General features: G+C 36.4%; 1 protein-coding gene across 1 annotated transcript; it reads right to left on the bottom strand.

Moving 5' to 3' along the window:
• Positions 1-14,518: 14,518 nt before the first annotated feature.
• LOC116164889 (centaurin-gamma-1A-like) lies at positions 14,519-41,594 on the bottom strand (the record flags this gene model as incomplete). The annotated part of the gene is given in 4 exon segments (XM_031479137.1): positions 14,519-14,653; positions 19,285-19,426; positions 24,661-24,893; positions 41,261-41,594. Coding segments are annotated over 4 exon segments (724 nt in total), but the record flags the coding sequence as incomplete, so codon positions are not given.
• Positions 41,595-62,961: the final 21,367 nt, after the last annotated feature.

Below are 62,961 nucleotides of genomic sequence, written 5' to 3'. Positions count from 1 at the left end.
TTTCCACTGACAAAATTGCGTGCGCCATGCTCAGTAATTTATAGCTGCATGACCGATATGAATTAAAGGAAGTATTAGATATTGCATAGAATTACAACTATTCAATTACACATTCTTCGGTTCATTGAACTAAATCGATTAAAAATTCAACTTATTTTATTAGCAAACGAACTAGAATCACGGAATTACCAATTAAATATTCGTTCGATGATTACGGATAATGATGACAATTTATTATGACTAAAACATATATCAAATTAGGGAGTTTTAATATGGTGTGACTTAGCGAAAGTAAAACGTTTACATTATACGTAAAAGTATGATAACGATAAGGCAATACTACTTAACAAACGAAAACACCTGACATTGAGGCACCAGAATAATAATTGTCTAAATATTGCTACAATACGAACCATTTATTGTAATATTAAATTACGTACGTGAAAACCTGTAAGTCTTCCGTTTTCCGAATACTGGTTTCTTGATTTTTTTAAAACACAAATCAGGAAAAATCATAGCGCACGTTCACGTTTCATCACAGAAATCACAATGTGTTCATTTCAACACGCGGATGAAACTGACGACGACATTGCACAAGTGAGAATGAAGAATCTGACCATCAAATGCCGATGACCAGTCTATATGTGGATATGAATACCATGATTGATCAAGGTTGTTCGTGCTAGGTAATACGTAATACAAGCGATCATAAAACAAGTTTTACAAAGCAAGTCAAAAGCTGTAATGAGCTAAAAGATTGACTGTAATACATTTATTACGCAATGCTTGCCACATATTTACCTGATTGTAAGTAAATAACTTCAAATGAACGGTGGGTTACTTCCTGAACTAACTACTTACAGTCCAGGAGGCAGCGATATTTTTTATGCACTCATTTCTATAAAGCTGATATTCCGCCATTTTTATTGTTTTGATAGTACAAGTAAACAAAACGGTAGTCTACCATGTCGGCCTAAATTTGCAACAATGAATAATATGTACAATGTACATGCATCTGTTACGGATAAAGTGTTAACTTGGTTAGTTTATAGACTAGCTGGATAGTATGTAAACTATCCAAACGTGTGGTTATTTTGATGGGAAATCGTAGTTTCGCTTTCGCTAAAAGAGCTACGAATATTGGTTGGTTTGTATACTATCCAGGTAGTTTATCACCAAAGTACAAACCACCAGAAAATTATATAAATTAACCAGAATTTTTAGCTGGTTCACAAACTCACAGTGGTGTGAACTCAAATCCCTAGTAAAGTAATCCATAATAACAAATTCGTTGGTTAGTTGTAAAGTAGCCAATTCGTTGGTTAGTTTTAAACTAACCAATCGTTTTTGGTTAAGTGAGTACAGGATAGTAAAATAATTCTTGATTAAAAATAGGTTTATTTATAGGTACAAAGTAATTTCTATTACTAGGTACTTAAAAATAAGTAAAAAAAAGTAACAGAAATAGTAAAATCTACGAGAAAATCTATTTTCAATTAAGAATTATTTTACTATCCTGAACTAAATTAACCAAAGAGGATTGGTTAGTTTACATACTAACCAACGAATTGCAGGTTATTATGTATTATTACTATGAATATTGAGTTGGCACTTTATGCAACTATGGATATTTTGTGAACTAGCCAAATAGTCTGGTTAATTTACATAATTTTCTTGTGGTTTGTACTTTTGCGATAAATCTTGTACACTTTATAGACTAACTGGATAGTATACAAACTAACCAATATTCGTATCTAGCTATTTTAGTGAACCGATGATTTCCCATTAAAATAACCATACATTTGGATATAGTCTATAAACTAGCCAAGTAAACACTTTAGCCGTAACATATCCACAAGAATGAAAGTTTGTACAGTAATTAAGTATATCTAAAAATGAAGTACCTATGGTAATAGTCTACCGAGCTGGAAGCGTTGCTATCACAAGTCTACCACCCACGCAAGATGCATAAACAATTATTCAATTAAACGTATTTCTACAAAGATGAAATTCTTGTTGGAAAAAGTTGGTGTCATAAGATACCAAAAAAATTGATCTACCGATCGCGTGATGTTGCTAAGGTCTCGGTAGACAGGCTATAAGGTACGATTTCCTAAGCGCATGTCGCTGCACCGATCTGCTAAAAGTACCCCTAAATTATTATATACCTACACAAAGTATAACATAGGCAATTAACATGGGAAAAAGTCTCTTTGCAGATCGTTGCTCCCCATGTTAACTTAGAGGGTTTATAATGAAGATTTTTTTCTCATCAGTTCATTTTCAGTTGTATTTCTCATTACTTTATCAAAAGTTCGGCAATAACTCCAATTACCAAAATTTTCTAAAGAATTGACACAGACGGAATGGGACGCTCATTAAAATGCATGGAAAACAAATGTCACGTACAGTAACTATTTCCGCTGTAAACGTCGTTTATTATAAATACTTTTTCCTCAGTGAATAGGTAAATTTTACCAAAAAAATTATTGACAATTGTCATAATCATGATATTCATTTCGAATTGAATAACGAATAACGAATTTTTGATAAACAAATCCGATACAACTGAATACCGAACGAACCTCGAGATCACGCATCCATCATTTTTACAACACACCGTAAGGGGTTGATTCTGTCCCACCAGATCAGAATAGCTTATAAAACAAATTGTTTGAAACTGCAAGTTTTACTTTTATTATATACCATACGTTAAATTGACATTTTTCGTCGACCTCTCGATAACAATATAAATTACTCCTTAGTGACGAGTACAATGATGAAGCTTATTAATCGTTAGCAACCATTAATGGTTAGCAACCAACCATTATACGTTAGCAACCATTAATCGTTAGCAACCACTTATACATAACAACCATTTTATTAAAGGGAAATGACAATTATATAACAATTCACTTTCGGCAACAGCTGAGAACTTCCATCCACCTAACCATTTTAATCTCGGTTTTAATGTAGTGAGATCAGCAGCCAGTATGGTCGCCAAACGATTGTTTAGGTATTCAGTTACTTTACCTTCAACATTGAGTACGTCGACCACAGGGATGAACATTTCCATATCTTTCACTGTTAATACACGTACTTTAGTACAGTTGCAAAAGAATTAATTACATTCTAATTTCACGTACCTTTTCAAGGTAAAATGTCAACGTGACATTTTCGGAAATATCTCTTTTCAAATTCATTGTATTCCATCAATTGCCGAACTGATCGAAACCGTTCCAATAAGTTTCTTTTGATTTGAGTGGATATAATGTTAAAATCGTCTCCAGCAAGCAACATAATCTTCCACTGCGATTACGAGGACTGACGGTACAGCATAAAACAACACATTACTATAGCAACGACAATAGCTGTAATCATTGAACTAAATACTCTGTAATTCTGGAACGGCATCGCCCATAAATCAACCATTGCCAGGGGCCGTGGCGAATTTTTGTGAGAGAGAGATGGGTGGAGGTAGTTATCCCTTACCTTGTTTAACTCATGTGGGCTTATGGGATGGTTTACACTACGTCTTACATTTTCCTTATTTTTGTCTAAATTAAGTTATTAAGAGATTTGCAAGAATGGTCATGAATTGTGTTGCATATACGTGCAATTATTTTTATAATAAAAATTCAAATATTCAATTTCATGGGTACGTTTTGATAACATTTTTCAACCTCGTCGGGCGCATTTAATATTTTTGCGCATGACGGCATTTGCACCGCTCAGATTTCTTTACTAATGTACACTCACACTCATTTATACTGTCCTTATGAATGATGATTCTTCTTTCGCACTCTTTAATACTAATTCAATAGGGGATCCCACTAGCTAGAGAGCATCATATGAAGAATAGCGTTAACGCCGCCAAAACCTATAAAGCCGTTTTGACTTACTAATTTGAATATGAAGTTCCTTATTATTTAATTTTTCACTCAACGTTATTATTGAGGCTGCTCACTAATGGGGCGAAAAATACTTTAAGGATTGATTTTTTTATTTATTACCGATTCCTTCGGCCCACAATGAACGTACATTAGGAGGCGTCAAAGTGTAAAGATAAAATATAAAAGCATACACATATCACACAGGTATAGGTACCACAAAAGTTAGAGTAGAAAGTATCACGGTTTGCATTTCCTTCATCCATATCCATCCACATAGTTACAAACTTTTTTATTTCCCTACGAAATATTCCGAAGGATTTGCAGGTCTTGAGTTTTTCTGGGGAAAGTTCCGAAAAATATGGGAGACCTTTTGTAGAAGGTGTAATTCTGACCTCACATAACTCGGCGTACGTTTCATCTTGGGACAGAACTGGGTTATGTAAGTAGCGCAATGCCTTATAAACCCTCTGGTCCCATTACCGTAGTTAGATGCACCAGAAACCTTTCGCTGCTCAACAACGAAATGTGCACTTATGCATTACTCAAGCCGCTCACTGTGGATATTCCAATGGGTATTTATCCTGAATTCTTCGATACTGCCGATGGCACCACCAACACTTACAACTGGTGTATTTGGTAGTTACGTTGGATGTGTCAAGGTAGTTCCGAAAACAAAGGATCCATCGGGCTGTTGGACAAATTCCAGTCGTGTACGAGAAACAAACGTTCCATAAGACCAGCATAAGACATTCGTATCAATTCGTTTCCTTCTAATGGCAATGCGGTGACCACCACGAGTAAATTGAATTTTTGCTCTTAGAGTAACCATGATTCTTAAACTCATTTTATTCTAAAAAAAAGTGCTTTTTTAAATTTACCTTTATCTAGACGCCAATTGTAATATATTGGGTACCTCCTTGCTAATAAGTATATTATGTAAAGGGTACGTTACAAACGAACACAACCAATGTTTATAACTTTATTTTACGTTAATAAGCAAATGGAATGCGTCGAGCCACCATGAATGACATTAGTTGACATTATACTTTTGTAACTTCAAGAATCAAGTATGTGAGTGTGTGAGTGAGAAATGGCGCAGTTTACCACATTATTAAGTATATATTTTAAGATATTCCATTAACAAAGAGATATTGGCACTTACAAAAGCATCGACAAGCATTTATCTTTATCTTTCTAAGGCCCCGACCTCCCAGTTTATTTACTTATCTGAATTTTTAACCAAATACGTGTGATCGGTCCTACATATGCAATACAAAACAACGTGCCAGACAAGGATGAGAATACCTACGTTATGCTGGTTGCCTAAAATCATTGCGGCACGCGATTTTGGCGCTCGATGCCGTTCCAGTTACAGAGTATATAGTTCAATGGCTGTAATTTAGTGAAAAATCGTCGGAGCTCATAATTTCGTTTGTAATTTCTTGTAGTTGATTTTAAAATTACCTACCCCAGTGAAGTCGACGAAAAAACGTTGTATGCAATTCATGTATCAATCGGCGATTATTGGTTTGTTCGAATTTAGTCCACTCGCTGCGCTCGTGGACTAAACATCTCACTCACCAATAAAACGCCTCATTTATACACTCATTGCATAAATAACTATTTAATAGGTTTGAATGAGTAGGCTAAGCCGTTCTTTAAGCGTAAGGATAGATAAAGCGATCACTTTAACCGTAAGGGTAGATAAAGTGAAACATTTGACTGTGAATTCTAATGACATCTGTCATTCTTATTTCAAATGCACGATTGAAATCACGTTCAGAATATATGACAATTGCGTTTCTATGGAAACGATCGCGACGGCAGAACCTAAGCTTGCTATTTTTCACGTCTCTAAATTAAATTCAGAATTCTCAGAAGCTTTACAATGGTTTATATGGCTTCTGCTATAAAATAAACTTTTGTATTATACACGACGACGACGACAAAGAGAAACTAACCATCTCGTGAAAGTTAATTCACACAATGGATAAAATATCCCTTTATCGTCTTGTATAATAAATAACTATTATTCGAGGTGCCTAGATACAAAACTTCGCTTCAATATCTTAACAAACAAAAAAAAACAAGATTGTGCATGCGCAAAACAAATTTTTTGATTCGGCGTTAGTTTTACTTTTACTCGAGGTGCCTACATATTAAATTTCATTTAAATATCTTAACAAATAAAAAAAAATGGGATTGCGCAAATACAAAAGTTTGGTTGCGCATGTGCAATTTTGTTTATTCATCTAACCGGAAACCGGACATTCATATGTTCTTTGTAACAAGAATTTATAAAAGAAGCCCTTTTTTGGAGGTTTGAGCAGTTTTGGGCTGTTAGTCTACGTAGCCGAAAAACAATAGCGACGTTTCTTATATCCTGAAGAACATGTGTTTCAATTTTCAAAGCGATCGGACGTTTCTATTATCGTGCACACGGACAGAGAGACGGACAGACAGACAGCAATACAAAATTATAAACGAACGATCTCGAGGTTCGTTAATAATGAGAAATACAACTGAAAATGAACTAATTCACCATTAGCCGAGAAAAAAAATCTTCTTTCGATTGATGTCATTATAAACCCGCTAAGATCATGGGGAGCAAGGATCTGCAAAAAACCTTTTTCCCATGTTAACTAAGTACCTATGTTCGTTTTTGAAATATTCACTCGGTATATCAGAAAGACGTTTATTTTATGCCCGTGTATATAATAATTTAGAGGTACCTTTAGCAGAACGATGCAGGAGGAAATCATACCTTCCAGCGTGTCTACCGAGACCTTAGCAACATCACGAGATCGATAGACATCAACTTTTTGAAACAAAAATTTCATCTTTGTAGAAATAATTCAATTGAATAAATTTTGTATGCATCTTGCGTGGGTGGTAGACGTGTTTGCAACGCTTTCAGCTCAGTAGACTATTACCATACTTCATTTTTTTACTGTACAAATTAATTTTCATTCTTGTAGATATAAGTAAGGGATGTATACAATATTTTAGTAAATTTAAATATGTATATACATCAATAATTATGTACATAATTGACACTACTATTCACTTCACTGGATATGATTACATATGTTGTTTCAAATATATTGATTATTACACTTGTAATATTAATTTTGTGCAGACCAAATAATTAATAAGTTTTTGTATCGAGTTCTTACATACAATCGCAGTTGGTACTATTATTTACACAAATGTCGTCTCTAATAGGTATTTGATTTTTGGGTTAAACGAATTCTGTGACATAAATATTTACAAACATATCTATCAGAATTTAGTCGAACTCTGAATGTTACTTTCACATTTTCTCGATTTCCTATCAATTATTTAATAAAAGCCGGCATAGCTATACAAATTATTCAATTCTATACAGGAAACTGGTTATAGCCCATAATAAAAAAAACAGTTCGAATAAAATGTAGTTCGTTTTACTGTTCCTCGACAACCAACTAAATAGATATCCACCCAGAGCATTTTTGCATTTAGTTTAGAATACACAAACGAAGGCGGTACAGAAACTCAGAAACGTATGGAGCGAGGTATGGACGTTCTTCCTCAATGGTATGGACAAATTCAAGGTTTCCATCCTATAGACAACCCAACATACACCTACGTATCCGTTGATGTCAGAGACTTGTTATCTGGTTGATGTCTGGAAGACGAGCAAGCGGATGGTAGGGAGAGTAATTGAATGAATACAATGGAATAAAGAATACTTCGTCCATGCAATGGCCTTCAACACTTCAACGTACGAATTAGGATGTGATGCGTACGCTGATACTGCCTTTACTACAGAAGGTTAATTTCACACTTAGATTCGTTAAACGACATGGTAATCAATTAATTCGAAATCAATCAGATTTCTAATTATACAGAATGCATTATAAATTATAATTGCAAATTGAATGAGCCCTATAACTGAAATAAGGCACAAGGTTGAAAGTGCACATCTCTATAACTATACGGCCACCGCTCATGGTAACATCTTCCACGTTTTACGACATATAGGTACTTTTAAAGAAATGATTAATAATAAATACCTACACTACACCTTACTATGATGTTCCCTATACGCCATTACTCGCACTACGTGCTTCCTTGCCAAGCGCCAAACCAACTTATGTTGACATTCCGAAAGTGAATTGTTTGACCAAGACGGCAGGGATCGTGGTGGGCCACCTCCTCCCTTCCCTAATTATTTATTTATTTATTTAAGATACACTAGAAATTGGCTCCAACGACGCTTTGTGGGTCTATTTATAAAACATAATCCAGAATTTTCGGTAGGGGAATTTTTTCACATTCAGCTAGCATTAGGAAAGAAGACTTTTAATTTGGCTTATATTCAATAGCCACTGATCCTTGAACTCGTAGAAATCGATTGGCGAGGGGTTGACATCGCTGTCTCTTTTCGTTCTCGAGTTAGACGGACGGACAGAGTCTCTTTGGAAAGATCGAAACCGAACAAGAACAAGTACTTTAATATAGCGAATCTGTGTAATGTGTCTCCTGTAAATGTTCCGAGAATGTCTACAGACAGTTACCGAGAGATGCATTAAAGAAAGGTTTTTAGCGTATTTTCCTCAAAGTGAAAAATCGCTATTGGCTGCACTTTGTCGTCCGTCCATCTGTCCGTCACACGTACTCCTTGTACATCACTCAACCGATTTGGGCGATATGTGGCTCATTTGAAAGTGCTTGGTCCAAGGATTCGGTGCATATTTTTTGGTTTTGCGCATGCGCAGTGTCAAAAACTCGTTTAATTTTTTATTTATGAAGATATTTAAATGAAACTTTGTATCTAAACACTACGACTATAAGTAAAATTAACGACGTTTACAAAATGTTGTTTTGCGCATGCGCAATGCCAACTTTCTTCTTTATGAAAGCATTTAAATGAAATTTTATACATAGGCACTTGGAATAAAGATAAATCTAACGCCAGTTGCAAAATTTGGATTTGCGCATGTGCAATGCCAACTTTTTTATTTATGGAAGCATTTAAATGAAATTTGATACATAGGTATGCACTTGGAATACAAGCAGATCTAACAGCAGGTTTAAAATTAGTTTTGCGCATTTCTTATTTATGAAAGCAGTTAAATGAAATATCATACGCAGGCATTTTGAATGAAACTAAAACTAATACCGGTTTCAAAATTACGCATGCTGTATGTTTTATTTATGAAGGGATTCAATGAAATTTCTAATGTAGACAATGCGCAATGCTATTTACGAAAGCATTTAAAAAGTTTCATATGTAGACACTTCGAATAAAAGTAAAAATATAATGTCCATTTCCAAATTTGTTTGTGTTATTTGTATACGTTCCACTATTTTTCATTAAACTGTATAGACTTCGACGATATTCCGGTCCTAGCATTAATATATTATTAGGAGGAAAATACGCTCTCGTCATTTATGTTTGCAGAATGACTTTTTAACTTGTTTTTGTTTGTGAATGTCGACAGTGGTGTGAAGGGCCCTCACACGTAGCCACTTAGTAGCGATGCTGTCGACAAAAGATTGAGTGAAATGGAGGTAAAAAGGAAAAGGTTCACGTGTTTCATTCCTCCGACATCCTTGAGGGACACCGGAGGCGGGCTACTCAGGGTTTCCTGACTCTCTTCACCTGGCGAGGGTGACCTGGGCGGTGAAATCGTTCTCAGCATACAAGTCACCCGGTTTGGACGGCATAATACCGGCTGTCCTACAATGGGAACTGAATGTTATTGCTACCTACCTAGTGGGAATATATACGGGCTGTATTGCTTTCAGATACATACCTAATGGAGGGAGATAAAAATTGATTTTATCCCCAAACCTGAAAAAGGTGATTACTCCACACCTAAAGCATATCGTCCAATCAGCTTGATGTCTTTTCTTCTTAATTCACTTGAAAGACTGTGCGATAGATACATAAGGGATATGGCGCTAACACGGTTTCCGCTGCATCCTAACCAACACGCATACTGCCCAGGAAGGTCTACGGAATCAGCCCTGCACTGCGTTGTAGGGCAGATTGAGAGATCGCTGTACTATAAAGAGTCCGCACTGGGAGTATTCACAGATATAAAAGGGGCTTTTGACAAAACAACCTTCGATTCAATAGAAATGGCTCTACGCCACCACGGCGTAACGAACGTCGTACGAGGCTGGATTGCGCAGCTGCTGAATGTCAGAGCAGTGCACATCAACGTTGGCGACGAAACACTAAGGTGCACAGTAGTGAGAGGATGCCCCCAAGGCGGGGTGCTACCACTCCTCTGTCGCCTAATGACAGTGGCTACTATACGCTGGGGTATGCGGATGATATAGCCATACTTATAACCGGCAAATTTGAGGCTACTTTATGCAGACTGATGCAATCGGCTCTTACAGTAACCGAAGAATGGTGTAGGGAACACTCCTTGTCCATCAACCCGACAAAAACGGAGCCAGTTCTCTTCACAAGAAAAAGAAAGGTAGAGGATCTTCGAGCTCCCCTGCTATTCCAAAAACACCTTCAATTTTCAGAGTCAGTGAAATATCTAAGAATCACACTCGACAAAAAGTGAATTGGAGCAAACATATCCAGCCCAAAGCCGAAAAAGCAAATAGGGCTTTATGGCAAAGTCGCCGCGCTATTGGCGAACTTTGGGGACCATCCCCGAAGGCTGTCCTGCCGTGATTAGCCCTATGTTCTGTTATGGAGCAATTGTCTGGTGGCCCAGAACCAAACTCTCCACAACTGTAGCACTCCTTAATCATGTGCCTAGCCTGCACAGGCGCGATGCGAACGACCCCCACAGCCGTCATGGAGGCCCTCTTGGATCTGCCTCCACTAGATCTCCGATCTCCACGTGAGAGAGCAGGCCATTCTGGCATTCCTGCGTCTGAAAAATAAGGGGTTGTTGAATAGCNTGGGCGGTGAAATCGTTCTCAGCATACAAGTCACCCGGTTTGGACGGCATAATACCTCCTGCAATGGGGACTGGATGTTATTGCTACCTACCTAGTGGGAATATATACAGGCTGTATCGCTTTCAGATACATACCTAAACAATGGAGGGAGATAAAAATTGTTTTTATCCCCAAACCTGGAAAAGGTGATTACTCCACACCTAAAGCATATCGTCCAATCAGCTTGATGTCTTTTCTTCTTAAGACACTTGAAAGACTGTGCGATAGATACATAAGGGATACGGCGCTAACACGGTTTCCGCTGCATCCTAACCAACACGCATACTGCCCAGGAAGATCTACGGAATCAGCCCTGCACTGCGTTGTAGGGCAGATTGAGAGATCGCTGCACTATAAAGAGTCCGCACTGGGAGTATTCATAGATATAGAAGGGGCTTTCGACAAAACAACCTTCGATTCAATAGAAATGGCTCTACGTCACCACGGCGTACCGAACGTCGTACGAGGCTGGATTGCGCAGCTGCTGAATCTCAGAGCAGTGCACATCAGCGTTGGCGACGAAACACTAAGGTGCACAGTAGTGAGAGGATGCCCCCAAGGTGGGGTGTTATCACCACTTCTGTGGAACTTGACTGTAAACAGGCTCCTCTGTCGCCTTAATGACAGTGGGTACTATACGCTGGGGTATGCGGATGATATATCCATACTTATAACCGGCAAATTTGAGGCTACTTTATGCAGACTGATGCAATCAGCTCTTACAGTAACCGAAGAATGGTGTAGGGAACACTCCTTGTCCATCAACCCGACAAAAACGGAGCTAGTTCTCTTCACAAGAAAAAGAAAGGTAGAGGGTATTCGAGCTCCCCTGCTATTCCAAAAACACCTCCAATTTTCAGAGTCAGTGAAATATCTAGGAATCACACTCGACAAAAAACTGAATTGGAGCAAACATATCCAGCTTAAAGCCGAAAAAGCAAATAGGGCTTTCTGGCAAAGTCGCCGCAAACTTTGGGGACCATCCCCGAAGGCTGTCCTGTGGCTGTACACTGCCGTGATTAGACCTATGTTCTGTTATGGAGCAATTGTCTGGTGGCCTAGAACCAAACTCTCCACAACTGTAGCACTCCTTAATCATGTGCAAAGACTAGCGTGCCTTGCCTGCACAGGCGCGATGCGAACGACCCCCACAGCCGTCATGGAGGCCCTCTTGGATCTGCCTCCACTAGATCTCCACGTGAGAGAGCAGGCCATTCTGGCATTCCTGCGTCTGAAAAATAAGGGGTTGTTGAATAGCAGAGGCATTGAGGGGGGCCACTCCCGAATTCTGGGCGAGGCGATCAAGCGACTGCCTATCCTAGAGGGGAGATCGGACTCACTCACTCCTCAATTCATATTAGGGAAAAACTATCACATCTTCTTTGATGAGAATATGGCATCCCAACCAGATATATTCATCTTCACGGATGGATCTAAGACAATGGAAGGAACAGGCACTGGTATTTACTCCAAAGAACTGAACTTCCATATCACCCAACCACTAGGTAAACTTCCTACTGTATTCCAGTCAGTTGGTAGGATTAACGCTTAGTGCAAGAAAAGTTCTTATGCATAACATAAAGAACAAAACTATCAGAATCTCAAGTGACAGCAGGGCTGCCTTGCAGTCACTTGGTCACTGTAAAATTACCTCTAGGATGGTTTCCGAATGTTACCACGTACTAGAGCAAGTAGCAAGCAGCAACACCCTTGAGCTCGTATGGGTCAAAGGGCATGCTGGAACGGAAGGTAATGAGAAAGCCGATAAATTAGCCCGACTCGCCACAAAACAGGCGTTTTATGGTCCAGAGCCGGCTCTTCCACTTCCAGTTACGACTGTAACCAACCTAATAACTCAAGACACCCAAACCCAGCACAGGGCTAGGTGGAACTTGACGTTAGATTGTCGCCATGCGAGAGAAGCCTTCAGAGGACCATCTCGTAGCTTGGCGCGTTTTTGTACAGGGCTATCAAGGAAGAACCTGAGGTTACTCGTGGGCATACTTTCTGGGCACTGTAAACTAAACAAACACATGTAGAGGATGTCCAAAAAAATCTTAAACCTACAAATAGCCGGATGTCCAATTCCGCTGAAATGAGTATGCATTTTTGTATTTCATACAAAGAATTGAACCCGAGGGTGCAAGTCGGGTATCCATTTCCATTAGACAATTGTGGCATAGTCTCAACGAAAGGAATTAATTTCTACCAACCATATAGGCTCCTCTTCGACTCCTTATCGTGATCGGATATCAATAATCCCTTATATCTCAAGAACAGATTGTCGGAGGATGGTACAGGCGATGTCAACACTTTACGAGCGAATATCTCAAAAACTCTTTGTCGGAGGAAAGTACTCACAACGGCAAAATGAAATGTTTGGAAGAGGCATGTCAAGTGGTGAAGTCTTACGAGAAAGAAACAATCGATAAAAATAGCATGCTACTACCCTATAACGGAACAATTTACTAAGCTAAGCAAAATTTTTCCCAAAAGCTGCAGTTTGGGAGTTATTTACGATACGTTTAACCAAGCGTTTGATCTCCTCTTTGAAATCAAAACGGTCATAGTTTTTCAAACATACAAAGTCGTAAAAGTTTTCGTTTATAAAATTGCGTTAAATTACGTGTAACCTTCTGTAAAGATAAAATTAACAAAATGTTACACTCCGTTTCACATTATCATTGATACATTTTTAGCAGAATAAAATGCAGGAACAGAACCTCGATTTTAAGGGCTGAGATTAGTTTGGGCATAGTGTATCTATTCTTACATTATGGTTTGGGACGCAAAGTTTAATCAGATTCAGAATAACAAAGCAGCCGGTCGCAGATAAAAAAATTATACGTGCAACGCAATGTTGTAAGAAAACGCTTACAGACCTCTTTTAGTTCAAAAAAATTCTCGCTTCGCGTATCCTTGGTTGATAAAAGGCACCTTAACATCATTTGGTACGTAAACTTTAATCATGTCATGATAAATTAATATACTCAGACCTCGACTCAGACGGTGCGCTTTCAAATATATCATTAGCATTACATAGTTATAAATTCAATGGCATTACAATAAACGTGTAAACAAATATAGAAAACGAGCTCCTGGGTATGGCTATATAGCGCATGTGCAAAACCACATTTTGAAGCTGGTGGTAGTTGCTTTTATTTCAAGTGGTATGTATGAAACATCATTCAATTGCTTCCATAAATAAGACAGTGGGCACTGCACATCATGCACAAAACCAAATTTGGAAACTGGCGCGACATTTGTTTTATTTCCAAGTGCCTATGTATCAAATTTCATTTAAATACCTTCATAAATAAGAAAGTTTGGAATTCGGTTTATAAATGGTCGAGATGCGAAGAGGGCACTGTGAATGCTGATCGATTAGGTCAACTTTTGGAATTGCGTTTGATATGGCTAAAGCTATGCGCATATTGAATTCCATGACATTCGGTTCATAACTAACGAGATGTCAAAAGGGCCTTCTTTATTTTTTGACCTACCTTCCCAATTCACGAACTCCAATCTACAAATTTGATAAAGAATTTAATAAAGAAATTCGTGTACGAATTATCGTGCAACGGACGGACGGACCGACGGACAGGCACAGCAAAATTACAAAACCCGCTATAGGAGATCGTTAATAATACGTTAATAATTAAACTTACCATCTTGAAAGACTCTTTCTACATTCAAGCCATATGTCGCGCATGTTTCATAATAGGAACACCTCTTAAGATCATTTGCTAATTTTCGTGCTCTTGCGTCATCTATTACCCTTGGATTATTTTCGCTAATAGCATCTGCAATTAAAAGAAACAAAATTCTTAAAAATCCAATGCAAATGAAATAAATAAGGTTCTGGAGCTACAAACGAGATATGAAATTTGAAATGTGATACGTTTTAGTTTGTTTTAGAGACGAAAACCGTTTGTGCGCTCGCATCCCCTTATCACATTCATTGTTCAACTTGCGTATATATGTTTGAAACGTTCCATCTAAAGGAAATGAAAATTGGAAATGTTACACAATTGGACGGAAATTTTGCTGTACTATATAGGTGGCCTATTTAAGATTACGTCTTCTTTCAAAAGAGACCTAAAATGTAAGCACCATCTCTTCGAGAAAATCCTCTCGCTACTTTTCCAAAAAATAAAACCTCAATAAGGGAGTATCAAAATTGAAGGCAGAAAGAAAGCTATATAACTCTTTTTAAAATCTTCTTGGTGTTAAATCCCACCAAAATTCAATTATCTATTTCTATTAAACGTTTCTTGGAAATGGGCTATACGAAACACGTTAACGGAAGCCGTTTAATAGAAGTTTTAATGAGATGATACTCTTACAATATGTAAGTATAAACAGTAGCAAATTCACCACAAACAACAAACATTGTATATTAACAGCCTAACTTATTCAGTGTATTCCAAACTAAAACCGGCACTACTGACTGCTAACTTTCTTATTACAGCTATGAATTTTAATATGCCCTGCGCTTCTATCAGGTTTTTTTGAAATGAAAGGCGACCGTTCAAATTTTGTGTGCTACGTACATCAGTTTTTTCGATGTTTAATTCTTAGTTTGATAATAAATTTATAGTATTAAAATATTCCCCTCACTATCTTCCACTCTGAATTTTAAGCACTTCCTTGAGAATTTTAAATTATTCCTGAGGGATTAAAATTCTCTGTTTGGCAATACCTAATACAGTTTTTAGCTTCCTATAGCTTGAGCTAGGTAATGATCGACGAATAGGTAAATCCTGCAGCATCACACAAGCACAACTAGTATTTGAATATATTATGTAACTTGGAGAAATCGACGGCACCAGGTGTAATAAGCATGTTAGTTGGTTAGGTTTACCTATGGCGATCATTACTTTTGTCAATGACCGTACGTACGTTGGAAATTTTCCGCGATAACAGCTCGACGGATTTTGTTCAAGTTTTGGATATGTAGATTAGGCACACAAACACGAAAAGTAACAGCCGGATTTTTGGAAAAAAACTTTGGAGCGCCGCAACAGCATCGAACTTTTTTTTCAAAAATAACAAAATTTTAATTAAATTATTTTCTGTGTACAACCTACAAAAATTATGCCAGGTTTTATTAGAAAACAACTGAGAAAATAAACGTGTAGCATCTTGTAACGGTTAGTTTTGATTTTAACTGTAGGGATTTTTTAATTTGTTTGTTACTTAAAGTTGTTGCGTAATGTGAAATTGGTCTGAATCGAAAATTTCAATTTGGAGTTCGCTAAAGAAAGCAATTTGGGGATGTTTTGGATGCCGTTGGACGGGGTTCTTTTTGAATGAACATCGATACGGTGGATTTTGAGGTCACGCGGTAGAAATTTTTTTGGTTAGCGAGATTTGCAACGAAGTCGTGTTTGCTATTTTAATTTGACCATCCTAAAAGTAAGGATTATTCCAAATTGGTGTTTGACTGTTTCGATGTTACATGTGGGGTTTATTTTTAGCGGTTCTTGTTAGACGAATTCCTCGGTAGGGGCTTATGCCTGGGCTTATGTTATCGTACCACATGAGAATTAATCGGTGCGATATGGATTTGTAGGTAACTGCTTTCGGGAAAGGAAGCTGAGCTGTGATTTAATCGTACGATCATCGGAGTCTTATCGCGGGACTTTTGGAGCGAGATTTGAAAACTTCACGTAAAATTGTTATTAATAGAGAACTTTGCGAGTTCTAGTTCTAGTCGAATTGGGGGTTAACCACGTTGTTAATAATTAGTTGAAATCATCTCGTACCTACTTACGCTTTTGAGAATATTCTGTGATGAGTAATTTGTATGCACCTTTTCGTTGATTGTTTGGAAATTTTTGTAAAATTCTTAAGGTAAATTTTTGTCAATCAAGCCATCGAGTAATCAAGTAATTGTGTGTATTTTGTATGGCTTTGATTGTGCATGATTAGTATTAGATAAGAGATTTTACTTTCTGTGATCACTCTACCGAAAGAAGATAATTTTTGATTGACCTTCGCCAAATGCAGTATTTTTTTAAAATTTTAAATGGCACCCTCCTAAATAAATTACAGCTGGGGATAGCCGAAACTACAAAATTAATAAGAATATGTTACATAAAAAAATAAGCACGCCACTTCTGAACAATAGTTATTTGTACAACTAGTTTTGAAAGTGATACTTTTTTTCATGAATTTGCAGTTCATTCATTCATGGAAAAAAGACACTTCCAAGACGTATTTTAAACACATAGCGACGCCATCACATCACGTGTGAGAACGGTGGGGTAGGTTAGGTAGCCCCAAACACAAAAAGGAAAAGCACCGAGCGCGCTCATTGTTCTAAATGGGGGAAATCGGCCTACGTTCTAGGGCGAAGCAAATCACCGTTTTATTGACATTACCTGCACTGGCCACGGGACGGACAGAATAATGAACACAAAACAACTGTAAAGTGTAAGAAGAAGAAAGCCTCAGTGGTCATCATTATACAACGTGTACTATAGAACAGAACAGGTGGCCGCCAGGCAACAAACAAGATCCATGTGTGACACTAAGAAATTCTACGCGCTCAAACCGAGATGGAGAAGGTAAGGGCGGGTGCACAGACATAGTCATGCCGAAGGGCGGGCGGACAAAGGGTAAGCGTGGTGGCACTACAAGATTACGACAGTTGAACAAAAATGAGTAGAATCAAGGAGTAGGGTAATGGAGAAACGCAAAAACGCGACATTGGCGGTGAAAACATGCTATCGACAGAGACCAAAGGGAGTGCCAGCAGAGCTAGTGCGAAGAACTGGAAGAAAATAAATCGGAGGCATCCATGGTGTGATGAAACTCAAGCTTTTCGATGGCGTCGTCCACCTCAAGCCGTACTTTTTATTAAATAATTAATTTTACAAAATGTGACTCGACACTATTTTTAAAGATGAAATATTTATAATGTTATAGATTAAGTTGCCATCGTTTTTTCCCCATGCCTGTTTTTATGTCTAACTTGCAGAATGTCTCAGTTTTAATTGTAATCTCCACAAGTCAGAAGATGACCGTTGGCCGAAACTAGTCGCTTTAACGTCATGTCTAATTAAATTAGTATGGGGAATGTTTTGTGTTTTTGTTGGTTATTTTAATGACTTTATGGAAAAAAATGTTTGGGGCATAACGTATAAGATATATGTGTCGTGTTTGTCGACTACAAGGTTGGAAGCAGAAAGAGAATGGTGGGTGCCGAAAAGAGTCAAAGCTCTTTTTCTTGTCTTGAAGATAGTATGGCAGGAGACGCCCGATGTCTTAAAGGGGGGTTTGACTTGGTACGCATCGAGAGAGAAAAAAATGGACACATCTCTATCTACCTTCGGGGCATTATGAGATAATGAGATGGAACCGATCAACCGGCTTTATAGTGCCCCAGATAGGAAACCGCGACATTGACGCTGATGCTTCATATATCGGCTAAGTGGAAAACGTAGTGCCCCAAATGCTTGAAAGCAGGAAAAAGTGTATTGCGAGTAAAAATAGTTTTGCATTTTATGTGCAATTTTATTATTGTTTCAATATTCCTGAAGTTTTACCAAATAACACGTTAAACAAAAATAAAACCATTGGCGTTCTCATTTGTGAAACAATTTTCTTGCAATTTCAACGGTACGTTTTCTTAATAAAAGTAAGGAGAATGCATATAGCATTTCATTAGATTCGAAAATTTCCTTCATCTTTACCACTATTTGATTTGAATTCCTCAATTTCTCATTACAAAAATAAAATGTGGAGATTGGAACATTTTAAAATTTTAATAGTCAAACTGAAACAAATGTCATATTTCAATTATCCAGATAATCAACATCTACATACATTTTAAGCTATATATTAGTGGCTAGTTTATACGAAGTCACCTTTACATTTTTTTAAAGTATTGATTATGAAATTAAAATACAATAAGTTCAAAAATCCAGGATAATTTTCGATTGATGTGCTATTTACAGTCGACTTCTTAAATGTCGGTTAGTGAAATAATAATTATCCAAACGTAAACTGATGCTCAAGAAGGTTCAATACTTCAAATGCGAATATCTCGTAAACTGGATGTCAGAAAAGAGTAAGTACTCACAAAGAGCAAATGGCAGATTTGGAGTAGAGACATGTCGGCAGGAGTCAAACTTTGAATGTGTATATCTCAAGAATAGAGTGTAGGAAGAGGTCGTTAAAAAAGTGATGGTATAGTACTGAGGATCCTTCGATACTTCGTTGTATCGGTTTATTACATTTGTCATTTGTGGTTCGACGTCCTGCCATTGGGAAAATGTGTAGTATAGTAAATATACAGGAGGTGAGCAGTTTTTACTCACATCCCATACCTAATGATGCTAACGACGAACACGCGATAAACCAATCAAAGCGAATATTCTATTAGGTATAATAAATAAACATAAAACTAATCTCAATGTCAACTCACCTTGTGTACCAACTAAAATGAGAGGAATTTCTGCAGAGTTGCGGTAATGAGACATCTTCGTGTAATAGTTGTAAATTGCGTTAAACGAAGATTCGTTTTCTAAACTGAACACAAATATAACCGCGTCCACCCAGGCGGTAAACTGAAACAGAAAAGTTACATCACAAATTTGAATAACAATAATACATAATTAAAAGTAATAAGTAAATAAAGTAGAAAGTTCGGGCTCATTTTCCGTACTAGTATACTTCGGTCCAATAACAGACAAATTGAATTAAAGCATCTAATGGTGCGTAAATTCAATCAGCAATCAATTTAAACTTAAACTGACTGCATGGTGAACCTCCATTTAATGTTGTTAAAATCATTGTGATGCTGAGGGAACTAATTTCGTTAGCGCCACCAGCAGAAGACATTAAGTGGGTAGGAAATGTAATTGTAAACAATTCCAGTTTTCTGGAGTGGAAATTTGTAGATAACAGTTAAGTTAGTTACATACATAGATCACTAGAAAGTGGAAATTGCATGTCTGATCGCTTAGCACAGGAAATACAAAATTAGCATAGTTTTCTCAACATTGCAAATTTGTGAAACCTGCAGTAAAACGCCGTAAACAGTCAAATAGCATTTTACATGTCACGCTGCAAGGCAATTAAAATTCAATGAACTGAAACAATTAACTATTCAAGAAATACGCGATTTTGCAAATATGTTCTATGCTAGAGATGCAAAAGAGACGATTTCAATGATGCAGGACGATCATGTTATTTATTTACTCATTCAATTTTAAATCGCAAACTCAATTTGTCGATTTTATCGTCGTCCAGGGAAGCTAATTACTTATTATAGTTTCCACCTGAATAACCGATTAAAAAACAGAAAAAATGTTAAGAGCCTTTACATTTTTGATGCAACTGCCTCAATTGGAAGCAAATTAAAATCGGTTGGTATCGTCTAATAATGAACTATACATACTTCATTAAGCTACTTGCATAGTGAAACATCACAGAGAGAAAATGAGCTAAAATCATATTTACCCAACAATAAATCACATTCTGCAAATGTTGAGCGAAAACTAACCCTTCCAACGAATATCAGAAGCTTCACTGAATCAAGACCGACAAGTGAGCGCCAGTAGCGCCGCGGCGCCAACTCCATCCCGGTTTATTATCAGATCTCTCCCTCTTTCATGAATGCATTTCCTAGTTTTCTGATCGATATTTGCCCCTGTGCAACACAAAGTTCGCCTTGCATTGCATAATACATACATACAAGCGGGGAAAAAACAAAAGTGCACTGAAGCGTGTCGCATTTTTCATATACACGAAACCGGCCTTCGAATTTGGTATATAGATGGATTCCAATGGATGCGGACATTGTTCCTATTTTTACGCGATGTCGAAGAGAGCTTGCTAAATTGAATCGCTCAGTTTCGATCACATACTAAATTGCTCTCTTCTCCTCCACTCGGGAAATTGCCATGACTCGTGTATCGAGAAGCTAAACCTTCAATCGGGAATAGAGAAATGACTGCTCTAAGCTCCAAAGGCACATTGCACTATACAAAATTTTTCCTTTTGGGTCGCCCATCGCTATAAAATTCGAACTATCGAACGACGGAACATACATTGCGAAACAATAGAAACGTATCTTGCGAGATAATTTTATAACCACCATTTTAAATGTGCCATTTACTCGGGAAACAAAGCTCAATTTAGACGGGTACTAAGAAATTAATTTGTCAGGTGAAAATTGTTGAAACGGTCTGTTCTAGGATACCAGTTTCTATCCTATCTATCTACAATACACAAATACTGACACAACGCTTACAGTTTGTTCCTGCCCATTTTTTCCAAAATGGTTTTGAATTTTGATTAAACTATTTTATGTAGGTAGTGACTAAATTAATTGGAGCAATTTTTAAGTGTACGAATAACAAATGCGCGATCATTTAAGAAACAAACAGCGTATTGCGATGAGTGTGAAATATTGCTAGAAATTTCCACAAAGCGATCTTTACACAAACCGTAACACGAAATTGGGCATTTCTAAAACTGCGCTTGCAAAAATGATAGATATGCATATTATTAGGTGTGGAAGATTAGTTATTTCGTTTTAATCGTTGAGTGAAGGAATGGAGGTAATATGACGTATAGTAGTGGTAGTACCCAAGTAATGGTTTTAAAGTGTATAAGTGAACAAGGACAGACAGACCCTCGGACAGGCCCCTATGAACATGCAAGCGCCTATTTGCGCACTTTCTGAACATTGGTTTGATGCAACGCATAAAAAACGGACATTGTTCCTATTATCTTCGAAAAGAAGTCAACATACAGAGATAGAAATAAAAATATGCAATATATAACGGGCAACCAGTGACCGGCGCGACGTTTAGAAATCATTACTTCCATAAGAATATACTCGTACTATCCACACGAACCATTCCAACTTGGAAGGGTAATTTATAAATGGTTATCGTGCGGCGCCAGACTACGTTTTATGTTTACTCTATTAAATATGCATTATTTATTCAAAAAGACTCCTTAGCTGCAGGTTGTGTCGTAGTTATTGACACTTGACAGAAAGAAATACGCGTCACCAGTTTTCCACAAAGTTGGTAATAACATTGTGACATTGAATTTATAAAATTCAATGATTGTGAGTATCGGCATGACAATTATTTACTTTCCTTTTAGCTTATTCAAACACTATTTTAATCATTAATAACATATCGTAGACGCGCAATAAAAAGATCGGTTACACAAATATTTAATATAAGAAAATTGAAAATAAAAAATATAAATGTGAAATTAATGTTATCTTTCATGGTATTCTAATTAAAGGTCTCAACGAAAGGAACCGTTTTCTACCAACTACCGCCCTTCATTCTGATCCCTTATCAAAAGAGGAGAGTGGAACTGGTTTTATCCTCTACTCTAATGAAAGAAAGGTCGAAAGGAATTCATTTCTACCAACCATAGTCCTCTTACTCGACCCCTTATTGTGATCGGATATATTCCCTTATATCTTCAGAACGGATTGTCGGAAGAGGGTACTGACAAAGGGCGAATAGACTGTAAAGTATCTCATGCTCTTTTGTATGTTCCATCCATGAGCTAGCTGGTCTCTAAAGGTCTCTACCCACTACAACGTATCATACCATGACCGTAATAGGAACGTGCCAGCCAAAAAAATATTGTTTGTATGGAATAGTATGAGACTATGCCCACTAGACCGTTTTGTCACCGACCAGCACCGTAGTGTCCCTTCACACCGGGCGACTTAGCAGCGACACAGAACGCAGTGCAGCGCTGTTAAACAGCCAGCAGCGCGACTGAGTCGCACATTCAGCTGCTTCGTCTCGCGACTGGATTTGAACGTGCAACTGTGTCGCGGGTTAAGAGTGTCTCTCAGTTGCGACTGCGACTTGCGATGAATCGCAGTTGCAGCCGCAATGTAAATATGGTTTCGTTGATGCGTCTGGAGGCGCGCTACACACAAAATTTATTTAATTTTCCACAGGAATCATGTCGTGATGAGTCAGTTATTTTGTTTTGTGATTGATGAAGATGTGACTTATTATGTTGGAAGAAGATGAGGATCAAGAAGTTCTGTTAGGAGAAACGTTATTTCACAAAAGATCTGACGCGCATGTAATGTTTAAAAGAAGAGCAGAAGAAGGGTACTACAATCTTCTTATCAATAGCCATTTAAAGTCAAATAAGAAATAATATTATTAATAATTATCACAAGTTTTTAAACAGAGAACGCTACTTTTTTCCATGCGTTTTCTTTCACAATAACATTTTTATAATTTTCACCTTCATAATCATAAAGTGCGGCATATTTGCGTATTTCTTCGATTATACTTTCGTCGTCATTTACTGAAAACCGCGTCATTTTTACGTTGCGTCTGCGATTTGACTGGTGTATCTATCAGTCGAGTCGCAGCAATTGCGTCTCGATCTCTTGCAACTCGAGTCGCAACGCACGAACGAAACCGCTTGCGCACGAATGTACAGGAAGCAGTGACTTGCAGCCGACTGCAGTCGTTGATCGCAGTCGTCGGCCGCACCAGCGAAACCATACCTTAACGGGCGATCAAAAATGAGTTGCTGTCGAGTCGCCTTTGGAAGTTCAAGTGCGAAAAAGTTGTGATGAGTTTCAACTTATTTCCAGTCAAGTTAAAGAAGGGCACTGAGAGTGGGAACCGTGTCCCAGTAGCTGCAGTTCAAAAGCACTTTGGAGTGCCATGATCACAACGTCATGCAAGAATTTGGCAAGCCAAAAGGACCGAGCCAAGCCAAGAGGTGTCCTTAGCAATATGGTAACACATCCCTTCACACGGCACGATTCGCAGCGCCATTAGTAGCGGGAAGCGATTCTCAGAAACGCCACCATGCGACAAGTTTGTTACGGTATGGTCAATTTGGTTGCATTATTGTACGTATGTGTGGAAATTGGATTCATCGACACTGATAGGACGCATATAAAAACTTGTCGAAGTTTCGAAGGTCATTGTAAAACGTATGATGAAGAACGTTTCTCTGTTCGAGATAGAAGATATGTATGAATCCAAAATTGGCGCTTCTTTTGAGATTTATTTTCCAATTTGTTGCGCGAAAGTAAATCAAGTATAAATTGTGCACAACTCTTGTGCACATAAAGTGCATTTTTTTAATCGAAATAGCTTTTGTTTTGACATCATCAATGGACATATTTCTTGCAGACGTCTCAATCGCCCTTTGTGAGTATCCCCCCCCCCCTTTTGAGGGACCAACCAAATAAAAATACTTGAAACATGCGTATGGTAACATTATTCATGTAGTGAATATAGTCTTAATAAGTATGAATATTAATTTATTCCACACTCTTGAATGTCTACAGAATGTTAAAGCGTTTACGTGTAACTCCTATTTTACATATAACTGATTTACGTGAAAAGGGGACGTTAACGTGAAAGCGACTTCGCGACGCCCGACATAAAGATAAGTGGCGTCAAGGCGAGAAACCTGGCCACAGACACATAGTGGCCACTAGCCATGCGAAGTTGCGGTTTTTGTGTTAAAAATGATTACTTTTTAGATAAAAGAAATGTACGCAATCTTCATGCCAAGACATCGCCAATCCCCAACTTGATTTAATTTTAAATATTGTAGCCCCACGGACACCCAGTTCAGGGAAAGAAAATTTTGCTTGTAGCTGTAGTAAAAATTAAACGATTGTGAATAAAATAGTACCCAGGGGCCAGGGAGGACGTTTTCCTTAGTCTGAAGGTATCATCGTCTACATCTATAGGGTTTGCCCCGTGGAGCGAGAATTTCACGGTCGACCTTACGGTCATGAAATATGTGAACAATTTTAAGGGTCACTTACTTGTAACTCCGGTGGACCACCTTCATCGCGAATAAGTAAAAGGTAACTTTGATTATCGACTAAAATTTCCTTTTTAAATCGTCCTCCTTCAGGTGATTCCTCTTGCATGTATGAACCGGTCAAGTACCGATGTACTAACGCCGATTTTCCCGAAGAAAGAGATCCGACTATACCTAATCTTAAATCTGGCACAGATCGACTTAATGTCCATTCTTGACTATTAACAAAAGAATCTGAAACAAATAATGCAATTACTATTTTGTTTTTAAGTTAATATCTATTAGAAATTTTTTTTAATACGAAGGAAACCCCTAATGCCAATATACTTATACTTACAGTATTACTAGTATTACCTACCCAAAACAGACAAACGGAATGTTGCAGGAAAATGTCGCCAAAATTCAATTTCGACAGAGAATAACTTCATGCGCAATAAAATTTAATTCGAATACGATAATCCTATTGACAAACGGCGATCAGAATGAAAAATTATTTTAGAACAGGATTTCCTGTAGGTGGACTATCAACCATTACACCGCCGCACTATACTATAAAATATAAATAACACTGACTGAATATTTATTCATACTTTAATTATAATTACACACAAAGGAACGGCCTTTCATTATATAAAATCGTATAATGATGACATGACAGTGATATACTAACAAAACAATTAAACGTGAAGAGGATAACAGCAGCCAATAGTTTATGTACCTACGCAATTACAGTATAAAAAGTAACTATATAATAATACTTTGGAACCTTAGATTTGTTTTTACGCGTTTCTCAGTACGTGACAGGATGATAGTTATTTAGATAATAATAATTCAAAACAACCCAACTTAGTACCTTTGAAAATGTATATTTAAATAAAATTGTATCCGAGGTTTAACCATATTTTAAAGAAATATGTAAAACGTGTCACGAGTACGATTCAAGAAATTTTTATTTCCAGTTATATGCCATAAGTCGTGCACAGAATATGTGATATATGATCGCGACCCTGGTTAGTGTATTCGTAGCTAGAAATTTTAAAGAAAGTAAAATCACAGATTATAATCTGAATTAGATTTATAATGAGTAATGATCCAATCAATCTAGAACTTAGTTCATTAAACAATTCACAACAGTATAGTATAATGATATGATAATGAATGTTTTCCAATAAATTAACTAAAGTCAATTTGTGGAATTCTATCAAATTTGTGTGCCAAATATATGCAGTTTTCGTATTTTTGTACTGCTTAATTTAAATAAAACGCCTTGTGTTCCACACCGACGGTCAATATACAATATACACTATTGACCTGCCAGTACGTACCCTATTTCAAGTTTCGTACTACAAACATGGTAGTGTCAAAAAGCTCAAAGAGCTGTGCATGCCCGCTTTTCGTCCTTGGGTATGCATATTATAGAAAATAAAATTGGTCCACCGATGGACCCTTGAGGCACCCCATATAGTACTGTTGGTAGTGGAGTGGAGAGACCTCCTATCACCATCACTAAGGTGATGGATCACTGGATTCGTTGTAATTACTGAAGTATAATTGGTCCTTCGATGTTGAAAAAAGACTCCTATTAACTGGTACTGGGAAACAACTACTTTTTCGTAAACTTCCCTTCTTTAATTTGACTAAAACTTCATTTTTATCATGACGACTTAAATCTCTTAGTATTCATACCACTTAACTAACTATCGTCTTGCAATAATACGCTTAAATAATGGCAAAAAAATACGTAAAAAAACAGATGATTAACATCCACCGCCAAAAAAGACCCGCTTAATGTTCGGTTCGGCTATTTAAAACTTTGTCTTTGTTTTTCACTTTCGTTCCTCCTTAAATAATTTATTAATGCGTCGTCAAAACATCCGTTCAATTCTGCGATAACAGGTGCTTATCTTGAAACTAATTAGCTTACGCCACGCTAGCAAAGCTTCCCATCTACGACCGAAAACAAACTTTTACTAATCCTACGAAATTATTTCCAGATGTTTTAACACGTAATAAAATTGAATAAATAAATAAAATACAAGGTGATTATTTAAAAAAATTAACAACTAATATATAATTCTAATACCCAACGAACTTCACCTAGAATTCATATATGTTCGGATGTGCGTTTAATCTAAAAATTAACGACCACATATACGCTTTAATAACAACACATAGTCATACAGGGTGACCCAACATTACGGTAGGTGCCAAACAAAACGCCCGCATGCCGTAGTTTACACAACCAAATTTTTTGAAATTTTAACCATAGCTTGTTTTAAAAACAAACGAAGCACATTCAGCGAAAATCAAAAACTCAGAAACTTTTTATGATACCCAAAATCATAAAAACTTTGCAATCAATCTACATACTTTAAAATTGTGGAAAATGTCGTACGTCTGCAGAATCAAGGGGGGGATATACATTCTTCAATAGCCACCTATATTTTTTTGATTACATAATCTTAAAGTGCACACTTTTTTTTTATATTAAATTAAAGGCCCAGTGAAGCATAAATTGTGACTACATTGAAACTAAAGAAAATATTCTTAGAAACGCAACAACAAAAATCCGGTGTCAGTGTCATGTCCCGTTTCCTAGTTACAGGGGTTTAAATATTTATTACGAATGCGGTGACGTCACCGCTCCAATACTTACCGCCTACCGGCTATTACACATTTGCAGTTGCGTATTAGCTGTCTAACGAGATATTACGTTGTACCTGTACCACAGATTATCTGTGTTTGTACTAAAATGACACGGTGTTGTGCTTATAAATGTAGAAATTCTACTAATCAAACAGTAGGAATAAGTGTCCATAAATTTCCTAGTCGTGAGAAATCGCCCTTACGTTTTAAATCATGGGTAAAGAGGATAAATCGGGTTAAATTTGAACCGACTAAAAGCGCTGTAGTTTGTTCCGTACATTTTGTCAGTGGAGATTTCGAACCAGGCCCTGTTTTACAAAGTAAATTGACCGACTGCAAAATTAGAAATGTACTAAAAAAGACCGCGGTTCCTTCCTTGTATTTAAAAGGGAAAAAGCAAACTCTTGTCGCTCACGAGTAACTTCATCTCTTAAAGGTTCAAACTGATAAGGGTTAATTCCTTCCATAATTTTTTTGTAAGAAGCACAAACTTGAGACTTCAGTTTAACAAAAAGATCGATTAAAATCGCTGTGCATTCACGACTGCAGAGTTAGTAAAGGTGCGCTTACGTAGGACCTGCGTATTCAACATGGAGCGGTGACGTCACCGAATCGGTCGACGGAATTTTAAACGTGTGTTACGAGCGATCTACTGAACGTAGAAAGCCCGGATTTTTTTTGTACTTGTTTTTGTCGGGATAACTATTTATTGTTTTTTTCTTGTAAATTTAAATTTTTTACTTCACGGGGCCTTTAAAGGAAAATATTTGTAGGTATTATAATTTAATTTAATAATTTCACTAAATTTGTTGGTGGAGAAAAAGTTCTTTTGTTGCGTTTTGTCAAAGCAATTTTGCGTTTTTTTTAAATAAATCCACATGCTTAAAAGGACGCACGCCACAGTTTTACACTTTTTCATTTGTAAATTTGTTTGCAAATTTTTAATAATTTATATATTAACTTGCTTTGGCAAAACTAAGATTAACGTTTTTCTGGGCAACCTAGCAAAAATTATAAATTAATTAACACAACTATTTTCCCTAATTGAGTTTTTCTCTGAAATTGATTATGTTATCAATATAATCAGTTTTCTTATTCGATTTGATGTATTGTTCCATCGTTCTTTAAACGTGTTGTATGATGAGGATTGGGAATTAAAGAAAATCTTTTTTAAACACGTTTTTTTTATTACTATTGCCGCAATAAGTGTAATAAAAGTGAGGTTGTGTATACTTACACACAGGTGAGGTTGTGTGTAAGTATACACAATCTCACTTTTATTACACTTAATTTTTCATTCCTGACAACTAACATAATATATAACATCGTCAAAATATTACATGCATCATCACTTCACCAAATGACGCTCGGCCTGAAGATGACCTGATAAGGTCGAAATCGATAGCCGCAATAGTAATAAAAAAAAACGTGTTTAAAAAAGAAAAAAAGATTTTCTTTAATTCCCAATCCTCAGTTTTCTTATGCCGCTATACCCAAGATGTGTACGCTTTAATAATATGTAAAGAAAAGTAGTGGTTTCCATAAAAAAATATACCTCCCTTGATCATGCATAAGTACGCCACTGACCACAAATTTAAAGTACGTAGATTAATAGCGAACTTTTTATTATTATGGATACCATACAAACTTCTTTGTAGACATTGTACTTTTGAAGATATATTCAGTGTTCCAGACAAAATTTCCACTCTGTATATTGGACAAACGAAATATGGGGGCTAAGTGAACGCCTCGTCTTCTCCCAAAATCAAACGTAACAAACATGTAACAACGCTATTGCGAAGTACTTTGATTGCCCCCACTCGATTTTTCCAACTGGGGAGTTAAGTAATCTAGCATTTTCACACATTTGCTTGAAAATAAATAATATATTGATACAGTTAAGCAAGTAAATAGTACGAGTGCAATAGACCTATTTATTATGAAACAAACTAAAGATCCGAAAGAGCGGAACTTCCGATTGATTTTGCAGTTTCGATTCCGATTTCGGTTCCGTCAAAATTAATTCGGATGCTATATATTGATGGACAGAGTCGGTGCGGTCACAATCAGATCAGTTCGTTCGCGTACAAACAAGTTCATACTTGTCGCTCGAGATACCATCCTCACCCCGTGCCTTCTGTTGATTACCCTTTCACTTGTGTTTGTGTATAATTTGCTTCTTTTGTAGTCACTTTATTTTATTTTTCTGCCTGCAATTAGTACGGTTCCGATTCCGATTTCGGTTCCGATTAACCAAATTAAAAACTGCGCTTCCGAATTCGGTTTCGATATAACCACTTCCGTTACATCCCTAAAACAAACCCCTTCATCATTGCAATTCTGACATCATGAATTCATGCGTGTGACAACTTTGTATATTAAATAAAAACAAACATAGTACCGACTATTGGATAGCTTTTGGTTTCGAAATAGAGAAAGATACCGTTGCGTTTTTTAATAAGAGAGAAAAATTTCGCGGCAGAAACACCGTACGCGCCAAAGCAGTTTCCAGAAATGGAAAAATGTAAGGTAAACCATTACCTTCTTACGGAGAAGTAAAAATTACACTAGGTTGTGAATTATGCGTTTGAGTAACAATCGCTGTCAAAGGAATAAAGCAACATGCCTTGCCATAAATTCTTGAGATAATGGAGGTTCTATAGTTATCGTAGGTCCCTACCCTAGGATCGGGACCCTCTAACCGCGCGCAAGAAAAAAAACGTATAAATTATAATAATTCGGACGGTTGTTTCTCTATAACGATCTTACTTAATTGCTCATTAAGCATTAACGTTTTACGCATAATATTATTTGCAAATTTAAGCGAGAAAGAAAACGATTAGTAGGTAACAGATGGAACACAAGAAATAACAATGCGAAAATGTCAGAAATTCTATACCTACCGACCAAGTGTTGACAATGTTTAAGAAATCACGAGTAGCAGATGGAAGGAGAGTGAAGTATTTACGCTAAATTTAAAGGCATTTGTCCCTTCTTGCTTTGCTCCAATTCACAATGTAGGTATGTAGTAGTATTAACATCTGTCCTCCCAGTGGCGCGTGCGATTTTTGCTCTTTCTCTCTTACTTGTACTGTACATAGGTAATTTAACTGGAGTTTTTATAACATCACGCAAAATCGTCTCTTGATCAGAAGTCGCAATTACAAGAACATTTTATCCTCCGGTTTTGTAGAAATACTGTAGGTAAATTTGGTAAATAAGTTAAGGAATTGAGCAGGTATCTTCATACGGCAGTTAACAAATATAAATACGTAAATATAACTAGTGGTATTTATCCTGGGGCAAAGTAATAGTATGCTCATGTAAGGATGCCTTCATGTTTAGTTTTCTTTAAGGAAGTTCCGGTAGTGCTTATGATTTCCGGCTCCGGGCGCCAGATGCGGCATCCATGTCACGTACCAACACCTGCGGAGTATGTAAATTGTAAATTTAATGTGCAAATATCAAATTCCACCTTTTCGTTTCCATAGGTATCCCATATGTCTTCCTTATGTCTTCATGGACAGTAACAACAAGGAGTGCTCTATACGTTTAGATACATCACAACTACCTCTTGTGGTATTTTAGATAGCGATTCCATAATTTTATGGCTTATTTAGTCAATAGCAACTTTAACGCGCATAGGTACATATAGGGGATCATGCAGACAATAAAATATAAATAACAAACACACCGGAAAGGTGTATAATAAACTCAATTGAAATTAACATGTCAAAAAATCAAATAAGTGATATTGAATCTGATTAAAAGTTACGACTTACCTATACGCTCACTTATAAATAGCCTAATCAAATAAAAAAAATAGAAACGAAACCATCAGTTTCTCAATGATGATTTTGTTCAGTCTTGATGCAATATAACTAACGCGGTTCAGAAACATCTCTCAAAGAATTAAGGAACAGTTAAAGAGCATGGACGGTTAATTCGCTTGCCATCCGTGCGAGTTTGGCGAGTACGGGTCCAATAAGTGAAACAATGGAATCAATTTTACGTGAGCACAAAAGTTTTATTAAATGGCTTATAGGGATCGTGCTTACTCTTTTAACCTTCTTTCCGGCTCGATTAAAAAAAAAGTGAGATGAGACGGTTTTCACTATCGCGTTCTCTCTATATACTGCAATATCAGTTTATAAATTTTATACCTATATTGGTATGAATCTTCTTAATTTTGTTCACATTCGTTTATTATATATACGTTTTCATTCCACTACAGCAAGAGGAATATTTCTATACTTAAAAGTAATTTTATACAATTACATAAGTACGTAAGATTGGCTCGTTTTCTTTGAAAAAAAAAACTTAAAAAAAATTACACTCCGTTTTACAAGTGTATGGGATTTAACCATCAGAAAAATTAATTTACACCAAACCCTCTGTTTCAACAAATTTTTAAATCGCTCTAAATTTCTCCAACACTTCACAGTTCAACAGTTATTTTGTGTGGCGCAGTGGCGTGGAAGTTCAACTGTGGTACAGGTTTGGCTGACACCCCGCTCACTTAAAAATAAAGACCACAAATAAAATAAATTATTTTACATCATAAACTGTTAATCTCTAACATTGCCTTGCATACAGTGTGTTCCAGGAAGTAGTGGCCGTGTACCTAATAACACCGTTATTTGCCATTTCAAAAGAAAAAATTTCTCTTTACACAAGTGTGTCAATGTGTGCTTATTTTAGCTAAAAGTATCATTTTCACACAGGGTGGTCAGAAAATCATTATTATAGTGTATTCAGAAAATAATGTTACTTTTCTCATTAACGCTGGGGGTGTTCCCAATAGTATTGCGATAAATGGTATTATTGGATTTGCATCTTAAATGTATGGGAAAAACCGGATTTTTAAGGGCGAAAGTCGTTCAAAACAATCCTTACGGCTTGTTTAAATGAATAGAACAATAAGCACCAATCACCCACCAGTCAGCAGTTCTCAACAGAATATAAATATTACACCAGTTACGATACGAAATCATGCTTGTATTTTATCAGTTCACATTAAAAATTACAACATTTGTTACAAATAAACATGAAAATATGTACATTATTTACTTAATTGCTACCTATTATAATAATCGACATGAATTAAGTCCATATGAATTCACGCGTCGTTGTCACTTTCACTTAAATAATCGCTTTCTTCATCACTTCCTGTATTTACAGTAAAAACCAAAGGCCTTACATCGTCTATAATTTTTTCACGATTGAAGGTATCCTTGATTATTTCTTCTGTATGGGTTACGCAGCGATTCCACACGTCTGGAGTTACTTTAGCTAACGCGTCGTTCCAGGTTTTAAGAACATCTTCTGGTCTTCCCGGCGTACCAACAATATGGTCATCGTAAAACTTTTTCGAAATTCCCCATACCAGTTCAATGGGATTGAAATGGCAATGGTAAGGCGGCAAACGCAGAACCTCGTGGCCATATTGTAATGTCATTTCATCGACAACATATTTAGTTATGGTTGCTTGACTGTGATTTTTTACAATTTCTAACAATTCGGCCTTAAACATCGCAGTACCAAATGGTCTATTCTTCATTTTCAACCAATTCGAAATTTCCTCTTTGGTTGAAGAAGCTGTTGGAATCTTTTCACTTTTCCGCGTGTGATAAGATGCATTGTCTAAAACAATAATTGAGGGCTGAGCAAGTTTCTTTAGGACAGATTCTTCAAACCATTTTTCAAATAGTTCGGCGTTCATATTGTCGTGGTAATCGAACGATTTGTTGGTACTCGAAAATATTAAGCTGCTGCCTTCTATAAACCCATTTCTGCCACCAGCATGAATAATTATGTATCGTTTACCATCTGAAGCCTTATGAGTTGTTGCAAACTTTTAGCGCGGTCATCTTGCCAAGTACGCTTTGTTGCGCCTCTGCTAAACACCCAGGTTTCGTCTAAAAAAACGAAATCATGCGGAATTTCGGATTCGAGATTTCTGATGTATTTTAGCAAAAACACATTCCGCATGGAAACCACATGACTTTGTTCACACGAACCCCGTCTGTTATTGGTCATCTTAAATTTAAAGCCCATTTCTTTCAGTGCATAGAACAAGCTTGTTCTGCCCAAATCACACAAGTCTTTCAATTTTATCGCCGCCAACAAAGTATCTAGAGTTACGTGCTCTTTATTTGCGTACATATCATAAATCCAGATATCGGATGGTATGCTTTTTATTTTCTAGTATAGGTCCGTCCTACGTGGTTTAGAACGGCGATATGTATTTCTTTTTAAATCACTTCCAATCTCTCGCATAGCACATGTCCTCACAACTGTTTGTTTCGATACTTGCACCGCATCCGCTGTTCTTTGTTGAACTGCCATTACTGAAGTAAGTACTCCACCATGATTTTTTTCTTTTACAAAATAATCATACACGTTCAACTAAATTTTACGTTTGGCCTCAGTGGCGTCCATTTTGACCAGGTTGTACAGGAAACTAAGTGAGTATAACAATTCAGTTGCAATATATATAGAACCCCTTCCTAAAGACATTAACAAATATTTTCTTATTTTCTTTTACTTATAAAACATTAATATTGATTACAATAATTAGGAAGTCATTATGGTACAAGTACAAATCTAAATATAATTAACTTCTGAGGTAAACAAGCGATTATTGTAGTGAAAGTGATAACGATAATACCCCTAGCACATTATGTACATATTTGCATATCATTACATTATATTATGTATTACGTACCATTTGAATATCGTATAAGTTTTTAGCGCATTTTACGAACGTAAAATTACCGTTATTTTACCATTTAAAGACAAGCGTTATACCTTCGTATCGAAATTGGTGTAATATTTATAATTTGTTGAGAACTGCTGACTGCTAGGTGATTGGTGCTTATTGTTCTATTCATTTAAACAAACCGTAAGGATTGTTTTGAACGACTTTCGCCCTTAAAAATCCGGTTTTTCCAATACATTTAAGATGCAAATCCAATAATACCATTTATCGCAATACTATTGGGAACACCCCCAGCGCTAATGAGAAAAGTAACATTATTTTCTGAATACAGTATAATAGTAATTCCATTTTTCTACAATAAATTCATTTTATTCTATGACCTTAAAAATTAAACAAATTACACAAACATTCTCATAGTTCGTCGAATATTCGAAAAATCACATTGCATTAAAAGCATCGGAACTACACATTTTTGAGTGTCTTTTCTTAGTTATTAGATCGATAAAGTTGACATCTGTACTTTGCCCAAATCACGTAAAAACATGCCTATAATTTAGGACTAATTAAAGGCTCATTTGTAACCACAAAATTAGAATTTGTACCCGCTTAGTTCTGCCGGAAAACCGATTTTTAAAGTAGGGGTGAAATCAACGTTTTCCGATTTAAATTTTCGTTGTTGCATCACAAACTATGAATTAAACACTAATTTGTACCCCAATCGCCATGTTAGATTTTTATTGTTTAAACAATGTATACGTTATTTAAACAAACTTTAACTAAAAAAGTGCAATTTTCGGAATTCATAAAAAGAAATGCACCATATAAATTAAGGACTAATTTGTACTCACAAACAAGTAAGCGGCTACAAATTGTAATTTTGTGGGTACAAATTAGTCTTTATTAGTCCTAACCTATAGGCATATTTTTACTTGATTTGTGCAAAGGTGGGGGGTACCAGCTTTATGGACCTCATGGTTAGGTTGGTAAAGCAACATCTTCTCTATTAATTTCACGGTCGGTATGGAAAGTACATTTCCTCTATGCACATCTGGAACAAAAAGTTGGGCTGTACGTGTGCAGTATGTAGAGCAAAAGCTTAGTTTATTCACCCATTTTGCCGAGAAAACGGCAATACATATTGCCTTTATGCGAAAGAACTAAATGTTATGCTCTTTCTATATCTTGGTTACCTACTTCATGGTCAATTTCGTTTTGTTTTTTGCGATATAGCATTTCAACAGCTTAAGCAATAAACGTTGGAATCAACACATGTGGTACTATTGACAATAAAAACACTATTCACAAAAATAACCGTTAACGTTCTTTCAAGAAAACTTCTTTACAAAGCAAAAATAACCAAACTTCTATACAGCAAAAGTACACTAATTGATTTGAAAGGTGAGTAAATTAACACAGTAAACTTTTCATAACGACTAAAGTAACATAATGTAGATCAAATCGGCTCTCGAGCAATTCAATCGTTATATTTATTAGTAACAATACCTAATCTTTCAAACGGATATCGGTAATACTTGCAGTTAAAACAGGAACATTAAGTAAATCTTCGGGTCTAATAATTTTTAAGTAGGCCACGAGGTAATATATCACGTGATGTCTTCTATCATAAAATGGCCGTTAAGCACTTTTCCAAAGGCTGTGGCAAACTTAACAATGTCCCAAATCTGTATTTACACAAAAAATGTAATAGATTCACCACATTACCGGAGAAAATACGTAAGTTTGAGAATTTATCTGTAATCTTTTCGATTCTCTCGCAAGATTGGTCGTGTTTGGTACAGGCTTTTGCAAAAACGGCAAGAAAACTAGGAAACTGGTTTTGGTATATTGAGCTACATTGACTTTTAAATAAGATACATTCATGTTTTGGGGATTTATTCAAAATTTGTTTGGTGCTCTCGTGACTTTTGGGCACACAATTTTTCGAAGATGGATAGTGGAATCGGGGCATGACTTTTTTCACTTATAATTGCACAAAAGGTTTGTTTTTTTCCGAGTAAATTTGGGTTGTTACGGTAATGAAAATCTGTTGCCTAGCAATTAGTCGAGAAAAACTGTCAACTAATAAAAATGCAACACCGAAGGTGGAGCATTTTTAGGTTGACAGTTTTTCGAGTTCAATTGCTAAAGGAAACAGACTTGAATTGAAACAACCCAAATTTACTCGGTTTAAATACAAACCTCGAGTGTAATTCGGCAGGACAATTTAACGAACAAGAAATTCACCAAACTAGTCAATTATTGACAGACGTCAAACTAGTCATATGGGAAATGATAATGTGATCATTGGTTCGAAAATGAATAAGAGAAAAAACCACTAGTGCATTTATCGCTGGAAAAGTTGCAGGTAACTTTTTCCGCTGTCAAGGTGACAATTGCACTGCGGCTTATGCGATTTTTTATACATGAGTTGAATTGTCAATATAATTTCTCCATAGATCAAAAATCGCCCCAGACCCCAAAATTGCGAACCTCTTATCAGTAGTAGTACTGTCATCAAACTGAGGGCCAAAAAAGTATGTATAGACAAAGAGTACGAGCAGCTTTCTAATGGCCTATATTTTTTTTTTACTAAAAATCAATATTATATATGTTTATACAGGGTGTTACAAAAATTATGGACTGACTATATGCAGCTGGATTTTACAACTAAATTATGAAAAAAGGTTAAAAACATCCCTAAAGTGGCTCGTTTCCGAATGTGAGATGAGGGTCAAAAAGTCCCCCTACTGAAAATTATATGGGATTCTTCGTATTTAGAGTTGTGAATAAAAACATGAAAAACTTCCAGTAGCTGTAGCTCAGTAACGAGCCACTTTAGCAGATATGTTTCTTTAAAAATTTTTCTTATTTTTAGTCATAGAAGCATATAGTTAGCCCACAATTTTTGTAACGCCTTGTATACCTTATACTTAAATTATTGGCTTAAAATGTTTCAATCACCGCCAAATTTCTTAAGGAAAAGGCTTTCTACTCTGTTGAGGAATTCCTTAAGATTACAATACCTACCTTAATTAATTACTAATTAGATGTAGTTACCCTTAATGTATTATGTTTGTTGTTTTGACTAGTGCAAGTATTATTTTGTTTTGCAAAACACGTAATATATTATCATTATTATTATTATTACCTTAACATACCTAATATTCTAATAAGCCCATACCGTTTGTTGGTAGATATACAGCGAATTGATTTAATGTGTGATGTCGTAATGAATCATTAAAAGTTGATCCGCGCCAATAAAAAGGGGCATCAGGAGTGACCATAAAAATTACACTTTCCACAATAATTCCACAAAAATATAAAGGTTTGTTATGTTATAAGTAGATGACGATAAAAAAACAGCTGTTTACATTATTAACGAGGTCCTAGCGAGTTCATAATTTGGCGGTATCTGTCGTCTGTTCGTTAGCACGATATCTCGAAAACGTATGGACCGATTAGGATGAAATTTTGTAGGTGGATTCCTAATCAAATTTGTAAATTGGAGTTCATGAATTGGCAATGTAGGCCAAAAAAACCAAGGCGCCTTTGACATCTCCGTTAGTTATGAACCGAATTGCATGAAATTCAAAATGAGCATAGGTTTAGCCATATAATACGCAATGTCAAGCTATAATATATACCCAGGAGCTCGTTTGCTATATTTGTTTAATTTATTTGCAGCGAGCATTTTTAAGGAAACACTTTTTAGGGTTGAAGAAACAGCAAAAACATCTTCAGCAAAGTTCACCTGATAATGGCCACAAATGCGTACCAATCGAACAGTAGATTTTGTAGCGGTTGCAGTATCTGCCCTTTCCAATTTTGAAAATATTCAATATAACTTTGGGTTGATTTTGGAACCGAATAATTATGGGCCAATAGGCATCAATAGGACCTATGTCTTCATTTATCACAGGAGCAAGCACGAAAGGAGCTTGGAAGGATGGCATATTCTCTTTTGAGCAGCTGCTAATGGAAAGACCTCCAGATGAAGGTATCATGCGTCCCGTACAAAAGTTTGTAATTCTTTTGTATGATGCCCCATCTCCATGAAACACAGTTAATGAGTGTAGTGTAGACGGTTCCTTTTTATTAAAAAAAAGTAGAGCAATTGAGAATACACCTCCGCTCCGACGCAAAATCCTGTTCAACATATCAAGCGAGCCACTTGTCAAACTCTTATATGGAAGCACTGTCTGGAAAAGACTATCAACCTCCTTCCCCCCACACTTGCATGCAAAATTGTCGATGTAAAACAATTTTTTATTCAAATGTTTCACAACAAACTTGTGTTTTCGTACCCCTCACTTGATGACGTCATTACTGGGGTTGGGGAGTCGGAAATTTTTGGGGTCTGAGGGTTTTTTAAATCTTTGGCCTATACAGACGTGCAGTGTGATTGATTTTGCGTGTCAGAGCGTATAGTTGTTTTACTATTGGAGATAGCAAAAAAGTGTAAGAAGCAAAAATACTCTACTTTCAATTTCTGATAAAGCTACATATTAAAAAAAACAAGTGATATAAAAACAAAAGAGCCTCAGAAAACAAATGAATTTGTTTAAATAGAACGATTACCGGGACGATTACTTTTTTCTGTAATCTTCTTAAAGAGCTTGAAATTCTCTTTGCAATGATATCAAATATGTTATAATTACTTTGGAAATTAAAGCTACATTAATGTGTTTAGAACCAATCGCAGTAGCTGTGGAAATTTAAACAAAAACATAAAATTATAACAGGCAGCGAAGAAAAGTTACAGGAATAATTATTATAACTTAAGACCAATTTAAACACATTAGACTTGATTCTTATGTATTATCATTACACATTTGACATTACATTACACCTCTTAACACTTATCATCATTTGTGTAATTATTATTTTGTTGCATTGTGGTTCTTATGAGATATTTTGTTTACTAAATTAATTTTGTGACAGATATGACAAGTAAAAAACTCTCTTTTGTTTATGTTTAAATTTCGACAGTTACTCCGATTGGTTTTAAAAACATTACTGCACATTTAATTTCTAAGGAAGTCACTTGTTTTGGCATTGGAAATGGGAAATGCTTATGTTTTGTATGGGTATGAAGCAGGTTTGCCGAGCAGAAAAGAAGACAAGTGGTGTCGCGTCTAGTGTTGATTGTACCGTACTCGACTGCAATCGGTAGATTCAGGAAAAGTCGCGGATACTGTCAATACGGTACTAACTTAACAGTGCGCAGGGGTTTTATTAATTCGAATTTAAAATTCTTGCACATCGCCTGTGATAGTATTACAAGCATGTGACGCCGCTTATTATTCAGAAAGTTTATGTTTGCGACGCGAGCGAGCTTGCGAGCGAGTGGAGCAAGATTATTCCGTGTGAATAAGGGTTATTTATGGCTTTATAGGTTATACGGTTATCATTTCCAATGTCTCCGATGGTTGCAAGAATTGCGAAATCTGTGATTTTTTTTAATATGTACCTACCCTTATCAGAATTAAAAATAGAGTACTTACTACTTTTCTTCTTACACTGTTTCCCTACCCCCAATAATAAAAGGAATCCGCTTGGACACGTAAAATCAATGACACTGTATGTGCTACTAAGTTCATGTTCTTGTCATAATATCTCTCCTTATTTGGAAGTATAAGTTCGTCGTATTTGTATTTACCGAGGTATTTGCATAAATACGTGACAAAACATTAATAAATTGTTATTCCGGTACACTACACATCATATCATGATGTCATGGAAGGTATTATGTAATAATCTTACTATATGCTCGATAGTTTTAACTACATCAACAGATAAGACCATCACAATATCATAATAGCTTATCGAGTATATCGGCTTTTCCGAGCCGTGCTTTTGGAAAGCGATAACGTTGCTTTGTTGTGGAATACAACGAGAGGCAAAGTGTTACTTTAAATGCTTTTAATAAAATCGATTACATATGTAAGGTCAATAACGATAAATGAAGTTCATTACTGTGAAAGTTTGAATGCAATGCCTATACTACCTATGAAAGAATCAACACAAGTCGATTTCTCCGACACATTTGAAAGGTATCACTGAAACTAGTACCATAAGAAAGAAAATGCTGCAAGTCTGCAACCTGAACGATCCATTCCAATTTCACCTAACTACGTATAATAGTGAACAAAATATATATAAATATATTGTGTGATGATAACTGTAATAAATTCTTTAGTTAATATTAACCAATTGCAATCCCGTTATTATAATAATACAGCACTTTCGTTTAATGCAAAGGCACTAAGCACAAAAATACGGAATATGCGCTACATCACCTAACTAAATAAACCTTCATCCAAATTATAAAGGCCATAATTGTTGATGGACATCTATTCAATAGACACAGCTGTGTTGGATTTTAAAGGCATTACATAATACGGACGTATTGAATACCAGAACATTTCAAAGATTCGCAGGATGAATAGTTTATATGAACAGTTAAAATAGTTTGAATTAAGAGCGAGGGCTACTTCATTACGGGTTATTTTCTTATTTCTTATCACGACTGAATTTTGTGTTATCATCACATCAGTTGTTAAACATGTCTGATAAACTTGATTGCCTTAAGCAATTTATTAGCCTTGAATGTATAGGCACTTTTCAAATCACCAAAACCATTACGGTTACAAACCAACTAACGTAAGGGTTAAGAAACAACATATAATTAGGAAATCAAGGCCATTTTAATTGGCGAAAAGATAAGGGCACCGCCACACCGGAAGAGTTGCAATAACGTCAATCAGTGCGGGTTTTCCTTTCAGCACTCGGAAGTCAATTACCAAAACACAATGACTTTTTTTACTTGCGGTTTAGCAATCGGTATTGATTCGGTCTCTGATAAATTTGCGAGGGCAAGGCAATACTCCCAATTCACCGACCAAAAACTCACGCAATAAAATTCTCTTTAAGATCTTTCCATGGCCATTAATTTCACACCATACTTGTTACGCACAATTTCAATTAATTTTCGACAAAACAAACGAAATTGTAATCGGACTTACGTAACGCACAAATCTTATCAAGTGCACGAAAATACATTTCAAAAAACAAACTGAATCTGAACCTCAAAATACAGGCCAACGATAAAGCATCCCCAAGTTTTAAAAGCGGGATAATTTGAAAGTCGATTAAAGAACGATACGAAACGATGAATAGATATTTTAATTGCAAGGTCATACAAAATAATGTAAAGTGTAATAAAACCACTTACCAGATTTACGTTTTTCGTTTAAAACCAAGGATTTAGTCCTTTTAACTCGTAATGATCTACGCCTGATAGAGCGTAAAAATGATTCAGGCATACGTTGGCGGGGATTCTCGGCAATTTTCTTCTCGGGAAGTAACCAATTTTTCACGGCGGTCATCGACAGTCCGTGTTTTGATTTTTTTGGTGTAGCAACTGGATCACTTTTTAAATCGACCATTTTCGCGAATTTCACTTTCCTAATTTCACTTTTATTTATTCGGTTTTTAAAAAATCGCGCGCGTATATACAGAGAGGTACATTATATTGAAAGTTGTAGTAAATAGAAGGCATGAACTATCCGTAGAAGGGACGATTCCCCACCAGTTCCGTAGGAACCGCGTGGATAGCATATTGCGCGCACACTCTCTTTACACGTTGTTCACGTACGTAGAAAAAGCTTTATCAAAATTACTTGCAATCGACAAAGGTTGCGAATCTCGTGTTTTTCTATATTTGAGCTGGAGGTTAAAAAATAACAAATTTGAATAAACGCAAGGTAACGTCACGATGCTAAATCGCTAAATCTAATTATTATGACGTTAAATTCAACGTAGGTATTTGGGTAATATACCATACCTACTAAAATACTTTCTAGTTTCGTGCTTTAGGTGTAGGGTGTAGGTGATTAATGATGATGTTTTTGTAATACATGTTCGTTGAAGTTGAAGTATCAATAACATAATATCACATTGCCAGAGAAATCATTTAAACGACCTATGGTGGTTATTATTTTATTATATCTACTTGTATTATAACATTTCTTTATGCCAAAAGAGTAAATATTATCAAGATTTTAATTAATTATTTCTCAAGCTTTATATGAAATTTTATATTGAATGTAATATGGGAATTGGACGTAAATCATCAATGATCAGAGAATTTTTGAATTTCGACCACTTATTAAATGAGATCAACTGAAGTCAGGTTGAACCATTGTGGCATAACCGGCTCTAAACGTTTTTAAACGAAATTTATGATTCGCCGGGTCCTCAACAATGTTATGTGTACAGAATGGTTTAAATTCTTTGATTACCTTGGCATCTCCGTAAGGGTGAGAGATTCGGTGTAAGTTAAATGGGAGTTGCTCCTTTTTGAGACGAAAAAATTTCTGTAAAATCTTTAAAAATAACCGAGATATCATCGAATAACTGAAACTGTCAAATTTCGTTTACATTTTCCCTAGCTTAAACGGCCGGAAATAAACGGTTCCCGTTAGCAACTTCTAGGGACACTTTCTTTCGAAGACTGAATCTGATATTAGAATTTCCACAACAGCTAGATGTAGACGCTACAGAGTACAGGCTACTACTGTCTTATTTGTTATAGGCGCCATATTGAATTTTTACGGAATGAGATAGACACAACATCACCGAGTAACTAGATCATGTTCAATCGACATGGTTATGACGGCACTGTATTCAAATGAATTTCTTTTTTGTCCTCTATCGCATTCCGTAAAAATCCAATATGGCGTCCATTAGAAATAAGAGAGAGTACCCTATAGCTGCTAGATCTAGCGTCTTATTGAATTTCTGATAATAAACTCAGATTCTCCGAAAAAAATGACCAAACCCCATACAACTTAGAAGGCGCCAACGATGATATCACGGTTATTTTCGAACACTGTTTCGTTCACCGTTCACCGAATTAATCAATACACAGTTGCACAAGTATTGCTTTATTATGCATCACTGATAAAAAATAAATCACAACTTTATGTATGATAGATAATGGCCGAAAAACGAAATAAACAAAATACTACATATACTCGTAATTCTACACATTGAACTGTAAATGTGTAAACTGAAAAGTTATAGATATATTGCGTGTGCCCCACGTTGGGCGCCACAAAAGAATGATGTGTGCACTGATCCGTAGATTTAATCTTAACACACAAATGGAAAATACAAAAACGCAAACAATTGTTACAAAAAGGCTAAAATCATTAGTTTTCTACTTACATTACTTGTCCAGGAATTGGAATATCCAAATAAAAGGTGTCCGTACACAGTTCACAAAAAAATGTTCAATGAACACAAATGACATTTTACACTAACGACATCGGGTAATCGCAGCATCTTCTCTTCGGGTTGAGAAGGACGTTCCCAATGAAACTCAACTTCAAACTGAGTCACGTTGAAAACAAACTTGGGAAACGCCGACAAACACCTCTCCTTGCGGTACCTTTGACGGCCAAGACTACGACAATCCTCCAGCCGGTAAGATAAAAAAAAACTTCGGCGTTGCAAACAAACGTAGAACAATAAATTGTTTTTAAAAGGACCGGTAGAAAAAGAGAAATGCTACTAACAGCGTTAGTTAAAAATGCCATCAGTAACGAAAATAAACCGATACAACGAAATATCGAAGGATCCTCAGTATTACAATCACTTTTAACGACAATTTTTTTTCATCTTACAAAATATATCAAATTAATGTCTTGGGTATTGAGATAATGCTCTTGGTCTTTTTTCCAACGATCTTGGTGCATAAATAACGATTTTGACATGTTTTGATCAAAATCCACGTGGTCGCCAAAAATCCATCAAATTTATGTCTTGTTCATTGAGATTATGCTCTTAGTTCTTTCCAAACGATCTTGGTGCATAAATTTTTGACAGGTTTTGATCAAAATCCACATGGCCTCAGATTTCAGAAAAAGAATTGAACATCTTTGAATCACACACAGGCGCGGTTATCAAATGTGCATGTGATGTACTCTTTCAGCATCAAGATAATGCGTTTGAAAGCTTTTACAACTCCAAATTGTGTAAACGTAAAGAATAATTTTTGGTTCATTTTGCTCTAAAACTTTTGACCTAGACCACAGAGAAGACTTATATTGAGTTGTTACACATCTAAGAGTCATAGGGAATAATCTAGCGAAAGCGAAGCCAACTCGATACATCACCTAGGGAACGAAATATGTTGATTTCTATTATATTGAGTCCGCAGTTTTTCCTGTTCCCGAGTCACTCGAAGTCCTATAACTTTTATTCCTGTTGAATCAGCTTCCTGGAAATCAATAGCGCCCGTCCTTAATGTCCAAAGTAGCCGTCGAGGTAGCCGTACACCAAATTTCAACACAATTGGTCACTTTTAAAAAGAGTTATAACGCACACGGACGGACGGACGGACGACAATACAAAACTAAATACGTTTGTATTTATATAATTGATGATTTATAGAGTATAAAAGATACAGGATGCCGGTTACTTTATGGGTTGTACCATCGGTTGTACCCAGGGTTAACATATGATTACATCTAACTTCCCATAACCGATAGAGACTAACCATTTTTCATCGCACGGCTCACTTGAATGCTCTGAATTTGAAAAATTTGAAATTTCTGATACTAATGTACAAAAAAAATATGATTTACTACGTTTCTAATTCTAATCAAAGGAAATGTTTACAAAAAAGATATTATTTCTATCTACACTTACAGAAAAATTGCTGTATCATTTTATCCACAAAGTTACCATAATTACGCAAAACGTAATGTTTGCGAAATTTTATACATAAGGTTACTACTTGTAGCCAATGCTGTCACTGCATCTATATGAGTACTTATGATAATAATAGTGGCAGGATTTCTTCCACGATTTTAGGATTGATGTCATAATTAATAAAATATCAAGATCGAAAATAAATCGAAAAACAGGAAAACTTCTAATGCCATAATGATTTTTCGATTATCGTAGTAAACCAAGTATGATTTCTGGACTGAGTACAATGATAATGGACGGCTATATAAATTACCTACAGTAAACGGAAATTTTGTCAATCCCTCTTTCACCATTAGCTTAACAGTCTAGAACGGAATCTAAATGTCCACATTCGGATTACGGCAGGAAATTAAAAAGTATAGGCGTTCTATGAATCACGGCAATGTAAATTAGCAGCTGTCTTCTCTACGGTTGAATGTTACCTCTAGCTGCAATATGCATTTCAAACCGATTAGAATTGCAAATACACAGACAAAAGTTATAGAAATCCATATCAGCAAGACTTTTTTACACAGGTACAGGTAAGTTTACGCTTTTCATTAAATTCTTATGCAAGTGCGCAGATACACAGAATGCACTGCAATTTGCAGATTGGGTGCAAAGAATTAGAAATTATGGCGTACTTACTTTAACGATATTCGATAACAATGACAAACTAAAAAGGATATAAAATAAATGTCATTAAATAAAAGAAATGTTGGTTTTATCTTTTTCCATTTAGATACAATTAGTATGGACATTGTACGAGGACATTCCTACATATTAGTTGAGTTATTTATGTTTTTTTAGTGTTGGGATACTAATTTTTTTCTTGAAATGTGGATAGTAATCCTAATAACTAGCTATTAGATGGGGATAACAGAGTAAACTGCTCTGGAATCGGAAATGATATCGTGTAGACGTGTACCTTTCTTGGAGGCGACGGTGGCGGTGAGAAAATGAAACTAAGGAGTTGTGGAATATCCCAGAAAGCTCAAAAAGCTGGTGGTTGTGGTGGAGAAATGACAGTGTACAGTAAATGCGATGTCGTCGTTCGGATAGCCAAGCAGTACCTAAAGTCACATTCTTTAAAAATGTTAAGTAGAAAGTCAAGTTTGACATTTCTGCTTTTGGAACTAAGAGCATGTAAAGCAAAAAGGCATAGGGAATTAATACACTTAAAATAAAGACATACTCAGTGAGAAATGAAATTGCAGTAGCGGAAAAATCTCAAGCAGTGCATACTTCATCTTTATACTGTCTATATAGTTAGCAGTGGAGACATTTTTCGTAACTTCGATGATACAATTCTTACCTACAGTTTCATGCAGCATGCACTCCAGTAGATGAATGAATGAATGAATTTTGGTGTCTAAAAGCATTTTTCATTTCATTTCATATAGAGAGCACGGATTGTTTGCCGTTCCGCGGTTTTCAAATCAATTGTTAAATACATTGCCTATGTAATTGACGTTTTGTAAGATATCGAAAAAAGAGTACGTATTTCAAATTTCAACGTGGAAACTTCAAATTATACAGTTTAACATTTACATGTTTGCAAGCGGTAGTGCATACTGTTTCCCGTTCCATTAATTTGGTTGATTAAATATAAAAAACGCGGTCACGGACATTAAAAGTTTAAATTATTGTATTGTGTCAAGCCATCAAATTAGTACAGCGCAGCGGCAGGAAAAGCTACAAACAGTTTTAAAAAGAGGGTTGCGTTTAGGGGTGTTTGTAATTAGGGAATAGGGATCGCGTATTAAGTCACGAATCGACAGTATTTAGCATATTAGTTACGACGATGTCTAAGTTCATCTTGCATAATAAATATGCAATAATCGCAAACAGAAAAATAATAACTTTTCCATCCCTAGCAATTACGATGTCGGATGTCCCCTTATATTCCCTAAGTATTTTTGGGAATGAGTCATAATATGAATCTCTCGTGCTTATCGAAGTAACTCTGAGATCACCGATTTGTCATCCCTAACACGATTTATCGAGATTTGTTCAGCTTCAATAACTCTTTATTAATATCACTTCATGACTCGAATTACTCAACGCAATCACAAGACCATTTGGCAAACAAGCATAAAACTGAAATTATGAAACTGTAGATTTGATGTTAAATAGTACTTCACATATGTCACGTCATTTGATGACCAACAAATGTTACGTATCAATTTTGGACTAGATATACCCATAATTAATCTAATGTAGCATAAAAAGCAATGGGACATTCCCACGCAATGGTTAGGTAAAAAGTATTATCAACCCCTCACACATTGAAATTCCGTTGATACATACTCGTATACGTAATGTAAGATTGTACAACACAGCCATAATGTTTTCAACTATACCGATGATTGGTCCAATTAATCCATTTTCATGCAGAAATACGTTCACAGATATATCAGATAAGTTTAATTGAAATAAAAAAACCGGCTCGAAATTTTGCAAGTGAATAAAATAAAACAGCATCTAACGTGACCCTAGACTTCAATATTTTCAATAGGCAATAATGTTGCTGGGAAACCATACATTATTAACGAGCTCCTAGCGAGTTTATAATTTTGCGGTGTCTGTCCGTCCGTTAGCACGATTTCTCGATAACGAATGGACGGATTATGATAAAATTTTGTAAGTGGATTCTTTATCAAATTTGTAGATTGGAGTTCATGAATTGGCAATGTAGCCCAAACAATAAGGAAGGCTCTTTTGATATCTCGGTGAGTTATGAACCGAATTGCATGAAATTCAATATGCGTATAGCTTTAGCCATATAAAACGCAATTCCAAAAATTGAGCCTAATCGATCAACATTCACAGTGCCCTTTTCGCATCTCGACCATTTATAAACCGAATTGCAAACTTTTTTATTTATGAAGGTATTTAAATGAAATTTGGTACATAGCCACTTGGAATAAAACCAAATTTAACGCCGGTTTCAAAATTTCGTTTGGGCATGCGTAGTGCCAACTTTCTTATTTATGGAGGGATTTAAATGAAATTTCATACATATACACTTTAAATAAAAGTAAAACTAACATCAGGTTTAAAATTTGGTTTTGCACATGCTCTAGCCATACCCAGGAGCTCGTTTTCTATATTTGTTTAGAGTATTGTGACTATTGCAATATATTTAGAGCTTTTGCACTAGCACACGAACGGTTAATCCGCCAAGCGGCTATGTCACCGACCGTCAAAAAAATCGGAAGAAATCAAATACAATTTAAGACACCTACCGGGGCAGGGTGTTCTGCCGCCCTCCCGCCGGTCAAAAGAAAATTTCGACGCCGAACACGGTTGGCGGTCGGTGAATCAACCGACGCATCTGTTTCAATATATTCGAGTCTATACACGTGGATACACAAACGGTGATATTTCCGTCACCGTCGTGTATTCTCGTAATAGAGACAGTGTCGCCTAGTGTCATTTTCGGTTCACTTCATGTATGGTGTTCATATGTGCTGTTGAAGAACGGCCCGTGATATGGGACAAGACAACTAAACAAGTGAAATATTTCAAGACAGACATAAAACTAAAGCCGCCTAGGAAGATATTAGCAACATATTCATTGACAATTATTAGCAAGCGTGTGGATCCGACATGGATCTTGGCATAGCCATATTGAGAATTCAATAATCTTATTAAGCGGCAGAGCAAAGCGGGGAATCGATGGGGTCCGTCTGTCCGATAACTGTCAAAACGCTTGAACCGATTCGGTTCAAACTTGCACAGTTGATCTATATGCCACAAGTAACAAGCCTATTGAAAATGGGTCAATTCAATGACCCCCTAGGATCACACCGAGTTGCTCTGTCGCTTTTTAGATCTGCTTTAGGGGTTTATTTTTAAGGCGCTGGTACAACTTCATGCTTAAATAGGAGTAGGTCCATTAATTAAACTCTAATTTGACTACAACAAATAATCCAACTTATTAAAAAAGAAAGTTAAGTCTTATCAAAGTATACGTGAAATGGAAACCTCAAACTGCTATTTACCCATCACCGTAATTTTTCCGTTTTAAGAGTTATGATCAATTACCAAAAAAGTCACAATGCCTTTTTCGTGCTTATGGAAAAACCCCCACAGATGTTGACAATAGGATATGTAGTTCGTCCCAGATTAAGTAGTTTTATACCTAGGTATTCAACAATTCCAGCATTTCACTATGGCAAACGTATACTGGACAAGTTCGTAGTCCCAATGTTGAGAAGCTGTGAGAGCTTCGGCGAATGAGATGGGGAATATGTATCGCGTTTTTACATTATAGTTGCGCCTCTTTACTATTTTTCATTCAACGTATTTGACAATAGGTACCTAAATTGATTTACTGTTATCACTACCCGCGTATCTTAACCCCATTGGTAAGTGGTAACGAAATGAAGATCATAATATTACATACCCCGAACGAACTACCGCTGTTACAGATCTCAAGCTTATCTTTTATTTTCCAACCCTGAGCTAGTTGGCCGTTTATGCGGGGGTTTGAGGTACGAGGATTGTAACGCTAGCGCCAACTCTGCCTACCGTTATAGCTGTTTAAGCTAGGCAAAAATTTGACATTTTGAGTCTTTCGGTCATATCTCAGATATTCTCAAAGATTTTTTAAAAAAATTCAAAAGCGTTTTTTAATCACAAAACCACTTACTTTGTGGATGAAGAGCCCCATAATGAAACAAGATACGAAGAATCGCATACGGTTTTCAGTGGGGGAATTTTTTGCAACTCAGCTGGTATTTGCAAACCAGACTTTTAATTCGGTCCATATTCAATAGCACTGATTCTTGAACTCGTAGAAATCGATTGGTGAAGGTTTGACATCTCTTTTCGTTCTCGAGTTAGACGAGGAACAGATGGACAGACAAACGGACAAAAACCATCACATAAGGGGAGTTATTTTCTTTCGAAAGATTCCCCTAAAAATTATTCTACCTCTTATATCAATGTAACTCTTTTTTTTCACACAATTTAAATACTCCCGAAAAAATCCGATACAACTGAATACCGAACGATCCTCGAGATCTTCCCACGAGATCCGCATGGCTTGTAAAACAAATTTTTTGATTCGGCATTAGTTTTACTTTTATTTGAAGTCCCTACATACGAATTTTTTTTTGCATTTGCCTGAGGTTTAAGGAAATTTACTAACACAGAAAACGGGACATGCATTATGATCTTTGTAACAAGAGTTATAAAAGAAACCCTTTTTGGAGGTTTGGGCAGTTTTTGGGCTGTAACTTTTTGGCCCGTTGGTCTACGTAGCTGAAAAACAATAGCGACCTTTCTTATATCCCGAAGAACGTGTATATCAATTTTCAAAACAATCGGAGGTTTCTACACAAAGTTATCGTACACACGGACAGACAGACGGACAGACAGACAGACAGACAGACAGACAGACAGACAGACAGACAGACAGACAGACAGACAGCTATACAAAATTATAAACGATCTCGAGGATCGTTAATAATTAAAAAAAGGCATTTGAACATTACAAATTCTATGCTACGGTGCGCAAATCACCATCATGTAGATTATGCAACACGAACGAACAGTATATTATTGCGATCGTGATAAATTTGGTTACAATCGGAAAAAGTTGTAAAAGCGCGTATAGATCAATATACCTACCTTACGGAAACATTTCTAATTTTGGGCGGTTCGCACGGTAGCAAGGTGCAGTATCACAATCGCTCAGGTAAAATATGTTAAGGGAGACGCCCCAGTTTAAATTAGGGTTTCTCCAGTTTTGAAACTCGCCCGGCAAGCTTAGGGAAGATATATCAACGGATCTTGCGTCTAGTCGAACGAATGTAAGAGTATAATACAAACAATCCGGAAGAGGAAGAAATCTGGTCCAAGGAGTGCAAAGGTTAGACACACACGAATGAATCTCTTACAAACGAGATCCGAAAGCTGTACGCGACCCTAAAAGAGAAAAGTATTGAATTATTTTGCCATTTTATTGTGACACGAATTGCCGGCAACGAATTTGACATGCAGTGACACAATAAATTGGAAGGAAAATATGTTTGTTACGCGTATCACCAACACTAAATTGAAACATGGCGCCCCTGCCCAAAATGTAGTAATCCAGGTAGTAATAGATATAAATTAGGCAACTTTGAACATATATAAATGAGTGCTATTGATAAATGATAAAAATTTATGATGAAAATAGTGAATGATTAATAATATTCATTTTTCATTCTGAAAATTCAAATTTTAAACGCGTAGTTGGTTAAGTACGATTTCCGAACGTACCGTTTAGCTTAAAAAATGTTGCACACTTTGGAGAAACCTTGCGGAACCACTAACTTTGCAGATGAATTTTCATAGCTGGAACTGCCATTTGTATACAGGGTGATGCCTAGCGCGACGCAGCATAGGGATTTCAATGGTAATTCCTTTATAGTCAATTACTGGCTCCCCGAATTATTAACGATTCTCGAGATCGTTTATAATTTTGTATTGCTGTCTGTCTGTCCGTTTGTCCGTGTGCACGATAACTTTGTGTAGAAACGTCCGATCGCTTTGGAAATTGAAACACATGTTCTTCAGGATATAAGAAAGATCGTTATGGTTTTTTGGCTACGTAGACCAACGGGCTAAAAAGTTACAGCCCAAACCTCCAAAAAGGGTTTCTTTTATAACTACAAACAACATATGAATGTCCGGTTTTCTGTGTTAGTAAATATTACTTAAACCTCAGGCAACTATACCTACAGATTAAAAAAAAATATATTGCGCATGCACATTTTAACTTTTGTATTTGCACATTCCCAATTTTTAGCGCATTTTTTAAGAATTAAAAAAATGTGCTATTGTTTGCGTTTTGTCCGTCCGGACCTACTTCTACCCTTTTTAACTACTTCTAGGGGAATCGTCCTAGAGTCCTGGAATTTTTTGCAGTAGGTATTCTAAAGGGGGACCCCCACGAATTATTTCCTGAGGTGCTGTTTTTGAAAGTAAAACGTGCATAACTTTTACATACGACAACCAATTGGTGTCAGATTCTGCATACGCATGTCTTTAGTGGTGCCAAGTTAAACGGGGGGGGGGCACGTTCACACGTTCTACCGTAAATTGGTTTGTAGAAACTATAACTTCTTTTTGTCCTCTTATCAAAGTACGGGGTGGAGGGGGAAGGGGGGGGGAATAGTTTTATCCTTCATAGTACTGTAATGAAAGGTCTCAACGAAAGGAATTCATTTCTACCAACCATAGCCCTCCTCCTCAACCTCTTATCGTGATCGGGTATATTCCCTTATACCTCAAGAACGGATTGTCGGAAGAGGATACTCACAAAGGGCAATTAAGACGTCTACAAGAAATATATCCATTGGTGATGTCAAAACAAAAGCTATTTCGATTTAAATAAAATGCACTTTATCTGCAAAAGAATTGTGCACAATTTATACTTGTTTTTATTTGTTAAGATATTTAAATGAAAATTTCTATCTACGCACCTCCAATAAAAGAAAATCTAATGCCAAATTGAAAAATTTGTTTTGCGCACGAGCAGTCCGTTTTTTTATTTATTAAATGAAGTGTTGTATGTACGCACCCAACAACACCTAAAATACAGATGTTGTTGCACGAGTTCGATGAGAAAACGTAGTTTTGGACTGTTACCGTGTTTAAACAAAAATCAAGTTATGATTTTTGATTGATCAAGATCAAAAATAGAAAGTAACCCTTAACAATAGACTTAATACAAAGCACGTTTTCAAATATACCATATTCCAGAAATAGGTTCATATTGTAATGCGGAAAATTTCATTTACATTATAGGATTATCGTATTGTAGACTATGTACCAACATTTTACAAATTTGTTTGTGCTGTAGACCATCGATAATTGCATGATGAATATTTTTAGTTTGGGTAAAATAACGATTGTTAAGAGAAGCGGGATTATACAGTAAACCGACACGTGTGTGTTGTGTGAAATACTGTGGGCAATGGCAATTACCTTGGTAAATCCAGTAAAAGGAGTTTTAGGCTCCATGCCCAACGCTTATTTTTAATTACACAATTGGTGCGTAGAAGCTAGAAGAAAATCACCTTTGGTTGACAAGCGGCAGAAAATACACGCGTGTGGTAAATTAAGGCATTCACGCACATCCCTTTTTAACTAAAATAATTATGTATAGCGGACCAATAAGCAACCCCATTAACCTCTAGTAACAACGTAATGTAACGTAGGGTATAAAACATGCATCTGCCGTAAACAAATGAACGAATGAAAACGACAAATTACTCTGCCGCACACGGTAATGAAGTGCTGGTAAAAAACGAATTGTAATAGTTTACAAACAGAATCATGAACTACACCATGAAACATCACAAAGTATGAAGTCAAAAAAGGCATTACATTCAATCTGGCCCTTTCGACGTTATTTTAGGAAAAAAAAACATACCTACCTAAGAGGCCTGACAACTCGTAATGAAAAGTGATGTTTCTATAAACGTTACAAATATTGTATCGTATGTAAGCTTTTGTTTTCTTTTTTGTAGGTCTAGTTTCTACAGGTTAGACCCTTCATCCCTGAGACCTTTATTCAAAGTAACACTTTTGAAGCTTTTGATGAACTGTCAGTTCTTATTAGCAGGGAAATTTTTCATGAACCCCATCCCAACTTGACATGAATATGAGAATGACGAGGAGAATGATTCCTTCTCGAATATTATAACGTAGTAATTTCAAGAAACCTGTATTCAATCTGTGAAATGCTACATGAAATAAGCATTAGGAAACGGGGATGCTACGAAAGTGCGGAGGGAACATACAGTTAATTTGATAATTTTCGAGTTGTTATTTTAAATTTCAAATGGCGAGATGCAACTCGAAATTAATTTTGGGTTTTGTTGTAACACGGTAATAAAGATTACTACTCGAAATTAGGATTAACTTATATTTCGCTTCATAGAACTTGAAATTATACAAATATATCCTGTACGCTTTTGTAAAACATACTGCCACATACCCAAAGTAGGTACGAATAATAGTATACAACGAGGTATACATTATATTGATTAAGAAATATTCACCTTCCAGGGGCATTTGGTTTTTGTGTAATACTAATAAAATAAATTGCACATTGATAACTAATCAAGTTGATATGATACGTGTCGTTGACTGGACGAAAATAGATGCGTGGTTGCACTAATGAATGATACCTCGAATGATACAGTCACTCCACAGACCACAACTACTATCTTAGCGTCATGAATTATGTGCTGGGTAACTACTATAGGCGAAAGTGATCATAAATTGTATTTAAACCTCCTCCAAGCGCAGGTGACCGGGCATTAGGCTGCCAGACAATAGGACGCCGTCATTGGACCGCAAAGGAAAAAGGTCGCAGAAATTAGGACGCGGACATTAGGACGCAGACATTGGGATGCGGGCATTAGGACGCGGCTATTAGAACACAGACATTGGGACGCAGACACTGGGACGCGGACATTAGGACACATATCCTAGACTAGGATATTACGGTGGCTTCGGTAAAACCCTTTTGTGTTCTAAGGCTCTAAGGAAATAACACGCCACCCGCCAGTGAAATGCCGGGAATGTCAACTGAAAAAACCGCACTTCGTGTTTAGGGCGAATATTTTTTGTTAGAATTTATTTCGCACGATCGCGAATTTCCGAATATACCCAACGCCCATCTCACGTAGAGGGGGGTCATACGATACCTCATTTTGAAGGTTTTATTATCCGTAAAGGTCCACTCAAAGCAACTCGACGGCGCGACGCGCAAATGTGACCGATGCGGGATATATTTGTACAGCGGGAAATCCCGCATCCGCCCCGCTCCCGTGCCCGCAATCCCGCGTCGGTTTGAGTGAACCTTTAATTCAGCTCTTGTGTTCCAAGTCTCCACTGTAACCCCAGCTAAGACGGCACTTCGTCAGGTTTACATCGAATTGAACCAAATTTGGTACATGTGTTCTATAGACACTTTACTAAGAAGAATACCTCGTGAAATACATTTGGTCAAAATTGCAATTGCGCAAATCATTACAAATCATAATTTCCTGATTTCATAAATTTTTTCGTGACTGCGTTTTCCTAATTACATAAGTATGCTCACGTTTATTTTCTAGTACATTACGTATAGTTTTTAACTGTAGTGCGGTGTTGGTGGTATCTGTGCTAGTGCTAGCACTTGTGTTGTGAGGGGACTGAGTACCTACTCGCACTCGCGATATTTTCGTTGTAGTAGGTCACCAGAAATGGTGAAGATCCTGGCACCGTAGGCGATTGAAGTAGTTTTGAGTTCTAGGTTCTCTATGTAGATTCTTTAATTCGTGTCGCTTCTAGCAATCATTCTGCCCCCGTTTAAAGCGCTTGGAACAAAGGAAAATCTAACCTTAGTTTCCAAATTTAGGTTTGCGCATGCGCAGTTCCAACTTTCTTATTTAGAAAAGCATTGAAATGAAATTCTTCTTATAAACAGAAAATGAAATAGCACGTCAAAAATGGATTGCACATTTGCAACGTATTTGTGGCCGGATTTTTACGATTTTAGCAGGACTTGCATCTTACAAATGGGAAATGAATGCATGTGGAAATGAGCTTTATGTAAATCGTTTACGATTACTTTTTAACTTGTTAAAGCTTATTGCCAAACGTGTGGCTGGTGTTGAGTCGAATGTTTCAAATATTATGCACAGTCGCTCGGAAGCCGCTGCAGAAGCATCAATTCATAAATATTCATAGTAGGTGGCGAGTAACCAGCATTCAGAGAACCTTAAAACTGTCAGACTTTCAAGATTCTCTTTACACTTTAAATAAGATCGAATTTTCCTTTCTTGACAAGTATTGCCATTCGTTCAAAGATCCCTTCGCCAATATACAGTATAGTAAAGGATACTAATCATATTGTTTAAAAATATAGAACCGAGGAGCCTGGGGGGTATAAGTATACGAAAGATTTCACGATGATGATTATAGCCTATAGAGAAAGAAGGTTCATCAAAGTTTCCTTTACTGGGGAATATTCGAGTATTGTGTTTGGCTGGGGGATATTCTATACCTCCCAGACCCCCGGAACTGCATTCGGCCTTAAAACTTTCAGGACTCTCATTATACTTAAAATATCGAATTTTCCTTTCGTGACCAGTATTCTATGTGTTTAAAGGTCCCTTCTCAACATGTATAGGGCGAGTAATAAAGGACACTTTTAATGTTGGTCATTTCTTTACACTTCACTTCCAAAAAACTTCATAATGGTGACCCTCAAAATGGAGTAATCTCAAACAAAATAGGAGTTGGTGACTCTTCGAATTTGAAGTCCGGGAGCGAATTGTCCTGGGAACGATTGTTCTGGGAGAGAATTGTCCGGGTGCGAATTATCCAGGAGCGAATTATCCGGCGCAGATTGTTCGGACGCGAATTGTCCTACAATCTATTTTTGCCATGTTTTTTCGATTTGCTTTTAATAGAAATAGCCACTGCTGAAATTAAAAAAAAGTCGCTACACAAATAAACAAGTTAAAAAGTAATCGTAAACGATTTACATAAAGCGCATTTCCACTTGCATTCATTTCCCATTTATAAGATGCAACTTCTGTTAAAATCGTAAAAATCCGGCACAAATATGAAAGATAGCTTGCACATGGGCAATCCATTTTTGACGTGTTACTTCAATTTCAGTTTATGAGAAGAATTTCATTTCAATGCTTTTCTAAATAAGAAAGTTGGAACTGCGCATGCGCAAACCTAAATTTAAAACTAATGTTAGATTTTCCTTTGTTCCAAGCGCCTAAGTATCAAATTTCACTTAAATGGTGCCATAGATAAAAAAAGTTGGCACTGCGCATGCGCAAAAGAAAATTTTGAGACTGGCGCTCGATGATCCTTTATTCCAAGTGCCTATGTATAACATTTCATTTAAATTCTTCCATAAATAAAAAAGTTGGCACTGCGCATGCGCAAAGCCAAATTTTGAAACTGGCGTTTGATTTTCCTTTATCCCAAGTGCCTATGTATCAAATTTCGTTTAAATTCTTCCATAAATAAAAGTTGGCACTGCGCATGCGCAAAACCAAATTTTGAAATTGGCGTTTGATTTTCCTTTATTCGAAGTGCTTCTGTATCAAATTTCGTTTAAATTCTTCCATAAATAAAAAAAGTTGGCACTGCGCATGCGCAAAACCAAATTTTGAAATTGGCGTTTGATTTTCCTTTATCCCAAGTGCCTATGTATCACATTTCATTTAAATTCTTTCATAAATAAAAAAGTTGGCACTGCGCATGCGCAAAACCAAATTTTGAAATTGGCGTTTGATTTTCCTTTATCCCAAGTGCCTATGTATCAAATTTCGTTTAAATTTTTCCATAAATAAAAAAGTTGGCACTGCGCATGCGCAAAACCAAATTTTGAAATTGGCGTTTGATTTTCCTTTTTCCCAAGTGCCTATGTATCAAATTTCGTTTAAATTCTTCCATAAATAAAAAAGTTGGCACTGCGCATGCGCAAAACCAAATTATGAAATTGGCGTTTGATTTTCCTTTATCCCAAGTGCCTATGTATCAAATTTCGTTTAAATTCTTCCATAAATAAAAAAGGTGCCACTGCGCATGCGCAAAACCAAATTTTGAAATTGGCGGTTGATTTTCCTTTATTCCAAGTGCCTATGTATCAAATTTCGTNATATATATATATATATATATATATATATATATATATATGTTATATGTAGGGCCCGGATGTTGATGACTTAAAAAAGTAAAAAAATGCCTTTAAAAACGCTAAAAAAAGACTTTAATAAATGACCGTTAAGAAAATGAACTAGGTATAAAATCAACAAAAATTCTAAAAATGATGCTTAAATCAATATTTAAGTATTATTCTGAATTGCACTGCACCACAAATGTTTCTTAGATTGTCGAAAGTGAACGATCTCCTGTTATCTGCCAACAGGTTCTTATATCTTGAAAAGCTGCGTTCAACGTCCACTGAGGTGATTGGAGCATACTTGAAGTGGGGAAGATCGTCAGCGGTTAAATCCTCTTCGATTCCAGCCAATGAGTAGTTTTTACCACAGAGTATGTCTGAGATTTGACACAAAGTTTTATATCCAGAATTTTTGTCCAGGACTTTTTTCAGTTTTTCTGCAATTGTTGTACCTGTTTCACCACGAATGTTGCTAACATTAGCTTCCACCTGTTTAATTAAGGAAATGGAATCTATCATTGTTTCGCCCACTTTCTCCAGTGACGTGATAGTTGTTGCCAGTAATGCAAAGTTCGACTTGATAAATGGCAAACTGCCCTCCATGTTTGGTTCAGAGAGCATATCTTGGGCAATTTTTATTGAAGCAGCTTCTTCACTGTCGAAACTCTGTACTATTTGTTTCACTATCCCGAAGTTTTCACAATAGTATAAGCAGGCCACGTACCGCACCGTGTTATGATAGGCTGTGGAGGTAATGCAACGTCCGGAGCTTCAGCTTTGAAATGTGCTACTCATGAGGGTGCTTTTAAGAATATTTTCTTAACATTCGCGACAAGCCTGTCTACATTAGGGTAATTTGCTCGCACTTCTTCGCAAACCATGGGCAAGGCACGTGACATGTACCATTTTAGAGTAGAGTGCTTTCAATGAAGTAGCGGCTCGTACCATATATGGTGCTGCGTCAGTTAAAAATAGAAGCACGTCGTCATGTTTGATTCCTTCCGGCCACAGAAGAAACATGGCGTTATCAAACAGTTTTGATATTGTAGAATAATTGGCTTTTTCCAATACTTCGGCGGTCAATAAAAATATTTTTCCTGGTTCATTCACTTCTAGTGTTCCAATTACAACGTTAGCTACATAGCGGCCAACAACATCTGTAGTCTCGTCGATTGATACCCAAATCTTCTTACCGCGAGTACCACATCTTATTTTATTTATTGTTTCTTCGTAGCACTGTGGCAAATAATTCTTACGTAAGGTCGACTCGTCTGGTATTTCTTGATTTGTATGTTTTTCCAAAAATTTACGTAATTTTACGTTACTGAGTTTATATAGTGGAATGTTTGCAGACACAAATACGTCACACAATTCTTTGCTGAACTGTGAGGATTTACTGGAAGTTGAAGAAGTTGAAGGCAACAGGCGTTGAACGGCCATTTTGGTTGTAGCACGTTGAAGAGCGCGCACGTGTTTATCACGTCCTATATGCTGTGTTACAGTAAACCGTTTTTCAGCGGCTACTTTGGTTTCACACAGTTTGCAAAACAGTATACTTCCATCAGTCGAAAACACACTATCACCAAACTCGGCTACCATTTGTTTTAAGTGAGCTGAAACACTGGGTTTAATTTTCGGCATTTTAAGCGGTAGTTGTTAACTGTGCGACGACGATACAATAACTGTTTGGGTAACTCATTCACTCCTCCCACCTTAAACTTCACAGCTGACGTATCGTCACATGACACAAAGCAACATTCCATCCCCCCTCAAAACTGGAAAAATTATAGCATGCAGACGTGTTTTGTGTCAATAGTATTTTTCATTTTCACTGTAGCTTGATAAAATAATACATATAACTTATATGTATTTCGGTTGTTTTATATTATTGGAACTTTGCCCACGAGTACGGAATTCAAGAATTCAATATCCTTTATTTCCGCGTTAGTCTTTTTTAACTTTTGGACGAATAAGGCTTTTTGGGAGTTATATGACTCTGGATCCATGTCGCTCTTTTCAGGGTTTGGTATTTGAGCAGCCAATGGATTGTAACATTTTTTTTCGGTTTCTTTTTTGTATAAATTATTTAGTAACCGTACTAGGACTATGACCAGTTAATGCTTTATGAATAACATTATGAAATTCACGTTTGGTGTTATAATAATAATAAACCCAAACGCAAAAACCTAAACAGCATTTTAGACTCACAACATACTGTAATATCTCCACCCATAACTCAACCAACCACACAAACACAACTTTCTGAACAAACAAACGTAATAAATACAAGCAACGCAACAAAGACACCCTCACCCAATAAAGTTACATGGCCTAGCACAGCTAAAAAACAATACTCTTTCTTCTCAGAAACACACCACGTTATCACAACCCACTCGTATTCAACCCAAACGCAAAGCCAAAGAAACACTTACAGAATTAACCCCATCTAATAAAATTGCTAAACTTACAGGAATTAATATAACTATTTTTTTGTATTGTTTTCCTCTTTCCTGATAGCGTTGGCTATTGTGCCCATCATAAGCTATGTTGGTAAGTATGAATTACATACTATCTCTAGATTTCCAATGTAATACCTGTGAAGGTATCAATTAAAGAACCTCAGTTTGGATACTTTATTCGAATTGATTCACTTAGGTGACAATCACCTACGCAGGAAATTGCAATAATGTAAAGTCAACATTTGATTGGAGTTTGACCTCATGCTTATTACATAGGTAATTAATTTTATAATAATTAATAACATCACTACACCTCCTTTTCCTAGAGCATGACCTACACTATGGCCACTTGTGAGGGGCATTCTTTTGGCAATCGGAGTCTACAAGCAATTACACAATAATTTTACTTACGTACCTATTCTAATCTTTACAATAAATGTGTAGGTACGCGATTTTTGAAACATTTCCTTGTGAATTTAGCTACGTCTTTTGGCATACGTTTCCATACATAAAACGATTTTAGTTTTTTGAGTAACCTTTGCTGACCACAATGACCACCTAACAACGGATCGTCGTGAAATTTCTTTATTAGTTCGAGTTTTTCTTCCTTACTATGAATTAATTTCTTGGGTCTACACATAATAATCGTCAGATTGCTAAATATTTTATTCCCTACGTCTTTAAATTCATTTGCGGTGCACCGAGTAAATATTTTGTCGTCTCAATTTATTCTTAGTTTACTACACTTACGATCACCAGCCTCTTTGTCTAGCTGAGATAATATTTGCTCTAATGCAAAATTATCATTTATGGCCGGAAGAGTAATGTAATTATGAGCGCTCATTTTATTTTGACGGCTTATTATTAATATTTTAACGTAAGTAGGGCGAATTTCAAATGTTAGCAACGGTAAATTTACTACCTCATAGTTGTTTAATATTTCGTATACTTTTGGTTCTGACGTGAATTTTGTCGGCATATGGACATCTAATCGTTTGAGGTTAATGTTTGATGGTTTTGAAGCTAATATTTTGTCCGCGTCAATGCGCATTTCTCTCAGAGAATCTTTCGTTAACCTTGATAATGCGTCCGCGAATATTGAGATTATTGCTTCTGAAGTCCTCATTTTTCTAAAAAAAGAAAACGCTTGAATTTGATGAACTGCCGGCTTCTGAGTTAGTATTAACAAATTTGGTAACAACTTCCTGAATTGTTTTAAAACTACCTGCCTCAACAATTAGTCTAGATTTTTCCGACGTAGCATTTTTACTTAATGCGCGTGCAGTAGCGTCTACAGTATAAATTTCGGTTGCTGTATACGGAACACCTTCTGTTATGTATGCTTTTTGAAGTTTTTCGGCAAGAGATTCGATTTCAGAGGCATACGCCAATGTGCGTGTGATTTTTTTTTAGGGCCCTACTTAACTTCACCAGACAGACACTAATCGTTACTTGATTTTCATCCGTGCGATTAGTTAACCAGGCTAGCCCTGAGTTCTCACAAGAAACACCGACCATAATAATAATATTTATTGTGCTGTTGTGATGGTACACTTACACTTGCCATGGTAAAAAAATGTATATATAACTCCTAAAGAAACAGTCAGACATAAACGAAACTAACAAACATAAACTTCAACAAAGTTACACACAATTATCACAAAACTCCTCAAATTCTTCAAAGGAGTAAAAAGAATTTGCTTTACTTTAGATTTAAAGGTCTTCAACGGTAAATGCTTTATATCTGCGGGTAACCGGTTATACAATGACTGCGACTGGAATGTTATGCCATTCTGTGATTTGGCTAACCTACAAAACGACAATCGAAGATTATCTTTTAACCGGGTATTATAAGAATGCACTTCTGATTGCGGTTTCGCCAAAGCAATGTTTTTTAATGTAACACAATGCTTCCAGAATGTAGAGGCATGGAAACGTCAGGATTTTAAGTTTAGTAAATGATTTACGGCAATCATCTCTGAACTGTAAATTGGCTATGATTCGAACGGCCTTCCGTTGGAGTCGAAATATTTCTTTCCAAGGTGCAGTATGTCCCCAAGTCAATATTGCATATGATAAATTGCTTTGAATTAGTGCATAGTAGGCCGAACACATTACTTTAACCGAAGTATTATTCCTTAATCGCTTAAGTAAATATATAGATTTATTGATTTTCTTTGAAACCTCGTCACAGTGAAGATGGAAATTTAATTTTGTAGAACAAGATAGGGCATAGGATAGATCCTTGAGGGACACCATGTTGCATGGGTAGCTTGTCAGATAAAGTATTGTTAAATATTACGTGCTGATGATGTCTTCCCTTCAAAAATGATTAGATTAGGCCTACACTTCGATCTTCAAAATTATAAGGTGTTTTTAACTTACGTGATAAAATTTTCAAATGCCTTTGAAAAGTCAACAAAACCCGCAACTAAATGACGACGTCCCTCGAAACATTTTAAAGCGCCGGTCACAAAACTAATAATTGCATCTGCAGTACATCTGCCTGTACGGAAACCATACTGCTGGTCGAAGAAAAGATTATTTGTTTCAAAGAAATCAACAATTTGTTTGAACAGAATTTTCTCAATAACCTTGCTAAACACAGGCAGCTTTGAAATAGGTATATGACATGGCAGCCGCTTCACATCTGGTTTCATATGTTCTTTTTCTCGAAAAATTAATCGTCTTACCTCCTAAAAATTTACATACTACGGCATTGTACTGCTGTGCGTAATTATTTGTCATGTTTAAGATTAAACTTTCGGCATTGTGTACTAATCGATATACAGGGTCATTCTTGACGAGCGTCAGTTAGAAAGATATGGAAAACCTTTGAAAATGAAGATAAACTGATAAGTTCTTTAAGGGTTTTGGCACATGATTAATTGAACTAAAATATTTTCAAAATGGCGCCACTTCCGGAAATACCGGAAGTAGCCATCAACTTTGTTATTTTAAATAGGGACCCCCTATTTTTTCTACATTTTCGGATTCTACGTTGAATTTGGAGTACAA

Source organism: Photinus pyralis, unplaced genomic scaffold (genome assembly GCF_008802855.1).
Source record: "Photinus pyralis isolate 1611_PpyrPB1 unplaced genomic scaffold, Ppyr1.3 Ppyr1.4_LG2, whole genome shotgun sequence".
Taxonomy (NCBI): domain Eukaryota; kingdom Metazoa; phylum Arthropoda; class Insecta; order Coleoptera; family Lampyridae; genus Photinus; species Photinus pyralis.
This window is presented reverse-complemented; position numbering and strand designations above follow the sequence as displayed.